Source organism: Odontesthes bonariensis, chromosome 6 (genome assembly GCF_027942865.1).
Source record: "Odontesthes bonariensis isolate fOdoBon6 chromosome 6, fOdoBon6.hap1, whole genome shotgun sequence".
In the NCBI taxonomy this organism is placed as follows: domain Eukaryota; kingdom Metazoa; phylum Chordata; class Actinopteri; order Atheriniformes; family Atherinopsidae; genus Odontesthes; species Odontesthes bonariensis.
The window spans coordinates 35,766,487-35,837,220 of NC_134511.1; the positions used below are offsets into that span (position 1 = coordinate 35,766,487).

General features: G+C 40.1%; 5 protein-coding genes across 11 annotated transcripts; 4 read left to right on the forward strand and 1 right to left on the reverse strand.

Annotated features, from left to right (window-relative positions):
- Window positions 1-303: 303 nt before the first annotated feature.
- LOC142382993 (serpin A3-5-like) lies at window positions 304-2,699 on the forward strand. Its single transcript, XM_075469114.1, has 5 exons — window positions 304-1,680; window positions 1,798-1,868; window positions 1,974-2,167; window positions 2,266-2,413; window positions 2,505-2,699. The coding sequence occupies exons 1-5, from the start codon at window positions 1,056-1,058 to the stop codon at window positions 2,697-2,699; spliced, it is 1,233 nt and encodes a 410-aa protein (XP_075325229.1). The 5' UTR covers window positions 304-1,055.
- Window positions 2,700-3,668: 969 nt separating this feature from the next.
- carnmt1 (carnosine N-methyltransferase 1) lies at window positions 3,669-7,948 on the forward strand. Its single transcript, XM_075468577.1, has 8 exons — window positions 3,669-3,816; window positions 4,211-4,406; window positions 4,541-4,710; window positions 4,890-5,030; window positions 5,154-5,332; window positions 5,540-5,653; window positions 6,951-7,054; window positions 7,140-7,948. The coding sequence occupies exons 1-8, from the start codon at window positions 3,680-3,682 to the stop codon at window positions 7,332-7,334; spliced, it is 1,236 nt and encodes a 411-aa protein (XP_075324692.1). The 5' UTR covers window positions 3,669-3,679; the 3' UTR covers window positions 7,335-7,948.
- Window positions 7,949-8,153: 205 nt separating this feature from the next.
- LOC142382560 (uncharacterized) lies at window positions 8,154-10,662 on the forward strand. The gene is made up of 2 exons (XM_075468578.1): window positions 8,154-8,664; window positions 8,992-10,662. Exons 1-2 carry the CDS (start codon window positions 8,284-8,286, stop codon window positions 9,142-9,144), a joined length of 534 nt encoding a protein of 177 aa, XP_075324693.1. The 5' UTR covers window positions 8,154-8,283; the 3' UTR covers window positions 9,145-10,662.
- A 583-nt stretch (window positions 10,663-11,245) lies between these two features.
- trpm6 (transient receptor potential cation channel, subfamily M, member 6) lies at window positions 11,246-35,657 on the forward strand. 7 transcript variants are annotated; one of them, XM_075468579.1, is made up of 40 exons: window positions 11,259-11,735; window positions 11,860-11,939; window positions 12,153-12,191; window positions 13,875-14,064; window positions 14,353-14,566; window positions 15,379-15,503; window positions 15,657-15,828; window positions 15,919-16,093; window positions 16,590-16,713; window positions 16,794-16,866; window positions 17,129-17,229; window positions 17,322-17,456; window positions 18,064-18,117; window positions 18,319-18,453; window positions 18,579-18,704; window positions 20,392-20,666; window positions 22,806-23,034; window positions 23,329-23,481; window positions 23,599-23,754; window positions 23,857-23,985; window positions 24,214-24,465; window positions 24,553-24,727; window positions 27,358-27,469; window positions 27,552-27,748; window positions 27,859-27,991; window positions 28,458-28,896; window positions 29,076-29,637; window positions 29,792-29,889; window positions 30,074-30,176; window positions 30,464-30,510; window positions 30,629-30,693; window positions 30,786-30,811; window positions 30,938-30,988; window positions 31,102-31,167; window positions 31,301-31,599; window positions 31,766-31,848; window positions 31,927-32,132; window positions 32,275-32,326; window positions 32,738-32,850; window positions 33,617-35,657. In XM_075468579.1, the coding sequence occupies exons 1-40, from the start codon at window positions 11,718-11,720 to the stop codon at window positions 33,697-33,699; spliced, it is 5,865 nt and encodes a 1,954-aa protein (XP_075324694.1). In that variant the 5' UTR covers window positions 11,259-11,717; the 3' UTR covers window positions 33,700-35,657. The 7 variants fall into 7 exon arrangements, with proteins under 7 accessions (XP_075324701.1, XP_075324700.1, XP_075324694.1 ...); XM_075468583.1 differs by lacking the exon at window positions 24,214-24,465; XM_075468580.1 differs by lacking the exons at window positions 11,259-11,735; window positions 11,860-11,939; window positions 12,153-12,191 and adding an exon at window positions 12,220-12,942.
- Window positions 34,185-57,138, reverse strand: rorb (RAR-related orphan receptor B). The gene is made up of 10 exons (XM_075468587.1): window positions 56,806-57,138; window positions 42,120-42,205; window positions 41,873-42,014; window positions 41,233-41,664; window positions 40,687-40,808; window positions 40,174-40,306; window positions 39,951-40,058; window positions 39,656-39,766; window positions 39,152-39,264; window positions 34,185-38,937 (listed from the first exon to the last, which is right to left on the reverse strand). Exons 1-10 carry the CDS (start codon window positions 56,810-56,812, stop codon window positions 38,773-38,775), a joined length of 1,419 nt encoding a protein of 472 aa, XP_075324702.1. The 5' UTR covers window positions 56,813-57,138; the 3' UTR covers window positions 34,185-38,772.
- Between the last annotated feature and the right edge of the window lie 13,596 nt (window positions 57,139-70,734).

Genomic DNA, 70,734 nt, shown 5'->3' on the forward strand with positions numbered 1-70,734 from the left:
TAATAAATGGATATGATGATAACAAATGAAAATAAATAACTTCAGACCTTTTACAGAGTGGTTTTACTTATTTTTTTGACTTTATAACAAAAAAATTACCAAAGAATTAAAAGGGTTTCAACTTTTCGTTATAGCAAGATACAAAGTGCTGACCGGAGACAGAAGTCATCACTAGCTAAAGCAAACAATGGCTGCTTGGCTTTTCCTGTATCAAATCCTCAGTTTGACGCCATGATTAGTCAGCTATTGATTATTACACGCAGCAAATGTAAAGGCTGAACAAATAAGAGGTTTGAACAGAGAATAAACAGAGTCAAGGTTCAACTGATCACTCTTACAAATAGCAGATCTTTCTCCATCCAGTCTGTGGTGGAGAAGACAAACTTTAAGCTGCAGGCACAAGAAGGTAAGTGGTTAAAAGCATTTACGAAAAACTACTAACTTTGTGTACAACATGATGTGGAAGTGTTCTGCCTGCACAAAGTTATAATTAACATGTAACATCTGTAAATGCAAATGCTGTCTTTTCTAATTTGATCCTCTTAGAAGTACGACTCTGTTGTTGTGATGTCAGGAATTAAGAATCAAAGCTCCCGAAACTTTTCCTTTAGTATTCAAATTTTCTCCTGGACATAAAATATTTCTGTGTTTATTCAACAATTAAAATCATTATTAGTAAAAAATGAAAAAGCTTTACTTTCAATTGTAAAGTCTAAAATTTACGTTCACCTGCTTCATGTGCAAAACTCAAACAGATGATTGAAAGCAAACAAAACTGCAAACCCTGGTTTGTGTGTGGAAGTACCTGACATCACTCCGTCTAAAGAAGAGACATACATGTATACTGAAAATTTGATGGAGAATAATTGAAACTGTTTCAACTTTGACAGATACGTTCATTAAGAAATAGCACTTATAAAGCTAAGCGAGTACGTTTCAGGGCCTTTAGAGCAGCACATGCAGTTTAACTATCTTTGCATGAGTATCTGCAATTGCAAACATTGTGTAACCCAAATAAACAATGTTGCACTTTTGAACCCTTGTCTCAGTTCACCATGATGCGTGCAGCTGTGGTTTTCTGGATTGTATCGGTGGTGGTCTACGTCTTGACAGGCTATCCCCATGAAGGACATGCCGTGGAAGCCCAAAACACTGCTGTGGACAGCGACAACGTCGTCTCATTGGTGACCTCAGGAAACAAAGAGTTTGCCTACAGTCTGTACAGGAGGCTAGCAGCTCATGCTGACTCCCAAGGCAAAAACATTTTCTACTCTCCAGTGAGTTTGTCTGTTGCCTTGGCTGCCTTGTCTGTAGGGGCAAGGGGGGAGACCCACCAACAGCTTTTCAGTGGTCTGGGTTTCAACAACTCCCAACTTACTCAAACAGATGTAAACCAGGCCTTCCGTACACTTCTGGCCAATACAATGTCTCATGAAGACATCAGTGAAGGCACCGCTGTGTTCGTGGACAACTGCTTTAAGCCACAGCCCGAGTTCCTGGACGTCTTGAAGCAGTCCTATTTTGCCGAAGGCTTCAGTGTTAACTTCACTGAAACAACAGACAGCGCCGATACCATCAATAAGTATGTGGCAGATAAGACCAATGGAAAGATAAACAAGCTGGTCTCCAGCCTAGATCCCAGTACAGTCATGTATCTTCTCAGTTACATCTACTACAAAGGTAAAAAGGTCACATAGGATAAGAAGTGGTTGCTTTAAATTTCAATCTGAGTTTGCATATTTAAGTTTATTGTATCAGCTGTAAGATATCTTATTTATACTCATCGCCATCAAACAGGAAAGTGGGCAAGTCCATTTGATTCTGACATGACTAAGGAGGACATGTTCACTGTGGAGGGAAACAACAAGGTTAAATGCCTTTTTTTAAACAATTGTTACAATAATATTTCATTATATGAATTCTCCTGCTGTGTTTATTTTCCAATTAAGGTCATTTAATTTGACATTTTCCAGGTTCCAGTCCAGATGATGAATAAGGAAGACATTTTTGATACTTACTATGACCAAGCAATTAACACAACAGTCCTCCACCTCCCGTTCAACAACTCCTATTCCATGCTTCTGATGTTGCCTGGTGACATGGCAACACTGGAGAATGTTATCAGCCCATTTTATGTCACCAAATGGTTGAAGTGGATGAAGTTGAGGTTAGGAGAATTCAAAGTAAAGTTATCCTTAAAGTCTTTACTTTGTCTTGTTAGATCCATGCTACGAAAATAAATATTTTGTGTTCCTCGATTTGTAGGAATTATGACATATACGTTCCAAAGTTCTCCATCAAGACTTCCTACAAACTGAATGATGTGCTGACTGAAATGGGAATGACAGACATGTTTGGTGATCGTGCAGATCTGAGTGGCATTTCAGAGTTGGGAAAACTGGTAGTCTCAGATGTAAGTGCAGAGAATACATGGAGCTCAACAGACATTTCTTTCCCTAAATTCTGTCTACATTCTGCTCACTCTGTCTCCACTGTGCTGTAAGGTTGTTCAGCAAGCTACCCTGGATGTTGATGAGGCTGGAGCCACGGCTGCAGCTGCTACAGGCATTGGAATCACATTGATGTCCTTGCGCCTAGTCCCAGTCTTGAAGTTCAACCGTCCTTTCATGGTGATCATCACTGAACGCAACACAGAAAACCTGCTTTTCATGGGCAAGATTGTCAACCCAAACATCTGAAGGAGGAGGCACTTTGTGTGCAAGCAAGGCTGCTATACTCATTAAATACAAAGAAACGTCTTTCTTGTGTGGTGTTTTGCGTTGTTGTGACTACATGCACATAAGCACAAAGGCGAAAGAATTCCCATTAATAATAACCAAGGTAATCTGTTTTAACAAATACTATAATGTTGGGGACTGTAGAGTTCAGCCTTTGACTGAAACACTATGTGTATAACAGTGTGCGAGTGATTTTCTTGGAGATAAACATATCCTAGCAGGAGAAGAAAAAAAACCTATATGATATTGCTTTCAATAGATATGACACAAACTCTTTTATTTCTTAAATTATTATTTTACTGATTATCTGACTACAAACTAAATGCCAAAGTAGGTAATTAACTTAAACATAAAAGCTTTGCCCAGCAGAGGTTATGAGCTGCACAATCCGTTAGTGAGGTCATATGTTGCTATTTTTTTTTTTACCTCATAGGTAAAAATAGATAAAAAGGTGGTTGAACCTAATTTCAGTCAACTCTGGCCACAAATAGTTTGTTTTTTGCTCTTTTAAGAGTAGTGGTAGTTCTAATTAGTTATACATTGAGGCTTCTGCAGTTAAAATCAAACCGCATTTGCTGTATGTGTACTGTCTGTGGTTGGATGAGAAACTGACTAACTGAGAATGCTGTTAGTCAATCTGAGCTACAACTTCAAAATAATTTCAAATTATTTTATGCCTGAGAGCTAGTAGACAACAGGTGGTTATTTAAAATAGACAAATGTCCACATAATTTGTGTAAACAATTGTGTCCATGATCGACTGTATATTTACTTTTCCACTGATAACATTCGGTTGATATCACATAAACTAACCGCAGTATCACCATTTAACTATAGGGGGCGGTGAATACCTTCCGGAGTCTAAACTGCTCAATGCGGCACATCTCAAGAAGAAGAAATATGTCGCGTTTTGATTGGATGGCTGTAAGTTTCTTTCAGACATGGCCGAAACAGCAAGAGATGATACGCAGGGTGGATCTTGTTTTAAAAGAGAAAGAATAAAATGCAGCCCGGAGGAGGAGGCCAAACTGGAAAGGCAGCACTTTTGGAGAATAATTGATGCTTTTAGGTTTTACAGGTAGACGTAAAATTGTAACGTACGTGAAATACAACAACAGTTTGTGTGAATAAACGATGCTGTTAGCACCGTAACACCTCAGAGAACAGAGGTTTGAAAGAAAAAAAAAACTGGGGTTCTTATTTTGGCAATGGCTTTTGGTTCACGCATGAAATTAAACTTGTACTAAACAGCATACTGCGGGAGGTATCTGCCAGTTTTCTGAGTCTTTAAAATATCTTACCTCATATGGTTCACACATTCTCGCGCTCGTCCTGTTACAATGATTCATCTACACGATAGAACAGAGATCGTAAATAATGTAGAAATTAAAAGAACCAGTGGGCAAGATGTAACATTATTAGGCAGCAGCTCCGTTTGCCAACGCTTGGTCTCGTGTTTTTCCTCCCATCAGGGTCCATGTCCAGGAACAGGTCAAGCGTGCTGAGCGTCAGTTCCGGAGCCTTTCGCAACACCACCAGAATTTGGTGCCAGGTGTTTTGTACAACCTGGCCCGGATTAGTCATTGTGCTGACCACAACCAGGAGGTTCTGCAGGCCATTGTTGACAACAGCCTCCACATGTTTGAGAACGTAGAGTACGGTGAATGGGTAAGAGTTGATTTAAACGAGGTGCAGACGCACAGATCCAGCCCTGCCAATTGACACCTTTTGTAATGATGTTATTTATTCACCATACTTTTCCTGAAGATTTTGTGCAGATATGTCCATCTTGGTTATTTTAGGAGAAGGATCCGAGGAAGGCACATCCGTCTACTACATTTGACATGGACAAACTTAAGTCCACCATTAAGCAGTTTGTCAGAGACTGGAGTGAGACGGGCCAAGCTGAGAGGGACTCCTGCTACAAGCCCATCATCCAAGAGATCGAAAGACTCTTCCCCTGTGACCAATAGTAGGAATTGCACATGGCACACTTACAAAACATGCAAAATGTAACAACTTACATTGTAATACACACCAACACGTCTATGTTGTACTATGGCTTCAGACCATCAGTTATTAGAAATGTTTGTATAACTTACTCAGTGTTTTCTATGTGATATGTGCATTTTGTGCATTTTATTATATCAGTGATGTGTCTAAGGTGAGCGTATTGGTTCCGGGTGCGGGACTTGGTCGTCTCGCCTGGGAGATTGCTCAGCTGGGTTACACGTGTCAGGGCAACGAATGGAGTTTCTTCATGCTCTTCTCCTCAAACTTTGTTCTCAATAGGTAACACATACACAAGCATTAACACTCCTGGGGCTTTTATTTAGCGGTATAACTCTGACTTCATGCTTTGAAAAGTACCACTTCCTTAAACCTTTGTTCATGATTTTGGACTTCTCTGTTCAGGTGTGAAAAGGTGAACGCTCTGACCCTGTACCCCTGGATCCACCAGTTCAGCAACAACAAGAGATCCTGCGACCAAACACGACCAATCAGATTTCCCGACGTCAATCCTCAAAGCCTTCCATTCGATTCAGACTTCTCCATGGTCGCAGGGGACTTTGTGGAGGTTTACACAGACTCGGGTATGTTATAGCCAAAGTGATGCAGTCAAATTTTGTAAACAACTGGAGGAAGATGTTAAATAATTAAATTAAGAGTATATACCATTGTAATTTCTCTAAAAAGTACATATTTAATGATTCAAATAAAATTGACATTTTTGGGTATTGTGTTTTGGTAAATTGTGAATTATTGATCACCAAGCATTTTATTTTGTGTGCTCATACCAGAGTCCTGGGACTGTGTGGCAACCTGCTTCTTTATCGACACAGCTCATAATGTCTTAGAGTACGTGGACACTATCTGGAAGATTCTCAAGCCTGGAGGAGTGTGGATCAATCTGGGTGAGTCAGCTTCAGTTGGGAAAATAAATTAGATGTTTTTAAACTCTATTAACAATCAAAATGCTGTCTATGACTATCAAACACGAATTAAATTGACTTAAAGGCGGGGTAGGGGTTCTTTTTCTGGAGCATTTTTTTTTATATATTGCTTGAAATACTCTTCACACCCCCATTGCAACCAATTAATTAAACGTTTTGACACAAAAATGAAAAGTTTTAGTGGCCTCTAGAACGTACAATCTAGGAAAAACACTATCCAATCATACTGAACGATGATTGGATTCTGATGCCGTCTATCAAACTGCAATCTGTTCCTCCCTCCCCCTCCTTCCCCCTGTGCGCGTACCCTTCTTCGTGAACGAATTACACGCGTCCAGAAGCTTGGCAGGAAGCTAAACTAGAGCCAGCTTGGCTAGCACCTAGCATTATTAAACGTATAGTTAGCATATACTATATACTAAATACTAAATACGGCAACGATCGATGCTTGCTGTCAGAACAGCGCTCGTGCATCTTCGTGCTCGTGCACGTTCATGTACTCTAGAGGCGTGGCTTCGGGGGGAAAGTGAAGAAAAGGGTTGGGACTTTTTACCTGTGTATTTTCAAAATGCAGCTTCGCTGGACTCAAAATCCAGGATCTCCTACCCTACCTTTTAAGTGAAGTTTTCACACTAGACCCATAGTAGCTGGGGTTAAAGAAACTGAAACTCCTTGCGGCTTTTTGAGTTTTACATAAATTGTGTAAAATTTGTTGCTGATGTAGAGCCTTAATGTAGATTTCAAAATGATTGGTTTCATGGCTGATTTCAGTTTTTATTTTTAGTCGTAATAGAGATGAATCATTTGAAAAAACTTACTGTTGGTAAATTTCAATCTCCTCAGTGGAGTGAGAGCAAAAAATGATCATGAACACTTGGAGGTCACAACATGATTAGATCATCTGATAGCTACATTAATGGAAAATGAGTCCGGTTGAAATAATAACTATGTTTAACCTGTTATCACCAAAATGTCCCACGGGCAGGGAGTAAATTGATTGCAATTTCCTTTTCATTCAGTAGAATCTAAGCTTGAAACAGTCTTTTAAACATAAAGATGTTACATCCTCCCTTTTTTTACATTACTTATATATTTTTATATTTTATATTTTTTATATTTGCACTCTTTGCACTGTTTTTGGTGGCTTTGAATTTCGTTATACCACGTATGATGACAATAAAGGCATTCTGATTCTGATTCTGATGTTTGAAAGTAATACTTTTTTGTCAAACTCATCTTAATCTTTGATATTTTTAAGGCCCACTGCTGTATCACTTTGAGAACATGGCCAATGAGCTCTCAATTGAACTGAGCTACGAAGACATTAGGACAGCGATGGTAAAGTTGGGCTTCATCATTGAGGTAAACAAGAGCTTAATTTCATCTTCATGACATCATGTTTGTCCTCCCTTCCGGTAGCACAGCAGTGTTTATATTTCCCCTGCAGGTGGAGAAAGAGTCCATGCAGAGCACCTACACAGAGAATGACCGCTCTATGCTGAGATACGTTTACGACTGCGTCTTCTTTGTCGCACGAAAACCTGCAGAGCTGCACTTTAATGGTCAAGACGAGAGCCAGCATCCAAACTCTCCTCCAGCTGCTAAGTCACCACGGCGAGAGGGCACTGACCGACTGACGTGACATGAAATCATTTCAATTTAAATTAGTGAACCTAGAACAGCACAACCACTAAATGGAATTGGAGATTAAGTTGACAAAATGAAAGATATGGACACAAAATTATGGAAAATTGTAAATGGACATATTTTTCTTTCTTTTTTTTGTGAAAATATTTTTTAGGCTGTCTCTGATGAATAATTTGCTCAACTCCACAGGACTCATGTGGGACAGGCCGGTCTCATGAAAATGGTTAAAAAATGTAGAATGTAGTATGAAGCATTGCAGAACTGTTCAGTCACTTCTGAAACAAGTGTACTGACTTACCATCTCTTGGTCTTTTGTTTGGAGAAGAATCAGTTTACGTTTACGTGTTTTAATAGTATGTATGTTATCTCCAAAACCACAAAGGTTTCAACTCTTTTATCTGTTATGCCCGCCGGTCTCATTCATTTTCATCTTTATTAACTTCCCCTCCCAGAAAGTTTGTGTGTGTGTGTGACAGAACAGTTTGAAATCTATTTATTTTTTCTTGGTGCCAATAATCCCATCTGCTTGTTTTCACCTGTCACTCAGACCTTTCAGGAGCAAGTTGTTGTAAAGCTGGTCATAATTTTGGAATAAAGCCAGACATTTTGAATATATGGGTCTCTTTTGGTTTGCCGTATTATATCAACAACTTGTTATAAAGTTACAGTTTGACGCAGGAAACAAATGTAATCATTTAAAACGCAGAGGGAAAGCATGGGGCAGTGTGAATGTGCCGGCCACAGGAAGAGTAGAGGCTGTGGGCGGGTCCAAGACATCTGTTCTCTACTCTGATTGGTTCTTCGTGCAAACTCGCAATGATTTCATTTCCGGTGCAAATATTTTTGCGACTGAGGCTAAACGTATCAGTGTTCAACATCTAGGTGGGAAAAGCCCGTAAGTGATACATGTTTTTGTTGTTGCTGCTCTGATAGATCTAAAATTTATGGCCAAGAGACGCGCCGAGGACACTCTGCTTCACGACTCTCCCCCTAAAAGATACTGCCGTTCACTTTGCAGTGGTAACATGCAGCCGAGGAGCATGGCCCCGACCGGGGGTGTGAGTCCGCCGTCCCTGCTGGCGTTGTTGGGAAGTCGCTGCAGGAAGAGGCCCTACTATTTCGAAGACCAAGAGAAACCAGAGCACACAGATCCTTGTCTTAGGAGAGCTCTCTGTGACTCCATGGAGCATACAGCAAATGTTTTGACGGTGCCGATTTCTGGAAGTTTCCATGACCGTCGCATCTCCGTTACCGTCACAAGCAAGAAACGACCTCGGGAGGGCAGCCTTGGTTCAGCGACGGTTATCCCTACAGTGAATGATAAAGTAAGTTGTTGACAACATGGTATGATTGAGAGGTTTTCAGAACCTAAAGATGTGGGGGCTGTTCCGTTTACTGCCCATGGAAATTAATTTCTGATGTAATGAGAGTAAATGCCCACTAGATGTCATGATTTCCTATTTATTCATCTAATAAACCAGCAATATGTGTCGGTGCTTGTGGGAAAATAGTATCTTATCTTTTTTCATTTTTTATTATTGTTATTCATATATATATATTTATCCAGTTTTGATTTTAGTGTAGCTGTTGCAACATATTAGGATTTGGGTTGTTTTGCATACTCACTTTTCTGTATTGCTCCTCCCTTTCAGACACAGGAAGACTGCACTTATAATTCCTTTCAGTATTGGAGGGTCCCCCTACCTGAACTTGACCTTTCCCTGCTAGGGGATGACCGTGACTGTTCCAAAACAAAAGAGAGGTCAAAAGCTAGTGGCTCGTCTTCAGATGCCATGGAGACCTGAAGATAACAGGTCCAAGTCCTCTTGTTGTCTTCAAGTAAACCTAAGGACGGTGTGATGCTCCTAAGCAGATAGACGCATTAGAAGCACATTAAGGTTCCTTTAAATGCACCCATTTGCGGTGGAACAACTGGATGTCCCAAAGCGGGTTATGAGGGTGCCTTGGGAAAGTGTATGATGATAGTTAAATAAATCAGCAGTATTCTGGTGACATTTTATAGTCGTAAACATAAAACATATGAAGCCATTCCTATCCATAGTCATTCAACAGCTTGTATGTACAGTATGTCAGGCAGACAGCTACCTTCTCTTTTATGCTAAATCCTTGTCCTGCAACCTTTTAGCTGAATGGTGGCTTTCAAACATAAATGCCTCTATGCGATTCATCATCACATAGCTGTCACTACTTTCTCATGACCAATTTGATGCAACTTGTCCCAGAGTTAGTGACTCTAAGGGTGACTAACTCTTAATGCTTTAAGGGTACTTTCCATGCAATTGACTTATTTTTTGGTAGTTTTTAGTGGCAATAAAACCATTTTCAATACTTGTTACCACCCCTTAATCTTGAAGTGTGTTCTCTCAAAGTGTCTCATAAAGACGTGATAAAGCACTGGTGCACTTCCAGAGGTAAAGTAAATCTTGTCTAAATCTAGTGAAGAATGATCTCACCAGGACCTCCGCACCTTGTTTGCTTCAGAGCTGAAAGAGTCCTGATTGCATTTGAAGGAGGAGGTCATGAGCTCCTCCGGGCTTCTTGGAAAGGCTCTGTGCCCTTTGGACCCACGGCTGATAAAAGGCCAGTGAGTCCTTGACAGAGTAATGAAGTGGTGGGACTGCAATGAAGGTCTCTGTCAGACTTAAACATTTTACACGTTTTAACTGAAGGACACCGCCATGGTAAGTTATGCAGATGAAAGTAATACTGCGAGTGAGCTGGAAGATTTTTTCCAACACCTGTTTACCTATAGCTGTTTAAGATCATTTGAAAACTTGATGCTGCTTATTTACTAATTAGTTGTTGTTAGCAAATAGCTAAAGTTAATGCTAGCTATCCTCAGCTCAAACAGGTAACCCAGCTTAGCCAGGTGCCATTTAACTTGTTCTCTAACAAACCAGTTTACTAAAATCTGTTGACTTTAAGTTTAACTTTAAAATAGTGTAATATCTGCTACCACAACAAATTTTGGAGCCACATGGAGAAGCCGAAAGGTAAGAAAGTTTTGAGACGAGTACAATTTTAATGTCACAATGAAATCTCCTCAAAATAAGTCAAAACTGCCAAAAGTTTTATTACAAGTTTTTCTGAATTGTGTGTAATTGTGCAGGCAGGTTATCAGATTGATTTTTCCTTATTAACTTGCATTTCCTGAAGAGAAATCTGCTCAAACAATGAACTTGTTGTCAATTTTGTTGTTTTGTTGACACACTAATGGCAAAGGTGTCTAACCGTAGACTGTTTGAAATTGTTTTAACAGAATGTAGATGTGAATAAAGTTGGAAAGGATGGTGTTTGTCTTACCTCTGAAATGGAGATTTCTGTCTGTCCAAAACCCCCACCCCCAAAAACACGTATTTCAAAAATATGAACTGTAAATCTTTGTGCCGTTTTACTCTTCACACCACTCACTGGAAGCCATTTCTAAGTGGGAAAAAAAATCTGATATAACAGACATTTCCTTGATACTCCCCAATTTATTACATTAATTCAGACAACAAAATTTATGGTATTTTGGAAACACACATGTATATATGTCTGTTTTTTTTAGTTTGTTTTCTTTCCACTAGTTTGAAATAAATCATGTTTTGAAGGAATTGAAGTCCCATCTCTAAATTGCTATCCTATTTTTGGCCTTGTAAAGAATATGTAAAAATACACATATGATTGGCTGTAAGCTAACAGCAATGGTATTGCTGCAGACTTAGTTTGGAAAGTTAACAGAAACTTATACATGATGTCAGAGAAATGTAGTATTTTGTCTAGATATTCTAGGATGCCGCCTTTTGCAAAGTTTGAATTATGAATTGACATAAACATCCACTTTTTCATAGTCAGCCAACTCAGAACTCATCTTAAATGTTCAGCTTAAAGAACTACTTTAGTTGATTTGCGTATTTTATTTTTAATCGCTGTCGTGTAAATCGTAATGTTGCAACTGCAGCACTTGATTAACAGCTGAAGCTTATTGTGTATTAGGACATCTGCTCATATTCAAAACACTGCGAACAACATCAGCTACAGTTCAGGACCCTGTTTAGTGTTTACTCAGTCTGAGACTGGGTGGGAGTGCACCAGCTCTTCAACCATGTTGACAAATCTCAGGAAAGGGATGTTTGTATGTTTCCGACAGTGCTTTCCTTAGTGACGCTATTGTTAAATCTGCCTGAGAAACTATGCAATGACCTTAAAAAAATAGGGAGGTATGAGGAAAGGATTGCTCAGAGGTTGAAGGAGGGGTTGAGTGTTGTAGCTCACATCCCGTCAGTGTTTCAGTTTGTAAGAGAGGAGCTGGGTTTCTGTGATGGAGAGGGACCAACAGCGAGCTATCAGCATGTAAACCTCTGTTGGCACTACAATGAGCTTCACTGAGAAGGTTACTAAATCCTTTTTCTCCAAATAACGTGTTTGTTTAGCTTGAGGATGAATTTGACAGTAAAGATGAGAATATAGTGCTTGATCTGCTTATTTCAAGTAAATATTAGCTCTTCTTATTCCAGCTACGAAAGTCTTGGATTGAGGAAACCTTCCTCAAGAGAGAGTGTGTGAAGTTTATCCCTTCTTCTTGGGACCTGCACAGGTAAACTGGAATCTGATCACATTGATGTCGAAAGTACAAGTTTTTATGATTCTTGGGAGGCTGGTTTGTTTTATTGGTATCTAGTATAAGCTTACCAGCAGTGGCTGAAAGTAACGTGTTCTGAGAACAGAGTTATTTGGCAGTCATCCCTTTTTTCCAGGAACAGGAACCATGTGGATTCTTTGGTAATTTGTTATTTCCTGTCTCTTACAGATGCAATCCAGTATGTCAAGTATGCCAAAACTTGATCAGGTATGATGAACGAAGTGTGTTTTTCTGTGTGTATTTATAGCATTATCAGAACCGTTAAATGCTAACCTACGACCCACAATCCAGTAAAGTTCTCTTTGTTATTATTGTCGGAATATTTTTGGTATGTATCCCACCCACTTCTTTGTCGCTTAAAACGTCCGTGGTTTGCTTTCTTTCCACTTCTCTGATGTCTCAGTTTTGCCGTCCGTGCATATGTATAAAAAATATATACATTTGCAAATAATGAGCAGTTTAGGGGAAACAAATGGAGAGGAAATAAGGAGAATGAATGTGAATTGTTTCAGCTGTAACATGATAAAGACAATGAAACCCTTAAGCTGGGCATACACTGTGCGATTTTTGGCCCGATGTCGACAAGATTTTCACTCGTGCGACTATTTTGGAGATCGGGCCGAGTTTTGGCTCAATCGTGCGTCTCGCATCGTGTAGTATACATGGGGTAACGACAAACGATTAAGCCCTCCCGACCACCTCTCGATCGATCGGATGAAAATCAAACTTGTTTGAAATCCTGGTCGCCCCTCGTGAGGCTCTCGCACAGTTGAAGCAGCTGGACGACCCGATTGACCTCATCCTGTCACACTACGCATGCGCGCACATGGGTACGGAAGAGAAAAATGTCAACAGAAGAAGAAAAAGACAACAGAACAGCATGGCAGCGACCGGCGACCGAGTCCGACGTGTCGTGTAGTGTGATGAGCCAGATCGCATCAGACCATCGGGTCGTACAGTGTGAGAACAAGAATCGTGAGCTGTGACGTTTTATCCCTTGCGATTCACTCGTACAGTATGAGCAACAGCTGAATACCGCGATTGAAAAAATCGCACAGTGTATAAACTCAAGGACAAAGGGAGGTGAGGAGGAAGGGTGGGAGACAGGAAAAGAGGAGGACTGTAGCAACCTAGCTTAATTAGTTCAATTGAGTGCCTCTATTGTCTGGGTGCCTGTCATGCCCCTGTAAATAAACAATCCTTCCTTAATCTTTGTTCTATTTTGTTAATCTTGTTCTTCATCTAAACCTGCTACATTTTTGTGCTATACTCTATAGTCACACTCATTGTTGAATTAGTAAAGTTTGTGAATCCTTTCGATTTACCAAGATTTCTGCATTGATTACCTTGAAAACACAATCATAACACACAAAATGTTACACTTATATATCTTTATTAAATACAGTGAGTGACATGAAAAAATTCTTCGTCTGAATTAAATTTTACTGGGTCTCAATCCTGACTTAAATGAAGACCAGACCATGTTTTAAAAAAACGTCCTTTGTTCTGAGGTTTGTTTAGAATGAACAAATAGTCACAATAATATCTGTATTGATAAGACGGCAATCTTTCTGACAGCAGAGTAAAAAAAAATAAAAATCTTTAGTATGAGATTACTATGAATTAAATTATTAAAACAAAACATTTGGAGGTTTTTGTTTGGGACTTTCCCGGGTGACAATGAAAAAACCTTCACCAACACTAAAAATGTCTCACCAAGTCTTTTGGGTTTTTTTTTCCCTTATTTTTAGTATTTTTCTGCACATCCTTGATGCTTGTTGAATAAAAAACTCAGAATGTGAAATATAAGTGAGTGATGTATCTCACACAAGACCTCCGTCACGCCTTCCACTTGATTTTCTGATCAATTAAATTCTTTGTGTTGGTTAGATGTTGCTGTGGCCACCTGATGGGGGAACACTCTTGGCGAGAGTTTGTTCCCCCTCTATCCCTCTATCCTGGTCCTGGTCAGGATGTGGAAGAGAGCTGGTCCATGGAGGTTTATACCAGGGCCAGTCCCACCAACGCTTTTGGGATAGTAGATTTTCAAGATACTGCCACACGTGTCTGTCGGGCCAAGGTCTGTAAATCTAACTGTAAGAGTGTTAAAAGACCTGCTTGCTCAGTTTACATAACAAAATTGTATACCTATAACTCCATTTTCCTCTACAAATGATTTCCCTAGATTGAGTGAGATGGTTGTGTTGATTTTGGTGGTTGTTTGAACTTTGGTTTGCTATGGTATAAGCAGACTTTATCAAGTTTTATGAAAGCAAAGATGCTATCTCCAATGGTGACAAAACAATCTCATGAGCAGCATCTGAGAAAAGCACAAAGAGCAGTCCCAAAAAGTGCCATGATTTTCCAGTACGTTCGTGTGGCTGTGGACTCCAAGTCAGAAGCACTACTCCAGCTGATGCTGAGGGAATGGCAGATGGAGAGACCGAAGCTTCTGTTGACCGTCCAGGGAGGCTCAGAGAACTTTATCCTGCCGCCAAAAGTTAAGCAGGCCTTCAGCAAGGGGCTGATCACTGCTGCCCTCAGCACAGGAGCATGGATACTTACTGATGGGATTGATACAGGTAAAGGAAAGGGTTTTAGGCTATTTTGTGTAAACCACACTCAATTTTATAGTATTGCTTGACATGCAATAACATTACACAATGGGGAAATGCCCAAAAAATGCCATGATTTGGTGTGCCTATATACTTTTAATTTTAGTTGCTTTTGTAAAGGTACCTCCTGTTAGTTCTTTTTGGGCTGTGCAAACACAAGAGTAGCATGTTACTTATTGTCCTAATGTCTTGTCTTAAAAGGATAGTTCGCCTCTTTTGACATGAAGCTGTATGACATCCAATATTAGTAATATCGTTTATGAACATTTTGTTACCCCCCACTGCGTGCTGTGAGCTGAGTTCCAGCCTCGTTTTGGTGTTGACGAAGGTAGTCCGGCTAGTTGGCTAGGGTCCCGAAAATAAAGCGTTTTGCTTCTCAAAACAATATGCGTTCAAAAGAGTAATACATTTGCATTTGTAGACCATGCAGACCGAAGTGCAGACCAAGCAGTCCCCTGCTTCCGAGCAGTAAACACCGTAACAACATTCTGTTGAACAATTTTGTGATGCAAATGTATTACTCTTTTGAACGATTGTTTTGAGAAGCAAAACGCTTTATTTTTGTGGCCCCAGCCAACTAGCCGGACTACCTTCATCAACGCCAAAACGAGGCTGGAACTCGGCTCACAGCACGCAGTGGGGGGTAAGAAAATGTTCATAAACGATATTGCTAATATTGGATGTCATACAGCCTCATGTCAAAAGAGGCAAACTATCCCTTCAAAGGCATGTCTTTATGTATTTGCTGTGCACTCATCTACTCTTTACATACTTTCTAGGTGTGTCTAAGTATGTTGGGGAGGCCGTGAAAATATTTGGAGATCACGACCTGAGGAAGAGAAACACCGTTGGCATCACACCGTGGGGAGTGATTGACAACAACACGGACCTCATTGGCCGAGATGTCAGTACTAAAATTGAATTTCTTACTGAATGAAACTGCACTGTTTCTAATCAGTGTAACACCATAAACATGTCTCTAACATACTTTATCCTGGTGCTTTATTTCACTGTGATGGTTGGTTTTTTGTGTGATGTTGCCTCAACAATGGTTCAGGTGTTCAGACCCTACCAGCCGCTTGGGAACCCCTTGAGCAAGAGAGCTCGTCTTAACGGTTTCCACTCCCACTTTCTGTTGGTGGATGATGGAACGCTGGGAAAACATGGCTGTCAGCAAGGCCTCAGGAGGAAACTGGAGAAACACATCCAACTACAGAAGATTCATCCTCGTGAGTTAGTGTGTGTGCATTTTGGCAAGACACACAGAGAGCACACAGGTTTGGTGGATTTTTTGTCACTTTCTCCGTCCTTAATTGCAGGACTGAACCAAGGAGTACCGGTGGTGTGTGTGGTGGTGGAGGGAGGTCCAGCCATTGTGTCTACTGTGTTGGACTATGTTAGCAATGTGCCCCCTGTGCCGGTGTTTGTGTTTGAGGGTTCGGGCAGAGCTGCGGACCTGCTTGCCTTCTTACACAAGCAGACTGCTAACGATAGGTATGTTGGTAGGTAATCTTAAATAGACGCTCTTAAAGATTGGACATTTGGAATCACACCAACAACAATTAATTTTTTAGCTTTGTAGTTTTTTTGTAACTAGGAAAAGCAGAGATTTCACAAATATAACTTAAAGGAAAATAGAAGTTTTGTTTCCTCATCCACAGAAATGTGATACATTTTTGGGTGAAATATAGAATGTGGACAGGAAATGTCGATCTGTGCTAGACCAGGAGGAGTTAAGTTAACCACATTGTGTTTGTTTTTAACATTTTCCACTTCTTTGGTTGCAGTTTGTTTGTTCGGAGGTGCCTACTAATCATTTATTAAGATTTGATAGATTTATAAAACCACTTCTACAAATGGGATTCCTTTACAAAAAGAGGATGTGCAGGCCCTTGAACTTAAAAATGTTGACACACAAATAGAGACAGAGAAACAATCAACTGCAGATTTAGAAGTTGTAAATTGAATTCAATTCACACTCCTTCTTTAGACAGTTGGACCCTGACATCATAGAGGACTTCCTTGTCAGGATAGCGAATGTGTTTGAAGTTGAGAGGGCCGAAGCTACTTGCCTTTACACTCTCCTGCAGCAGTGTATGGATCACAGAGATTCTGTGAGTAACTTTGCACCTGTGATTGTGTGTGTTGTGATGGAAGACGCAGACTACTTAATCAACATGTCTTTGAACAACAGATAACCATCTTTGACTCAGAGTCAGAAGACCAGATGGCCACAGATGCAGCTATTTTGACTACTACTCTCAAGGGTACCTGCTTTCTGCTCTTGGTTTTGATTGCAGGCGTTCCTCTCTACAGACAGTTTGACACACTTAACAATGACAAATCTTTAACACTTGCCGCTGCTCTACTAGACTGACTAACTCAAGGCTTGGTATAAATCTTCATTCATGTTATAATGAGGCTTTCCCTACTAAAATAAGTCAAAATGTCAGCCAGACATAAGGCAGATCCATCTTTCAATGCAGAAATATAAGTTGTGTTGTATGTTTTTGTGATGAATGAAAACAGGCACTAAGGCCAGTCCAGCAGAGCAGTTAAGTATGGCTCTGGGTTGGGATCGGGCTGACATTGCACAGAAAGACATCCTGGTTTATGGACAGCACTGGCAGGTGAGACTAGCAAAGGGAATTGCAGCTTCAAGCTGTACTCTGATTACATACTATCGTTGATACATTTGATTGTAATAATGTGCTTTGTGTAGGTGGGTGCCTTGGAGCAAGCCATGTTGGATGCTCTGGTTATGGATCGTGTCAGTTTTGTCAAACTGCTGATTGACAACGGCATGACAATGAGCCGCTTCCTCACCATGGATCGCCTGGAGGAGCTCTACAATACAGTGAATATGAAATATTTATCTATATACTTATCCAAATACTCTATAATGTTTATGGCATGTCTGCTTTCATAGTCTTACAGATTACAGATTACTTACCCACCTTTAAAAGCGTTATTAAAAGATTACATGTGTATATACTTTCATATATACATACATGTAAACAGCAGTACTATTATTTGTCTTGCTACGCTGCTTTCTTGTTCCGTCTTTTGTTCTTCCTTCGCTCGCTCTTTCTTATCCAAACAGAGGGAATCCCAGTGATGTCCACCGAAATAACAGTGACGCGCTGTAAAGATTTGCATCAAGATTCAGTGTGTTTCATGGTCAATTGCATCCAGAGTATTTTCCCAGCTGCTGTTTTTGGATGTTGCACTGAAATCACAGAGCTCTTTGTCAAAAACACACACTTGGTATTCTCTTCACTTCATCTTTATCTTTAGTGTATTATAGCCTGTAAATTATTGATATCTTTTGAATAATAAGTCCCTTTAAGAGACATGTTGCCATCTGTGTACATCCGTTTTTTTCTTTCTCGCTCTGATTCCGTAGTTTGTTATATTTGTTTACTTTTCTGTTCTTTCTGAATAATATAAATATCTTTCCCCAGCCACAGGGGCAGACTCAGCGCTTCTTGCACCACCTTGTTGAAGATGCTAAACAGGTGAGTAATGAGGGTATGGATACTATATATGGACAGTTTTAAGTTTACATTTTGTCATATTTCTACATGATTGTATTTCTCACAGTACTGTATATTGAGTTATATCAATTTATAGAATATTTTTTGTTTACTAGAGCCGCCATATCTACTTTTGTGTTGTAATGAATGTGCTTTTGCTTTTGTGTGTGTGTGTGTGGGTAGACTTCTCTTCCCATAGGTCACCGTCTTTCGCTTATTGACATGGGCCTGGTGATAGAATACCTCTATGGCGGAGCGTACCGCAGCACCTACACTCGGAAAAACTTTCGAGCTGCATACAACCGCATGCAGGGCAAAGTGAGCATTGAGAGTTAGAACTCTGTTTTTGTCAATGTTTTTTTTGATAAGTTGTGTAAAAATGGTTTGAATTGAGTTATTCTTGAACTTTCTCACAAATCATGCAATCTCCTTGTTGCTTGTAGGAGGGTAGACGGGACAGGTCTGGCTCCTTGTCGAAACAAAAGCGAGGAATGAAACCAAACTCGAATAGGAACAGTAGTCCCCAGGACCTGCATTTCTTTAGAACCGCTCAGCCCTACAGACACAAGGTAGATGAAAGGATATTTATTCAGTACGAGTCATATACTTTTAAAAGTAAAATTCTCTTACCCCTTTATAGCTCATCTATTTGGATCTGAAAAGCGTCTTTAAAACAGCTCTGTGCAAACATTTTATTTTTACTGTATAAACTGTGGAAGAATACATTTTTATTTCATCTCTCTTCAGATTCCATTGCTATGCTGATGATACTCAGCTGTACTTATCTATGAAACCAGATGAAACCAATAGGTTGGTCAGACTATAAGAATGTCTTAAAGACATAAAGACCTGGATGACTCAGAAATGCCTACTTCTAAATTCAGACAAAACTGAAGTTGTTATCTTTGGACATGAGTGCTCTAGGGAAAAATTGTCTAGCTATATAGTTACTCTAGATGGTATTTTCTTGGCTTCTAGTACTTCAGTGAGGAACCTTGGAGTTAATTTTGACCAGAATTTATCATTTGACTCGCATATAAAACAGATTTCTAGGACTGCCTTCTTTTACCTTCGTAATATTGTTAAAATCAGGAACATCTTGTCTCAGAGTGATGCAGAAAAACTAGTCCATGCATTTGTTACTTCAAGATTGGACTACTGTAATTCTTTATTATTGGGCTGTCCCACATATTCTCTGAAAAGCCTTCAGTTGATCCAAAATGCTGCAGCCAGAGTTCTGATGAGAACTAACAGGAGAGATCATATTTCTCCAGTTTTATCTTCTCTTCATTGGCTCCCTGTTAAATTCAGAATAGAATTTAAGATTCTTCTCCTCACATATAAAGCTCTTAATGACCGAGCTCCATCATATCTTAAAGATCTCATTATAAGATATTTTCCTAACAGAGCACTTCGCTCCCAAACTGCAGGTTTACTTGAGGTTCCCAGAGTTTCTAAAAGTAGAATGGGAGGCAGAGCCTTCAGTTATCAGGCCCCTCTCTGTGGAACCAGCTGCCAGTAAATGTCCGGGAAGCAGACATCCTTTCCACTTTTAAGACCAGGCTTAAAACTTTCCTTTTTGATAAAGCTTATAGTTAGGGATGGCTCAGGTGATCCTGAAACATCCCATAGTTAAGCTGCTATAGGCCTAGACTGCTGGGGGGCCTCATCTGTCACACCTTTCCTCACTCTCTTTTTCCCCCGTTTAATTTCTCAAATGATATTATGTACATGTGACATTATTGTGGTCATTAACTTGTATCCTTTGAATGGTGTTACAGTGGGTTTTTTTCCCCCTCTTTTCTGTCCTCTCAAACCCCAGCTGGTCGTGGTGGACGGCCACCCTTCCTGAGTCTGGTTCTGCCAGAGGTTTTTTCCTGTTAAAAGGGAGTCGTTCCTTTCCACAGTCGCCTCAGGCATGCTCAGGACGGGAGATTGGACCGAAGAGACGTTTCGGTGCAATCTGTTGGTTTCCTTAGCTAGAAAATTGTTTTTGAATTGGCTCTACATTAGATTGAATTGAATTGGATTATTTTGAAAATAATTACGATTACAATGAATTGAATTCCAATTGGCTTGAATTGGACTATACTATTTAAGTGCCTTGAGATGACATTTGTTCTAATTTGGCACTGTATAAATAAAACTGAATTGAATTGAAAAATTGAATTCAGAATGATGACCTAATGGGTGGAGTCTCTCTCAATGATTTCTTTTCCTTTTTCCTTTGTTCATACATCTAACCTGCCCATTTAGGAGCAAGATGTGTCACCTGGAAACAGTCAGGGGAAGGTGGTCATGAGTCCAGACATTGGTGGTGCTTCAATTCTGGTTTCTTTCAACTTCAACGACCTGTTTGTATGGGCCGTCCTTCAACAGCGGCAGCAGATGGCACTGTTCCTGTGGCAACATGGAGAAGAAGCATTGGCACGGGCTATTGTGGCCTGTAAGCTTTACCGCTCCATGGCCTTTGAGGCACGGGAGAGCAGCATGTACGACAACATTGCAGAGCGATTCAAAGCATATTCACTGTGAGTAAATACGGTCAGGTGAAACAAATGAGTAAATCCCATAGAAATGATTCACATTTTGAACTTATTAACACCAGATCTTCTTTGAGATGGAGCCTATTGATAAAGTTGATCCACTCAAACAAATGAGTGGAACGAAATTGAAATGTAATTATTTTCATACTTTAGTTAGATTAGAAAAATCAGATGGAAAATCTATGCACTCCACTGCATTTATCACATCTTTAAATTCATGGAATCGAAAATGTCTTTTCCAAGTTAGCTCCCAATGATTTGAGGATCCCAGTGAAGTGACATGTGGAACCTGTCTTCTTTAAACCTCTTGTCTTGATGAGTCTTTTTTTTTTTTCTACTACCACAGTGGTGGTTATGCTTTTATTTGAAATAAGTAATTTCATTTGCAGACAAAGCTTCCTCAAATAGTTTTCAACTTTGGCAGCTCTAGCTGATTGTTTGATGAAAAAAAGATCTCTGTAAAATTCTACAGGTAACTGCTGTAGCTATCGGTGTCAAAGTGAACAAGTCGACACTAAGACATCGGACAAATTTGACCTGATTGCAAGGAATGCCATGAAAAAGCCTTTACTGTCAAAAGGGAAAGAGAACAACTGCAATTTGATTGACAACCTGTAGGTGGAGACCAGGGCTTTTAAAAAAAAAAAATTAATTAAAACTGCGAGCAGTGATATCGGCCTTCGCAGCCAAGCGCCGCCTGAGTGCCGGCACCGCCGCCCTGACGTGGTCATCAACGCTGTCACGCGTCTCCTGCACCCGTCCACCAGGCAGTGTGGAGGCATTAGGCCACGCCCATCAAATATTGGACTGCACACCTGTTGGGGGATGGATTAGGATCGATCCCAGTGAGTTTGGTGCATCTCGGCTGAAAACTGTAGAATTTAGAGCCAAACGTATGGTAACGGCGCGATGTCTGACTTGTTATCTGTATTCTGACACAAGATCACGTTGATTAGGTGAAGGGGGCCAGAGATGGAGCTTTCCAAGTAAAAAAAGTGACTTCCTGTTCTGAGGGGGTGTGGCTTAGATGACGTCAGCATATGACCACGTAGGATCGTCGAGCATCCAACATGGATGACTCATACCAAGTTTGGTGCAGATTGAACTTTTTACGTGAAAGTTATAGCGTTTCGTTTACACTGGCGAGTACGCCAAGTTCGCCGCTTGGCCAAGCCCCCTAAACATGCTCAAAAACTCAAGTTTTTTGATAACTTTTGCTCCCCCATCCCTTAACTGCATACCGACCAAAGATCAAGTCCGTAGCTCAAAATCCCTAGGACGAGAAAGTTTTTATACGAGGTGTGTAAATCTGAAAAATGGCCAAAATTTGCCCTTTGACCCAAAATGGCCACCTCCTTATACGTTTTAGAGCATACCTCCAAGAGACTTTTGTTCTTGATTTGAGGCGATCTACATGCATACCGAGTTTTCAGATCTCTATGATGTGCGGTTCGGGATATCTCACGTTAGGTGGCGCTGTAAAGCAGTTTGGCGACACCCACTTTCGACTCCATTAAAATCATGTGATTTTACGTGGGGGACAATTTTGGGTAAAGTTTGGTGAGTTTTCGAATACGTTTAGGCCATTCGCATTTCTGCGTGGAGAAGAAAATCCTTCAGAAACAATAGGCCTTTGCAGCGCTTAGCTGCTCGGGCCTAAATAGCTGTGAACAGATGAAAGAAAAATAGCTGTTTTTGCTCTTGTAACAGTTGATATGTGAAGAACATATTTTCTGCAAAAAAATCTTGTCCCATCTGTGAAGCGCAGTGGTGAATGTTTTGGGTGTCCTCTGCGTCCCATGGATGGATCAGTCTTGTGGGGTTTTTCAAAGTATACCACCTTTCTATGAAGACACTGTATCATATAAGATAAAATGTTTCCTTGTCCAGATGTAAAAAAAACCAACAGTTTCACAGGACTTTATGTTACTATGTGTCAGTAAAGGGAAACAAACCAGCAAACTGATTAATGTTTAAATTCCAGGCTGGGTTTAGTCCTGAATTGAGATTTTTTTTAACTTTTACTGGTAAGTTTGTGGATAGTATTTTTTCTTAAATGTTCTGAACTATGTGTCATTGTTTCTATGAATGTAAGAGCATTTCTGTTATTTCTCTGTGTGTCAGGGAGTTTGGTCAGCTGGCAGTGGATGTGTTGGATTGTGCATTTCGGCAGAGTGAGCAAATGGCCATGAAACTGTTAACCTCTGAGATGGATGCATGGAGCCACTTCACCTGTCTGCAGATGGCTGTCTCCTCATGCCATAGACCATTTGTCTCGCACTCCTGCACACAGACCCTCCTCACAGATCTCTGGACTGGTCCTCTCAACATGAGAAAAAGCTCCTCTTTGAAGGTAAAAATTGCCAAAGATGTGAAATATACAAGACAACAAATAAGGTTAAATAATAATAATAAGATTTTTACCTGTAATGTTGCCTCTGAGTACAGTTGTTGTTTTATATTTGTTTTTTTTTTTTTGTTTGTTTTTTTACTATAAAGCTAATGTGTGTAATTTGTTCGTTATAATTTATTAAGATAAAAACTTTGCTTAATAAAGCTTATGTTTAGTATAATAGAGTATAGTTTCCTGATGTTTGTTAATAGTTCTGGAAACTTACACGACACACTCGCTATTTCGGTGCCAAAGATCATTTTAAGCCTTCTCCTACCCCCTGCCATCTTGCTGCTGGAGTTTAAAAGCAAAGCTGAAATGTGCCACGTACCTCAGACCCATGAACCAATGCTGTTTGGTCTTGACTCTGCCAAGTCACCACCAACCACAGAGGGATCTGATCACATGGTAAAGTACCAGTGGTGCGCTTATCCAGCACTATTTTCAAAGCTGAATAAAACACTCTCCAACCTTAGTATCACACCTTTCATGCCTCGGCTTACGTTCTCTTCTCTTGTCTTATAGGATAATCAGGATGCTGAGCGAGGCCTCTCCTTCCATCACAAATATCTTGGTCCTGTGTCAGAAACTGTGTCCAGTGTAACTGTGCAGTGTCTGTCCTGGGTCACAAGACTCTATGATTTCTACACAGCTCCTGTTGTCAAGTTCTGGTTTCACACAGTACGTGGCATGTTTCCTGTTAAGTTAGTGAAAAATATCTTTAAACTTATTAACGAGATAGTGCTTGTTTTGTCACAGCATCTTTGTCTGTCTCGATTTTAGATGTCCTACTTGGCTTTTCTGATGTTGTTCTCCTATGTGGTCCTGGTCAAAATGGAGAATCAACCCAGTGTTCAGGAGTGGGTGGTCATTACCTACATTGTGTCCACTGCAGTGGAGAAAACCAGAGAGGTGACATGTTCATTTATTTTATTTTCTCATCCTTTGTGTAATGTTTTACTATTTTTGTGAAGTTGTGTAAATGTTGGAGTCACATTTTCTAGAGATGATTATATGATGATCTTGAAGATGATAAAAGTCTGCACTCCAGATAACAAGCGAAGATATAATATTGTGTTTGATGGTGCAGTAAATTTTAATACCACAGTACAAAAGTATCAAAATCCACCTCTTCATCAGGTCCTAATGTCTGAGCCGAGGAGCCTGAACCAGAAGCTGAAGATTTGGTTCTCAGAGTATTGGAACATTTCAGATTTTGTTGCTATACTCCTTTTTCTGGTTGGACTTGCAATGCGTTGGCAAGCTAATCCCTACCAGACAGCGGGACGCATTACATACTGTCTGGACATCATTTTCTGGTTTGTCAGGGTGATGGATCTGTTGGCTGTCAATCAGCATGCAGGCCCTTACCTCACCATGATCACTAAGATGGTAGGTAGAGACTGTGCTCACTTACACGTTGATAGTTGAGAAGAGTGTTTTTAGTGACTTCCCTCTCCTCTTTTTGTGTGTTCCCAGACCAGAAATATGTTCTTTATTGTGGTGATGATGGCAATAGTGCTGTTGAGCTATGGGGTGTCCAGGAAGGCCATTCTGTCTCCAGATGAGGAGCCATCATGGAGCCTAGCCCGTGACATAGTCTTCAAGCCCTACTGGATGATCTTTGGAGAAGTCTATGCAGATCAGATAGATTGTAAGTGCCTTAGAAGAAAATTCTGGATACTTATTAACTAGTGTTCCGTTGAAGAAATATAATTTCACAACAAAGTTTAGTAATAGAATTTTATGATGTGTTTTGATGTTGCTTCAAGTTTTTATGTGGCAGATCTTAATGACAAATTGCCCATAACCATGTGAGATAAGGGGGTGCAGTCTCTTTCTGCATGTATTGTTTCTGATGTATTGTCGTTTCAACTCACCTTTTTTACTGTGTGTGTTACTTACTGCAGGATAGATATGGATGGGATGGTATTGTTTTCATTTTGAGGCTCTGATCACTTAAATTAATGCAACCGTTGAGGCTGCATGCATGCAAAGTACAATGAGAAAAAAAAGAGATTTTCAAGCAGAAGTTTTGGTGCAAATGGAGCAAACATTATCCTGCTCTGACTGTTTTTGTGCCAGATCATAGTCTTTGTCAAAATCTAGAAGGATTGACAGTTCTGTGCATGAGTAGGCACAAAAAACAAGGCGAGAATGCTCTCAAAACTGTCATGCCTCACTTTTATCAACTCCACACGAATGCAATAAACAACATGTTTGCTGCTGTCACTCTTTGCCTTTAAAATAGCAATTCACCTGGGTGAAGCTTTTCAAAGTATTTAGCCTGAAGGGTTTTTCCACAGTTCTTTCACAGAGGCTGCTATTTGCTGCTATCCATGACCAGATCAGTGATGTTGAGATCAGAGCTAGAGCACATGCTGGAGCTATCCGTGTTCTCCTTGTCGCTGTTGAGACAATTTTTGTGGTCATTGTCATGTTACTGAATGAACACACATCTCTCCGATGGTCTTGTGTGAGGAACGAGAGTCTAAACACACATGTAATGCTTAAATCATTTGCACGATGCTGCTACAAACCCCAATTCCATTGAAGTTGGGACGGTGTATAAAATGAAAATAAAAACAGCAGACAACGATTTGCAAATCTTTTTTGACCTATATTCAATTGAATACATTAAAAGACAAGATATTTAATGTTCAAACTGATAAACTTAGTTGTTTCCTTGCAAATATTCACTCACATTGGATTTTGATGGCTGCAACACGTTCCAAAAGAGTTGGGACAGGGGCAGCAAAAGACTTGGAAAGTTGAGAAATGCTCCAAAAACACCTATTTGGAGCATTCCATTGATGAACAGGTTAATTGGAAACAGGTTTGTGTTATGATTGGGTATAAAAAGGACATCCCAAAAGGCTCAGTCTTTCACAAGCAAGGATGGGGCGAGGTTCACCACTTTGTGAGCAACTGCGTGAGCAAATAGTCCATCAGTTCCAGAACAACGTGCCTCAACGTAAAATTGCAAAGAATTTGGGGATATCATCATCTACAGTCCATAACATCATCAACAGATTCAGAGAATCTGGGGACATCTCTGTACGTAAGCAGCAAGGCCGAAAACCCACATTGAATGCCCGTGACCTTCGATCCCTCAGGCGGCACTGCATCAAAAACAGACATCATTCTCTGAAGGATATTACAGCATGGGCTCAGGAACACTTCGGAAAACCATTGTCAGTTAACACAATTCGGCGTTACATTCACAAGTGCAAGTTAAAACTGTACTATGCAAAGCGAAAGCCATATATCAACAACACCCAGAAACGCCGCCGGCTTCTCTGGGCCCGAGCTCATCTCAGTTGGACTGAAACGAAGTGGAAAAGGGTTCTGTGGTCTGATGAGTCCACATTCCAAATTGTTTTTGGGAATAATAGACGTCGTGTCCTCCGGACCAAAGAGGAAAAAGACCATCCAGACTGTTATCAGCGCAAAGTCCAAAAACCTGTATCTGTGATGGTATGGGGGTGTGTTAGTGCCAATGGTATGGGTAACCTGCACATTTGTGAAGGCACCATTAATGCTGAAAGGTACATTCAGGTTTTGGAGCAGCATATGCTGCCATCCAAGCGACGTCTTTTTCAGAGTCGTCCCTGCTTATTTCAGCAAGACAATGCCAAGCCACATTCTGCACGTGTTACAACAGCCTGGCTTCGTAGTAAAAGAGTGCGGGTACTAGACTGGCCTGCCTGCAGTCCAGACCTGTCTCCCATTGAGAATGTGTGGCGCATTATGAAGCGCAATATACGAGCACGGAGACCCCGGACTGTGGAGCAATTGAAGTTGTTCATCGGGCAAGAATGGGAAAGAATTCCACCTACAAAGCTTCAGCAATTAGTGTCCTCAGTTCCCAAACGCCTATTGAGTGTTGTGAAAAGGAAAGGTGATGTTACACAGTGGTAAAAATGCCCCTGTCCCAACTCTTTTGGAACGTGTTGCAGCCATCAAAATCAAAATGTGTGAATATGTCTAAAGAAATAAGAAAGTTTATCAGTTTCAACATTAAATATCTTGTCTTTTATTGTATTCATTTGAATTTTGTCAAAAAGGATTTGCAAATCAATGTATGCTGTTTTTATGTACATTTTACACACTGTCCCAACTTCAATGGAATTGGGGTTTGTATAATGAAAATATTCTACATTCAGACATGACTGTATTTGTGACGTGTGGATAATAAGCATAACTGAGCCATTAACTCACAAGTGATCCAGTGTTTTTTATAGTTCATGAAGATTTAACATCTGTGTGTTTGTGTACCAACAGCATGTGACAAAGATCAATGTCCGCCTGCATTCTTCCTTACACCATTCCTCCAGGCCGTCTATATGTTCTTCCAGTATATCATCATGGTCAACATTCTCATTGCATTTTTTAAGTAAGCATGTATGTTTTGACAAATCTCAATTATCTGGTGCAGCAAAACAATACTAAGTGAATAAATATTGTCTTCATAACAGCAACATCTACTTTGACATGGCATCATCATCCAACAAGTTGTGGAAGTACAACCGTTACCGCTACATAATGACCTATCAGGAGAGGCCATGGCTCCCCCCACCACTCATCCTCCTCAGTCACATAGGTCTTGTTTTGAGAGGCATCTACGGGAACTTTAGAGGATATGCTGAGCGGGAAGAGAGAGGCTCTGGGCTAAGTGAGCACTGCAGGATAGATATTGTGGGGGAAAAAAAAACAAATTTTGCTTTTATTATTATTTACAGTCGCCTTCAAAGAAAGTAAAGACACTTCTTCTGTCTTTATCAGAGCTCTATCTGGGCCATGAGGATCGAAAAAAGCTCCACGAGTTTGAGGAGAAATGTGTCGAGGCCTATTTTCATGAGAAGAGTGAAGGTCCCAACAGCAGTCAAATGAAAAGGATCAGAGCCACGGCTGAGAGGTTTGACTGATATTCTCAGATACATTTTTAATACCATAGACAGTCAAGACTGTAGAATGTGCTATAAAAATGACCGTGTCTTATTTTGCACTATCGGCAAAGATGACCCTAAAGATAAATCGCAGATAGTCAAGGGAATGTGAAAATGACTTAAGATGATCTGGAGGTTTTAAAAAAAACTGATTTCAAATTACTTAGATATTCAGGATAAGGAGATGCAATACATTTATATTCTAGTCCCATATCGCCTCTTTTTGTTCAAAGGATGGGTTTCTATTTTAAATGTGACAGTATTTTTCTCAATGTCAGAAAGTCTGCTGTGAATCACTTAAAAAAAATCACAGTGGGACACATGCATTAGTTAACAGGCTATTGTTCTAGCAATTTTTGTAAGTAACATTATTGAAATGAGGAAAAAAATTATTCAGTCTGATAAAGATTTTTATCTTTTTTGTTGTTCCACTAGAGCGGAAGAGATGGTTGGGATGGTGAACGAAGTCTCAGAGAAGGTCAACTTCATTCAAGACAGCCTGTCAGAGTTAGACTGTCAGCTGGGTCAGCTCCAGGACCTCTCGGCGCAGGCTGTGGACACCCTCACTCTGCTCTCTGCTTCTGACAGCCTACATCAGGAAGAGGTACGCCTGGCTCAGTGTCGGCTTATCACAGCATCCCGGCATGTCCACCCTCACAGCTGGACCCTCCCACACAGGATGGGAGCAGACTGTGATGTTTCTAATATGCGGCGACTGATGGTCAAATCATGTAAAAGTACCCCGCCTTCCTTGCTAAAGGGCTCTGCTCTAGCAGCAAGCAGGCTAACAAATCAGGAATGCCATGTAGGAACCAGGGGAAATAAGAAAGGAAGACATGAACATGGTGAAGGGGGAGAGGAAACTGCAAAGGAGGTAGCTATGGTCTCTTTGAAATTTGCTGTCATTTCATAATATTGGCTCTGATGATGCCAAATTGATTTGTGTGTTTGTGATTTGGGGAAGGGGAATGAAATTATTACATCATAGTTGATTACTTCAGCAATTTAAAATGTTTGGTTTAAAAAGATATTTGTTTTCTATCGGACTCACAGTGTGCTCCTGTTGACCATCCTGGTGAGAAGTGGTTGGGAGTCTCAAAATCTGTGTCACATACTTCCCTGTCTCACTTTGTGAGGGATCAGACACCATCCGAGTCATGTGAATCATCCCGCTGTGGGTCTCCCCTCTCCCCCAGAGGCTTGGGATCCCCACATCACAGACCCTGGACATGTGACCCCTATCTGTATCCGAGTCAGGAGGCGACATCCATGGAGGAGGGAGAAGAAGAGGAGGAGGAGGAGCAAGGCGACAAAGAGGACGTGCAAGAACGGGAAAGAACTCAGGAAGAGCTGTCCAACATGGACAACAGTCAACCAGGTTTTCGGTCCAAACATTCCAGCCAGTGGGAAAGACCCACAATATCACCCAGGTGGGCATACATGCCCAGAGACCATCCCTATGGAAACTGCAGGTCTCTTTCTTCCAGCATGGAGAATATGACTTTCTCTGTGGCGCCCGTGTCTTCGTCTCTTAATCAGCCAATGAACAATGGAGGAATGTCTGGTAGGAGGGGCTTTAGCGATGATGCATCTCTACAGTGCAGCAGGAAACAAGGTATTTTTGTCTTGTGCTTGATGAAAACAGGAGAAAGGCTCTCTACCAATTGTTGTGTACATTATGTCCACTTTTGTATACTGGGATTTTGTGTTATCATGCAACCAAATGCTCAGTTTCTGATAACAGATAATGTGTTTCTCTGTTTATGCAGAGTGGTCCAAGTCCTCTGATTTTTCTCAGGTCCTGGACAGCAGAGGCAAAGGCCACAACAGGAAGACAGTGAAGATAAAAGAGAGCATTCCAGCTACAGTAATGTGAAACAAGATATCTTTTTATGAGCATACTGTTGACATTTACAGCATTTATAACCCCAGAAATTACTCAGGCAAGGTTCAGTAAGATGCTAAACATTGCATGGATCATAAAACCAAGTCTTTGCTAACTTTTTATATTTGGGACCTGTTTCCATGTTCTTACTTTTGTTGGAAAATAGGTAGCCATGAAGTCTCCCTTGTCTGATGCTTCAGGGAGAAGGCGTCGGAGATTTATAGGAGAACCCACATGTTGGTCAGCTTCAACCAGCCTCAATCAGCTCAGTAAGGACCCAGCATGCTGTTTATTTTAAGTACTAACATATTAGTAAAAACGTCCAACCCGGAAGTGTAAAGTTTGGTGATCCCTTTGTGTTCAGTGGCACAAGAAGAATAAGGTGAAGAAGTAGAGTGTTTTATAAAAAAGACTGTTGCTTTGTCATACGAGACTTTCAGAATTTTTTATCAAGCATCAGCATAAATATATACTATTCATAGATTACCAACAGTATCTAGATTTGTTTTAAAGCTTGAATAATTACTAATAATCAATAATGTCAATATTGTTTCAGATTTTGATCCCACAGATTTGTTGCAGAAGCAGGTGTATTCCCATCAGGTAAATTCTTGCTAAATTGGAGGGATATGTTGTTGTGACATAAGAAAAATATTGAGATAATACAAGATACAACATGTTTTGGGGATATTCCCCTGATTATTGTTGAATTGACCTATAGGATATGTGGAGCTCCACTCATTCAGCAATGAGCAGCTGGGCCAAATCCATGAGCCGAAGGTCTTCGTAAGTCTTCCTTTGTTCTGGGCTTCTATAATTACCACGAATTTAAAAATATTTTGATCCAAATAAATTTTTTCTTTATGTCTGTGATGCAGTTTACAGAGGGGTGTTTCACCTGAAGGTATTTCCAAACATACAACTTTAATACATTTCCTATACAATATATGTTCATACAAATAATTTGTTTAGTATTGTGAGATGTGTGGTAAAGTTTTTTAATTGCATCCCTTTACCTTGTTTGCCAAAGCCAAGAGCTCCACATTCCAGTCCAGTGACAATTTGTACCCACATTATTCAGGTATTTAATATATGCAGAAGATAAAGGTTTTTCTGAGACTTCCCTCATTCTGTACGCAGTTTTGATAGTGTTGTATCTGTATCTGTATCTGTTGTATCTTAATGTGTTATCAGCCATGGAAAGAAACAATCTGATGAGACTGGCTCACACCATCCCTTTCACTCCTGTTTCCATTTTTGGTAACTTTCTTGCTTGTTCTTTATAGCCACATTATGTCTTGTTCATCCATGTTCTTTGATTTACAAAAAATCTCTAGAATTTCGTAACATCTCTGTCCATGCACTCCATTGGGTTTTTCCTTATGATCTGCAGGAGGTGAAGAGGTGAGCATCTATTCTCTGGAGGACGTACCCTCTGACACTGACCCCGAATCCACTTCAGTCTCTTCCTGGTCCTCCAGAGGCCAGTCTGCCATACTGCAGCCACTCTTCAGTGAAGAGGGTTCTCTGGATGGGGGTCTCCGAAAGGGATACAGAATGCTTTGTACCTGGTCAGAACAGGATGAGTTCAAGCCCGGTCTTGTATATGTGGTCAAAGCCTTTAAGCCTGAGGTAGTTTGTGCCTGGCAAAGGTACTTCCATGGTAGCACTGCACTGCAGCTTTGTTTAAGGGTAAGTGTTCAAAAACACTATAAACAGCATTTTAGCAAGGAAATACTGAACTAGATATACATTTCATGGATGCAGCAGCACTGCTATTTAGCAAAATTTCACCTCAAATTTCCTCAAACTTCATAAAAATTTAACAGTGTGACAAACTTTTTTGACATTTTTGAAGGAGATCCAGCAGCAGCGAGCAGCCCAGAAGATGATGGAAGTGTTTAACCACATCAAACCTGATGATTTGCACCACTCGCCAAGGTGTGCAAGGCTTTTTCTTCCATGTTTATCTGCATGTACTTGCCTTTGCATGTTGTGACTTCCTTTTCTCTCCACCAGCTTTCTAGATGTATCACTGGTCCTCTTGCATTCTAATGGCCAGTGGCTAACTATTGAAAAAAACATGACCGGTGACTTCAGGAAATACAATAACAACACAGGAGAGGAGATCACCCCCTGCTGTTCATTGGAGGACCTGCTGCTAGCATTCTCCCACTGGACATATGAGTACTCACGCAGAGAGCTGCTGGTGCTTGATATACAAGGCAGATACTTTTACTTTTACTGTGTTTGTGGCATGCCTGCATACACTTGCTTATGTGAGCTGTTGAGTGTGTATCTGAAGTATTTTCTTCCTCTCTGTCTTTATTCTATCTGTTTTTCATACCTTTTTACTGTTGTTGTCAGGAGTGGGAGAGGAGCTAACTGATCCAACTGTCATCATGGCAGATGACCAAAGGTATGATAAGAGTTTCTGCCAAGGCAAGGCAAGGCATCTTTATTTATATAGCGCATTTCATACCACAGGCAACTCAATGTGCTTTACATAAAGACAAGGCATTTAAAACAACAGCATAAAGCAGCAATTTAAAGAGAAAAAAAAATAGAATAAAAATTAAAAACACAGTTAAAAGCAATCAAAGAAGAGGGGAAAAAGAAAGATATAAACTCAACCATAAGCACACCGAAAGAGAAATATTTTTAACCTGGATTTAAAAGTGCTTACAGTTGTGGTTGTAAGCACTTTTAAATCAAATCAACAACATCTAGTTTCAGATTTGGTTCATCTCTGATTGTAGAGTTTGACATTATGTGTGATATGTGCTGACGATGGACATCGCTGCTCTCATGTTGTCTGTCATTATTGCAGTGGTAGCAGGGGTGACATGCTTTTTGGTCCCGATAACCTTGGTGATGCCGCCATCAACGGTTTCCTGCAGAAACACTTTTGCAATTTCTCCTGCCGCAGGCTGGGCCTAAAAGGTATGAGACTCTTTTTTTGATAGAAACAAACAAACAAACAGAAAATGTGTGTTTATTAGGGATCTTTAAATACATGAGAAGTACATTTGCTCTCTTATTGACTGTGTAATATGTGGACTAGCATTTACAAAGGATTTTTTCTCTGTATGTACTTATTTCTCCTGTGTTCATGTGCGTATGCAAGTATTTGTATGTCACCTCTGTGTCGTCACTCAGGAGGCCTACTTGGCTCTGAGAGAATTCCCCAACAACTTCAAATGAAGACAGCACACACCAACAGCCAGCTAATTAAGCTGCGAGTCTTCGTTTATTTCTATAACAGCAGTAGTGTTGGAGACATAGGGGTGGGCCCGGCTTTGTGCGTTGAGCTGTGCGGCCTTTGATTACATATTAATCATTTCTTTGTGCTGGCAATGTGCTACTGAGACATAGCTTTGATTAGCTATTAATTAATGTCTCTTGGTAGACGCGATACCGGCATCTAGAGGATAACTGCGCGGAAAGAAACTGAGCTCAATAACAAACAAGCCCAGCAAACAAATACACGAAGGCAAACATTCAGACACAGTTGTTTTGATATTTCAAAGGTGCGTTGTGTTTCCTCTTCCTTGTCTTGTGTCCTCTCCAAGATTTCTCCAACAAATGAAACCAAATTATTCATGCTGGATGCATGGACTTCCTCCCGGTCCTGTCAGTATTCTCTTTCTTGTGGTAATGACTGTGTTATTGGAGTGACACGTCGCTAACTGATGTTTCTGTTGTTCAGATTTAAGGAGCAGTTCGGGCAGCTGCGAGAACAGCAGTGAGGGAGAGTCGATATCGGGGAATGAAGATGAAGCCAGCGTTTAACCTTTGATCCAGGAAATAGGGGAAAAAAGGCACTGTTTTTTATAAAGGTGTTTCTTCTAAAATATTCTCATGGTGTTCACTGTCAGGCCTTATTTGTTTACAGTGAAAACAGAAAGATAATCGAGTAACATCACCTCATCAGAGGTCTGTTAACAGACACCAGATTTGAAGGATTATTGTAATTTGTATGAAGGTCTGTAATAGACAACTTTAAGGATAATGGAAGTCCTGTGGGGTAATGTTGCTACTTTTTTTTTGTCATTGCACTGTATACCGTGAATCATAATGTAAAATACAAAGAAAATATGACTGCTTTTTCGAAATAACTATTTTGTATTTGTTCAGAAGGAATTAATTGTACAATGTTGATACATGTTCTCATTTTATGTATCAATTTACAGGGATGAAATTACTCTGTTCACTTGAAGGAAAAATACATAAAGAGATGATATGCATGAGTCAGAAAAGCGAGGCAAAAATGCACCCATAAAATTTATTTAATTTTTTTTCTTCCCACAACAAAATGTCTACAAAAGCGATAAAATATAGAATTTAACAAAAATCACTTCAGACCTTCACATTGTATGTACAACCCAAAGGAGGACTCGCTAAGGCCCCTGCATAGCTCTGAACATCAACCCAGTCTGATCCAACAGTTTTGGGCGTTTTTGACTCTCTTCAATGCAAATGCGTGCACGCGCACACTCTTTTGTTTTATTGTTAAGATGAAAACTCTACAGCATTTGTCTTGAATTTTTAGTAGAGTTAGTTCAGAGTCCTGCAGAGTCCCACAAAAATGGGGAAAAAAACAAAGCATCAAATGTAAAAATGTTTTGACAGTGTAAGCAAATACACATTTTCCTTGGAGTTCCCATTTTTTGATTGGTTTCTCATGTAAACTCACACAGTAAAGCATCTACGCCCCACTCTGCCAATCCTTTCTCTCCTCACTAGCTATGGCACTTTGAAAACAAACAAAATGTCTTCTTTTTTTTTTAAATGTTTTTTTTTTTGTTGTTGTTTTTTTTTTTTTATTGTCTTGTTTTGTTAGTCCTGTGTAAAAGAGGTTCTGTAACCCAAGCACCTTTCAGGTTTCAGTTACAGATTGCTACATTTTGTTTTATTTGCTCTTGCTGGGACGCAAAGACATTCTAAACAATAAATTAACAAATTTAAATGCTGCTCCAATTGCACACGTGTATAATGCATCAAGAAAATTTACAAAGCACTGGTAGAGCAAACATGATCTCATCTCACTCTCTTTTCGGTCCCACGCACACTCACACCCACACAAGTTTTCATAGGGAAGGGAGAAGGAGGTTTGGAGTGTATTCGACAAAGCGTATGAAATATGTTTCAAACCAAGTGTAATAAAAACGTCTGCACAATATATTTGAGTTGTCACATTGAATGACAATTACTCATGTGCGCTCCACAATGTCATTCTGTGTTGATGGAGTAGTAAAGGCGCATGATGCGTTCAGCCCCTCACACTGAACAGGCTACTCCATAACATTCAGAATAGATACCCCTTCCCACATTGTTCCCTCCCACATCAGGTAGAGGATTTCAAATCCGGTCGACTAAGGCCAATTCAGAAAGGGCCATTCACTGACTGATAATATAAATTCACACATTCAGAGGGTTGGGAAAAAAAACAGCTTTCAAATCCAACAACAAATTTTAAATTGTTTGTGTATAAATTAGAGCATTTTATTTAAAAAAAAAAAAAAAAATCTTTCAGCTTGTGAGAAAAAAGCTTTGTAAAGGTGTGGAATTTGCCCTAAACTGATTGCCCACCCTGCCAAAAAAAAATTCTCCCCAGAAAACCCACATTATCATAAGAGGAGAAAACACAAATAAGCCCCAAATGTTTCATTGCAATGAAACGCCATGCAAATAGAACAGAACAACAATAGGCTAATAGTAATAGAAGAATAGTAGTCATAATAAGAACAATAATAATAGTAAATAGTAATAAAATAAAAAATAATCTTACAATGCAAACATGACAGTAGTAAATGTCTCCAGTTCTTATTGCTACATTATCTTACTTACAGTGTTGGTTACCACTTGTTCTTGCCAGCACATCCCCCTCACAACCCCACTCCACCCCTTTGATTCACAGTCTAACAGGGAAAACAAAAATATCACACACAAAAACTTCATATTCAGAGTTGGAATTCACTGTCCCACGGGGTGTTGTGATGGCGTTTAAATCACAGCTTACTAATGGACTTCCCTCACTGTCCTCAAAGCAGCAAAAGAAGCCGTAAACATGAGCATACAGTGGTGACGAGCACAATGATGTATTTTTGTTTTGTGGTGTAAAGATGATTGTCCTACAGTCTGGGTTTCTTCAGAGATATGGACAGTGAATTCATGCTCTATACACACACATGCTCACGCGCAAACACACACACACACACACACACACATAAATATATGCCTATAAAGCCTTGTCTGGGCAGATTACATTGCTGGCAAACATTGGCGGTGTATGCCATTGTTATCCTAAAAAGTTCTTCTTTTACAATTAATTTTTTTGTAAAGTTTTTAAAATATTATTCCCTCTTTTAATGCAAAGTCAGAATAAGAACTGCTCCCTGAGAGATGCTATGTAGTGCACAGAGTCTTAATGAGCAAGTGATTGTCTGTAAGGTCAATGGCCTCTGATTTGTGTTCGGCTCAGGAGTCGAAGGAAAGTTGCTGCACGTTGGAGGAACTAATAAATGGATCGCTGACACAGCGTGGAGCACTTAGATGTGGATCGCTAACAGTTAACATTGCGAGTTCCTCCACAGTGTCAACATTTTTTTTGCCGACATGGAAAAAAAACATTTACACGTGGATAATCATTTTCAGGGTCCCAGTGTTTTTAATGTTAATGGATAGATTACTTGTTTGACTGTCTGTGCCTGTAGCAAGTGGAAGATCTGGCCACTGTACAAAAATAATTTTCAAATATGAGAGACTCTTAGTGAGGTCTCCATTTTTAGTACTTAAGGTCAGTTTCCACTATTTATGGCATTTAGCAATGAAGCAAAAAATAACTCCCCAAAAAACCTGTCTTTGATTGAAAAAAATAAAAAAGCAAAATTGTCATTTTTATTATGTATTTATGTAATAAGCTGAAGAGTTCCGGCAGCTGATTAATTTAGCTGTGTAGAGTCCCTTATTTTGGTTAATGGCTCATTTTGATTGTGCTGAGATTTCCTGTTGCTCATCAGTGATCTCTTTGCAAAGGTATTGCATACAGAGCATCTAATGGATGTTTGCAGAGACCCTAATACATGTATCCACAGTGATTTTCAGATTATTCCTTCATAAGAAAAGACAGTGACAACCCTATGCCCAGATGAGATAAATGCCCAGTAAAGCAAGTGTGATTTTACAGTGTCCAAATACTAGCAAACAATTACAGTCTGTAACTGCTTGCAGTTATGGAATGAATAAGTGGAAAAAAAGTGATTGTCAATTACGACTTTCTGTATAAATGGCTAATGTTTTACTTCAGCTGCTAGTGATGCTACGCTTTCTTCACATTTTTCAGTCAGTGCTCTGTCCCCAGATTGCATTGTGCCACGCTGAAAATGCCGCAGAGTCTGAGGTTGAATGAATTCCATCCATAGAGATGATTGGTAGACATTATCATTGATCAAGAGTGAAATATAGTGCATCTTAGTTACAACTGCTATTCTGTTTTGAACAGCTTCAAACAAACAAAAAAGAGAGGGTAAAGGAGGAAAGATGAGGAATAAGATCAGGAATGCAGTACGAAAGTTATTGCTCTTTACAGAAAGGGTCCAACATATTCACAGCCCGGAGTGACATCCATGGACTGGATTGTGCAAAAAGGAGGATGAGGGCATACAGCACTCATGCAGATGTTAAAAATTTGAAAGTTTATTTCTAATTCAAGTCTGCCTTCATTTGGTCACTTTTTTTTTCAGATTAAAAATAAATGTTGGCGAAGCATAATGCCAAGGTCCTGATTCATTAAAAGCAGGGTAAGGGGAATCTGGGGAGAGGTGTGGGGTTCGTTGTGAGGTCCTGGATTCTGATTAAATGTTTCTGATTGATTGTTCGAAAGCAGTCCAGCTTTTATTGGACATAATTATTGCAGCGAGAAATAAATTATTGATAGGTTGGCAAATCTGCCTGATTTTCTTTTTGTCTTGCAAAATAGAATATTTATGTATACATCTTCACCTTGAAAAGTAGTAGCAGGTATTTTCTTTTTAAATCCTTCATACGCTCTCTTTACATCTCTATAAGTTCTGATCAGAAGGATGTTACACCTTCTATACATATGAACAAAATCCAGACAAGGCTTCTGTATATCAACAAACCCAAATCAAATCCTGGTTTGTGCCCAGTATTCTTTCACAAGTCTCAACTTTACAAATTCTGTACACAGGAAACTATCAAATAAAATAAGAACACATAGACAAGGTATAGTCAGCCACAGTGGGCTGCTGTATATTTAAATTAGGACTAACTTATTTCAACAGAGCAAGAAGTAATACTGGAATCCGTTCTCCACTAGAAGAATATCTACAATAGCTTCTCTAAATCCACAGTTCCCTCCCCCATCCAGCTTCTTCATCTTCACAATGTCTTAAATTGAAAAAAAAAAAACAAAAAAAAATGTTTTCAATTGAAATCAAATTAACTTACCCACTTTTTCTTAAAAAGATCGACAGCTTAAAATTGTTTCTAGATGTTTTAAAGTCTGTACATTTCTGGTCAGTCAGTCAGTTCAGTTCAGGAGACAGGTGAAAGCCCCCTCAGGTTGTGGCGTGGGGCATGTTTCATTTATATATACATTCTTCAGACTGTATCGGTGAACAAGATAGGATAAGTGCTGGACATTCCTAGTATTGTTGGCGGTAACTCTATGTTTCTAGCAGATGAATCCTCACCCCTGAAAAGAGCCTGGGGGAGCTCGGAAAAATGTGGTTGCCACAACGATGACACAGTCGACACGGCCGCTGTCGTCTCGTCAGATGAAGCAAACTTAGTTTCTTGGTCCTCTGCTTCGGCTGTGTGTTGTGTTTGGACCACAGACAGTCACTTGGGCATCGCCATGGCAGAGTTTGGGTCGGGATTAAACAGTTCTTTGTAGAGCGGAGGGAAGAGGATGTTGACTGTTTCTGGATGGAGTTGCTGGAAGGCCTGGAGCTCCTCAGTATGGAGCGTGCACAGGGCTGACAATGTTGGGATTCGGCTGATTAGCTGCCAGACAGGAGGAAAAAAATGGTTATAGTTAAGGAATTTAGACCGAGAAACTAGGCATAGGATTAGTAGTAACTTTTTTCTACAGTTGTGCTTAGTTTGTTTTAATTTTTGTGCACCAGTGGTTGAGGCCAGAGAAGTTGCTGTGTGTGTTCAATCTGCATTTTTCATCTATGGCAGCATAAATGTAAATTCCTACAAATGGTCAGCCTACCTTTGCTAGTGCATCTTCATCCATGTGGTTCTTCTGCATAATGTGCTGCAGGGCAAAGTAGATCTTCTCCTGGAGCTTTTGGACTTTTCTCGGTTCCATCAGCCAGGGCCGATCTGAGTAGAGACAAGAAACTGATTCGCTTACTGCCAATATTTTAGAGTTGCTGCATTCTGGTTCAGAGCTGGACATACAGTTGTTTGTTCTTGAGATTGGCTCTACCAAAGAGGTAGGACTAAATGGATATAATTTCTTCAGCTGTGATTATGCCCATCATTACAAACGTCAACAGACTTTAACAATTCTAAAGCGTGTTCAATCCCACACAACCCCACTCCACCCCTTTGATTCACAGTCTAATGAGGGAAAACAAAAACATCACACACATTAACTTTATATTCAGAGTTCACTGCCCCACGGGGTGTTGTGATGGCGTTTAAATCACAGCTCAATCAATGCACCACATTTATTCTTGTGTTGTAATGATATTGGCGGATGCACACTGACCTGTGGAAATGAGTACAGCTGCTGAGAAGAGAGCAATTTCCTCCTCTGTTAGTTGCAGTGAACACAAACTCTTGGCAAAGTCAAAAACTGCACTCACTAGGTCATCACAACCTTGAAGAAAAGCAAGGAAAAAGGGATTTTATTACACTCATTCTGGTCATGTGTGGTAATAAGCAAATGTACCTCATGTGGAAGTGTTGTAGAAGATTTGCATTTTTTCTCTTACTTTCTGCCTTTATTGGTCCTTTTTCTCACTTATACCAAGAAAAAAAGGGCATTAATATGAATGTCTTACCCAGAGCTTTGAACATCTGCATGCCTCCGTACTTCCCCTCAAAGAGCACAGTGTTATTGAGAGGGTTGAACGCCCTACACATCCGCACCAAGACTACCTCCAAACAGCCTGGAAGACCCATGCAGACAGGCAAAAAAAGTGTAAGACACCACAGGACTTTCTCTTTTGTACTAAGTAGAAAGCCTATGTGCTAAGCCAGACAATGACAGTCCATACATCTCACCTGACTTGAGAAGGAGTATCTGGTCATTCTGACACAGCTCCATGAACCCTGAGATGCGCTTGGCAAACTCCACCACATACTGGATTGCATGGGTGATCTGGATGGCACACTGTTGCCAGAGCACGTCCCGGGGCTGGAATCAAAAAGACGTACTTTAGATATATATGCTCTGTACTTATTATGCTCTATTATGTCAGTTAATCATATTAACTAAATCTTAATGTTGATCTGACTGACAATGCTGCGAAACAGCTCTCAAGTATGGGCAAATTTGGCAATGTTCTTATTTGTTCCATTGTTTTTTTCAGAAATCTAACCCTCATTTTAATGAAAAACTCTAAAGAAAATAGTATCATTGAAGTAAATTGTATCTGTAGAATGACAATACATATATGTAAAAAAAACTATACAAGTAAAAAGATAAAATCACAAACTTTGAAAAAGATTTTGCCACATTGCAAATGTAATGTCACAGTCTGTACTAGAAGATGATGATGTAACATAAAACCTCACCTTGCTCTGGTACATCTTGACCTCTTCATAGGAATGAGTCTGCCAGGCTAGCTGCTGTAGCTCCTCTGTCGTGTACTGACATGTCTCCAGGTGTGACTTGATGATATTCTGAGCAATACGGTCTGGAAGAGAGAATTATTAATCAATTATTCTATGTACCCTACGTTCATGCATTTAATAATTTATTCACGTGTGATGTTTTGTGAACATACAATGATCTGTGTATGTAGAAAATTCAGATAAAGCATCTTCAAGCACTTTTCCGTGTTATCCTTTTACTACTTAATTCAACATTCCCTTGCTTAACTTAAACTAAATCTGTGATATCCATGTTAGGCATGCATACACTGATATGACACACTGTCAGCTGGCCATGTAAGCCTGTCTGATGTCCTGTTGTGCTTTCAGATTAGGACTCTGACTCAGGCTTCCAAGAGTACTTTGTGGGTAATGATTAATTTTCCATGTGAATAATTCATGTAGATTTTAAATGATTAATTATTTTACTGCAGTGGTTTAATCTATCAAGTAAAATGCATTATTTACCCAGCTCTCCCATGCTGACATTATTGGGCCCAAGCTGACTGTCCTGGTAGCCTCCGTAGCTGAACAGGTTGGGTACTGGCGTCAGGTCATAAACAGGCTCCTGCTTAATGTGCTTCATGCCTGACATGTCCAAACCCGACTGGTCTGGAGACGGCTGGGTGGAATCCATCCCATAGTAGCCCCCCGGGACTCCGCCTCCATTACCATGGCCATTTTTGGGTATATCTATGACATGACCATTGGCATAGGTGCCCCCTATTTCATGGTTTAGGGTGGACAGTCCGTTGGTCAGGCTGGATGAGTAAACACGTGCCAGAGCTTCAGCTTCGCCTGTCTGCTGCTGCCTCTGCTCCTGCAGTCGTGCCTGGTGCTTCTGGACCTCTGCGTACAGGCTGTCACGTTGCTTCTTTGACATGCGGCCAAACTTAACCGCTATATGAGGAGAAATTACAATTTAGGGCGACCAAAAAAAAAAAAAAAAAAAACTTTCCAGCTTCTGTGAAAAATAGGATTACAAGGCTTATCTATTATCCAGTATAGTTTGAGGAGACAAGGGGAAAGCTGAGATACAAGTGAAGGTTCTACATGCACTGTTAACAAACTACACAAAGTGTATAGATCCAGATAAACTGAGCCTCACCATCTCTGGACATTCCTAGGGCAAGACATTTCTGCAGGCGGCAGTGTTGGCAGCGGTTGCGGTTTGTTCTGTCGATGAGACAGTTCCTCTGGCGAGGGCAGGAATAGGAGGCATTGTTTTGCTGACTCCGTCTGAAGAAACCCTGGTTACATGTCAATAAAAAATACAGGCCTCAGGTACAATAGAGCACTTTGCACTCTCAATTAAAACTTGATTAAGACTTGTATGAAACACCATTAAGTCTTACCTTACATCCCTCACACGTGATGACTCCATAGTGGATACCTGATGATTTGTCTCCGCAAATTTTACATGGTATAACTTCGATTTGGGCTGTAAGAAAAGCGAAAATAGATAGGATTTGGGTTACAAATGATGTTTTGGACTTGGTATATTACTACGACACCCAAGCTTCCCTGAACAACATCTTGCTCAGTGAGTGTTGCTCAGCTGGTAATCCTCAGCTGGTGGTCTAATTTGAAGAAAACCCCAGTGGATATCTTGGTTTGCTGTGGCACCTGTGTGCACTTGTGTCCACGCATAGTTCCTGTGTGACTTCAAATTCACAAGGGCACAGTGACATTTGACATTGATTACGTTTTTATAGGAGTTTTTTCTACTAACTGGGACACTTAGAACTGTGTACGTACACACTACACATGCACAACTGTGTGCACAGATTCTTTGTGTAAAGCTTGAAGTAGAGACCCCTGCAGGTTACAAGGGTTGCCCATAATGAGAAAACCGGTTACATCACTAAAGGACCTCTATATTTTCCGTACTCTCACACACTCTTAATGATACACACATTTAGCATTTTCTAATTTAGGTATCTACAGATTTAACCACTTTATCTCGATGTTAGATTTTACTCACTGTGTATTGGCAGCTCCATATACAGTCACAACCAAAGGCACAGAATATGAACAGAAACTATTTCAACACACAGAAGCACCTGCTGTGATTTCCTTTGAACATATAATCCATATTATATGGAAAGAGAAAGCTGCTGTTCCTGTTAAGAGATGGATGTACATGGATGTAGAGGTAGGCAGGTATGCTGCTGAGATGGCACAGTCTCTATAAAGAGATTAGACAGCCTATCTAATCCTAAATTATTTCCCGACGAGCTGGTTCCCTCCTCTGCTGAGCACTTCCTCAGCTGAAACAGCCATTCTCATGTAATCTCCTTGCATAGTCCCACCTGTGGGAAATTCTGCATGACTTTGTACATTTTCTGAGAAGTTCAGAAAACAGGTAAAGTCAACAAGCAGATTCTTATGCTGTGTAATGAATGTTGCCCAACTGAGCACATTACTGCAGTATGTGTGTCCAGATCGTGTGTGGAGGCTGACGTCCAGTTAGAAAGTTAGATTGTTACTTTTTGTTTATGTGTACATACTTTCTTTGACAGGTTTGTTAACATGTTTATAATTTAAGTCTAGGTGTTTGTGTGTATGTATGCTAAATGTCTGTAGTGGAATGAGTGTGCAGTATACATAATAGGATAATCTCTTATTAGGATCAATGGAGGCAGTTCTGTCTGTCTAGCAACTGAGCAGGTACATATGATCACTCCACTTTAGAAATTCCACCTGGACCTTAGGGACATGATCGAAAGTATGATTATCAAACATGCATTTTGTCAGTGTTTCTGGATGTTGATGCTCAGAATCAGCCAACTGACACCCAAATAATGCAATCAAACCAGCTGCATTGTACCTAATGATTTATACTTAGGGTTTCACACCGTACGGCTGTTCTCAAGTTCAAATCTGCTGAAAGTTTCTCTCTATTCAGAGTATGGAGATAGAACTTATAAAAACAAATAACTTAATGACTGCATAAATTATCCTGCTTTAGTGATTTTTTTTCAGTTTCAGTAATTTCTACCTCATTCACCCACTATCGACCTCTGGTGAATATTATGAGGTATGAAAAGCTTACAAGCTAAAAAATGACATCCTGCAAGCCATGACCCTGGACTGTGCACTTTTCTTCAATGAAAATTTTACACTGCCTATAGATATACATAAACACATATATTTACATATATATATATGTATATATATATATATGTCAATATTTCAGATAGAGCATTGTTTTTTGTCACAGTCACTTTTCCAGTAGGAAAAACATGCTTTTGGACTCATCCTCAAACACATACTGTGAGTTTTAGTGGGGCCCACGATGTGGCCCATTTCTACCAGTTCTCAGTCAACAGGCTCCAAACTGGGTCAGAGTGGAGCGCTGGACTTGGACAGAAAGTCACAGACTCCATGCACAGAGCTGTCATCGAACATGGCCTGTAACATGCTATTTATAGTCTGCAAAACAGGTCAGTTAAACCCAGGACATGGCTGTTATCAAAAGACCACATATAAACCATAAGCAGAGGACTGAACAGCATTGGAGCAGCCATACTTTTTGTCATCTACTTTTTAAGTACTCACAATCTTTTTACTCTTTGTGGTTGCCACTGCGAGTCCCATACATTTAGTAAAACTTTTTAATTAAAACGTTAATCTGGAGCTAAACTAATCTCTGTGGGTTTAAAGAAATAAGAATGTGTTCAGCCCACATGTGTTCAGCTGCTGTGTGATGTAGATATACATAGTTTTATGTATAATTCCTGCTGATATTCAGGATAAGCTTTTTATAGTTTTCCATTTAAAAAAAGTTTATCTTTAATGTTTTTCTTCAGCGATTTACATTACATCTACACTGTGCTTCTTGCACCTCATGCCAGATTGTATTCCTCTTTGTATCATATAATTATACCCAAAGAGATTGGGCTTGTGGGCATGTGCTTTGTTCATGGGTGTGTTCATGGGATGTATCATGAGCGTTACACTTTAAGACACAAGGAAAGAGGAATTATGTGTTCATGTGATTTTTACAAAGTGTACGTGAATATTTGTTTTTTATACGTGGGAGTGTGCATTGTTGAGTGTGTGTCGTGCTTATTGCCAGTGGGGACTGTCAGGTAGGATATAGGGAGACGGTCATGACAGCATTGCTGTTGCCAGGGTGACCACCCACTTGCCGCACTCGTCTGGCTGTCACAGCAATGATGTCCTACGCTGTCACACTCTGCAAGGAAGTGATGTCATCAGTGTGTGAAGCCAACTCGGTGTATCATCACTGTTCGTCCTGTCGTTCTCTCTCAGCAACAGAGGCTTTGTGAATTGTTTACCAGAAGACTCCCACTTCCATGTCTTGTCAACACAATACTAGACTTGAGCTGTAGTGGTGTATTGTATGTGTGACAGGACTAAGATCCACTTATTTGTTCACTGTTTCTTTTTGTTGTTTATTGTTTTTAAAGTTAGGGAGTATGATGATGCATTTTTGGTATTTGATTTTATGCTTTGACATTGCAGAGGCAAACTTGCAGCCCCAAGCATTAGTTGAAATGAATTCCTAAAATGGAGCAGAAAGAAGTCTAATGTAGCTATTCCCCGTAACCTTCCTTGACAGACATCCATTTGCAAACAAAACCGAGGTGGAAAAGCTATTCATTTCTGTTTCTGCAGATTGCTTTGGCTGGATGTCTTTCCAGCCTGAGCTGACCCAGTCAGAGCAAAGTGACTGACAGTATTCTCAGCCAACAGGGGTGTGAGTGTTATCCTGAAGTCATTATGTAAGAGCGGGACTGCAACGCTGGCGATTCCTTAGCTAAGAGGAGGATCAGGCATGCACAATCTCTTGAGAGAGAAAAAGGTAGAGCCAACTGGAGACAAATTTCACTAAGAACCAGGCAAAGATAGTTGCTGTCATGTGAGAGTTGCACACATGCGCGTGTGTGTGTGTGTGTGTGTGTGTGGCTGACTGTGGCCACGAGGGCTGTATTCCACTGGCACGTGTGTTGTGATAATTGATTTTTAATGAAGTGAGGATCTCCTGTGTATTTCCTGGGCTGGCCCTTTCTCTAAATAGAGTCCTAATTATCTACATCACGCTGCACAAAAAAAAGAAAAGCCGCAGCCTTGCACTGATATCGTTGCTATATTTGCTATAAAGCATGTGAATACTCAAACTATGCACACATGCATACACGGAATAAACAGGCTGTTTGAAAGGGCAGCTCTCCCCATCTTTACTGACAATGTAGCAGCAAATTAGGGCCACTAGATGTTGCTATACATGTTCAGTTACTCTGTGTGTGTGTGTGTGTGTGTGTGTGTGTGTGTGTGCGTGTGTGCGAGTGTACGCACGTTACCAAAGGGGCAGACTGGATATACATGTTTCATTCAGTTAGCCTTCAGGGTGGATCTAATATAGAAACATACCCTAAGCAACACATAATGTCATGCAGTTACAATAACAGGGATCTCACTAGAGGTTGGTATTTTAGTATCAGTTTAGAAAACAGTTGAAATCACTTTCTGGGATAACTTTTGCCAGTGTAAGCCACTTCAGAAATGCAAACACATCTCCTATCGTAGTCCCAGGGGTTGATTTGTTGGGGAAGAATGTGGGTGGGTTTCTCTACTTCATTAAAAAATATGCATAGCTTCTTCCCAGTTAACTAGATATCTTCTGGGGATATAAAGGAGATCAGCATTTTACCCCCCACCACCCCTTGTTAAATCTGAAAAACTCTGGCGCTGGTCTTAGATGTCTACATACCGTGAATTATGCCATCACTCTTTACCAGTCTGTTTACTTCAGTCTGTTTGACTTTTTCACTTGTCTCTGAGTGTTCCGCCTCGCTGTAAGTGGCTGTGTGACTGGGAAATCATTTAAGTTTCTGTATTTCATGATCTATTTCCATCTCTCAGAGAAACTCTGTTCTAGCCTTCCTTGTCTCATAAGCTCAGAGAGAAAGAAGAGCTTTTCCCTCTCTCTGTCGATGATGAAAAACATTGAGAAAACTTTTGGTGGCGTGATCGTTCAGTGGATTAATGCACACAGCTGGGAATAGCTTATAGCAGTGCTGCTTGGGTTATCTCCCCTGTGTCTCCTGTCATGTTTCCACATCGTACTGTCCCATTAAAATCAATGAAACGCTGCCACTGCATATGGTTTCAAACGGACGTCTACTGTGTGCTGTCATACTTTTCTCTCTCCTGTCTGTCCTTAATGTCTGAAACATCTGAAAAATATTATGAAGTGTGTTGGACTGTCAGCTATCTTTAAAGAAATAATTAAAATGCAATGCTTTTAATTCACTTTCATCTGTCTTCCATTCTTGTTGTCTTCATGTTGTCTTCACCTCTCTTTGCGAATCAGTCCCTGGCGTACAGTATTTACCTTTGATAGCATTGTTTGGGAGCCCTTCGGCCCTTTGGCTTAAGGTGTTGACTATTTAATTGCAAAATGCTTTGCATCTTTGATTGATGCCAATCCTCAGGCATTTCTCTGATTCTTTCTGCTCATTGACAATGGCCACTTTTTTGTATTTTATAGTTTGAGAGAAAAAGGATACATCACAGGCATTGTTGGCGGACGCACATTTAGGATTCAGAATCTAGCCACATGTCCTTCTTTTCTTTTTTTACTATGTTGATTTCTAAACCTGAAACTTTTTATCATTGATGACGTGTGGAAACAAGCAGAAATGCAACAATTAGTGAGTCTGTTAGCTAGTAAAAATGAACTTAAAACCATTTAAGACAAAGTGCAAGACACTTGATGAACTGAGAAAATAATCAGTAGATGAATTAAAAATGAAAAGTTTTATTAGTTTCATCCCTAAAACCAGCAGCTGAGTCCTTTTATCAGTGACCTGAGTTGAGTTCAGACCTTGCCTGAACTGACTGACGGACACAGTGTTGAAACACTTACAGGAAGCATCCTCTTCAATATTCTATAAGGTGATATAGTTCCATGCTGTTAATCTGTAATTGTACAGTCTGTTGCAAAGTGTTATAATAATAATCATAATGCCACACAGCAGGCCCACCTCCCCTCCCCCCTCTACCATCTCTTGCTGCCAAGCATATCTTTGTCCACTCTTTAATATAGACAGTCACACTGTTGCTGCATGAGCATACATACACTACCCCCAACCTCTGCTTTTCCCATCAGTCTATCGTCATCAGCCCCCCCTACCCTCCACCCCCCACACAAACTCTTTGCCAACACACACACGTACAAACAGTCAGAAAAACAGTCGCTCTTGCCCTCCCCCCATGCTGTATGTCAGAGGGCATGAGCTTGTCCAGCTTGCCATGCGGCCCCAAAGCACTCTGGGTAATTGCTCAGATAGCAGGTCTGGGATCAGCTGCAGTTTGTTCATAGAATATTGTGCCACGGTGTGATTGGACGCCATGGAGAGGGAACAGAAGGGGGCCACTGGCTGTTATCCAGAGCATCGATTCACATGCACAGGCATGCGCATGCACCCACGTACACACACATGCTCCCAGAGACACATTTAGACAAACAGAAGCAAACATTCAAACATGCTCGAATGCATTCATTACTACAAACCACTTTAAAAAAAAGCAGACTTTACTGTATGCTTTTCATGCTTGCAGTCCCCCCATCTCACCTACACACACACACACACACACACAGACACACACACACACACACACACACACATATGGTCTCCTAGTCAGTGCAGCATGTGTCCTCCGATAGATAAGAGAGGAAGGAGGCGTGGGAAAAAATCCACAGGGTAAACCCAACCCCTGACTTAACACACACACTCGTGTGCATGTAGACACATCATCTGTCTGTCCATCATCTGCCTCTGATCTGCCTGTCATGATCACTGTACACACAGGCTCACACTGCAACCCCCCAGGTGACCTGAAGAACCCTGATGGCCTTTGACCTTTCCTTAAGGACTGAGGGAGCGCATCGGTGTGGAAGGAACAACTGCAAGCGTGCAAGGCCTGCATAGGGTCATTACCATTCGGAAATCAGCCATGAGAATGCACACAGACACACTCCAAGAATGTCTTAGGCATTTTGTTCCTCTTATATTTCTTTTAATTTCCTTTCTTTACCCTTGCATAAGCAGGCTTGCATGTGAGCACACTGAGCTATTAAAACACTGTGCAGCGTTCATGCATTGTTTGGTTGAATTCAATCAGTGCACAGAAAAATATAATTACTCAAACGCAAATTGACGAAGACACCGTCAAAAACATTTGCCGGCACTGGCCATCCTCCCTTAACCTCAAGCTCCTCCTATTATGTGGTTTCTGTTGAGCCTAATTGCAGATGACAGTGTGAGTGTGTGTGTCTTTTGGGGGGGAAGGGAGTGGGAAGGTGGTTATCCTTGTGCAGAGAGGGAAATAGAAAGAGAGGAATGTCCACAGAGAAAAAGACATATAATTGATTTCATGTTTTACCTAAAGTAGCGAGAAATTTGCTTGCGGTTTTGTTGGAGTCATGTTACAGCGAGAGTCGGTGATCAGTCAGACGAAATCAGGAAAGGGGAACATCAGCATAAATGAGATTGAATGGACGTTAAAGCATTAATGAAGAGAGCAGCACTTAGTGTGAATTGCTAACAGAATTAAATCACACAGACATGGATGGAAACCGCCCCCCCTTTCCCTGCAAATCTGATTGAATATTGCTGAAATTGCTCTTGTACACCCATAAACATGCTCTGGAAAAGGGACATTTTTTTTTGATGGGACACATGCATAATAATTTCATAATTAAATTAAATATTAATACACCTTAAGAAAGGCATTGTTTATCTTTATATTATTTATATTTTTCAAGCAGATTACCTCTTACACCTTATGTTCCTGCTGCCTTTTAGGTTTTACTTGTAGTGCTTTGGTGTGTTTCAACAAATTATTTTATATTTAAAGATTCAAGGATACATCCATATTTTATTTGCTATAGATGACTTCTAGTTGCACACATTTACAATACACCTTTCAGGAACAGAACACCACCATATTACGTATACTTGCGTAACAGCTCTTACCATCTACTTGTGAGTCTACCTCTCGGAGTACAATGGGCTGTCTTCTTGAGAGTGAACATGGGTGTATGAATTAGTTCCCGTTTAATTTGATTTAAATGATCTGTGTGTTTCAGTGTCTGTTAGAGGTAGTGTGTGAGCATGCACATGTGTGATTGCATGTGTGTGTCCTCTCCCAGGGATGGCCACTAATAGCTTGCCTTGGGCAACAATTTAACTCAGCCTAACAAGGTTCTCCCCAAAGTGGCCCCAGGGGCATCTCTCACAGAGGCAAATTGATCACAAAGACTATCACACAGCTTGGCTCGACCCAGCCTGCTCTGCTCTTCACCTGCTCTGTGATACTCTCTGTTTCCAGTGGGATGATTTAACAGAATGCCTTATGAACGTTAAATCAGAGTCGAGAGAGCAAAAGCAGCAGCAGCAGCAGTCTTGGTTTCCTAATTGCATTCTCTTTGTGTGAATGGTAGGAGACCTAATGTCAACAACGTTGTGGATATGAGCACACACACACACACACACACACACACACACACACACACACACACACACACACACACACACACACACACAGATTTAGGAAATGCATCTCAGAAGGGGGTGAGAAAGAAAGGTAGACCAAATAAGAGTCTCTTCAATGAGATTACTTGCACTAAAACAGGCTAATCTTTGTCATTAAGAAAAGATGCCGCAGTAGGCTAAGTCATATTATAGGCTTATTGTAGCCAGTGCTATTCACCTGCTAACACTGAACACCTTCGCAGAGGAGAGGCGTCTACTAAAGCCACAACAGTATACACAGATAGGATCACTTCATCTATCTTACTTCGCCTTCAGTGTCACATTGAGGAGACACATTTGTTTATGCTAAAAATAGATGTTCTAACAATAATACAGTACTTACAAGTGCAATCTTTTGTTCTCTCTCATGTTGATAGATATTTATCTGCAGAGTTTAATGAAATGAATGAACCAGATTTGTTCTGAACAGTTTCAGGCTTTTAGTTATGCTAATACAAAGGTGTTTTAAGCTTATAAAGAAACCTTTATGCATGCACTGCATTGTTACACAGACACACACACTTTCAGTTCATTATATGGACTAATCTGCTTTCAGTCTTAGCTAAAGTCTAATAGTTGGTTTACAAGTGTGGACTTTGGATACTGCTATTACAGGTAGTTGTGTTATTCATTGCTGAGGGAAGCTTCAATGGCAAGTGCAATCTGAAGACTCGATAGTTTGCATCTTTGTGTGTATGTGTATGTGACAGTGTGCAATGCAGGTAAACACAAACTGAGGGGTTTTGGCCTCCTCCTTCACCGCTTTGTGTAGACATACGCTCTTACTCAAGCAAAACAAGCACACAAATCCACAATTGTGCTATTACATAAGTTTTAAGTCCCTTTCCCTCTTTTACTTGCCCTCCACCTTTCTTATCTCACTCATTCACTTACTTACATTCTTCCTTCTCTGGTTTCTGTGTGTCCTCTATGTTAATTCACCACTTATTCAGCTCGGAGATTCTCATTTCAGTTGGTGGGGGATCACATTTCGTCACTTTATAGTCTCTTAAATAAAACATAAAGTGAACACAAAGTATAAATACACTCCAAAATCATGTCCTCTTTTTTTTCTGGACCCTATCAGCTGTGTAAATTTATATTTTCTCTAACAAAATGCAACAAAAATTCAAATCAGTCAAGCACACACACTGTGTCTATGAAGCAACATGGCCAAGTCAGACTGAATGAGGTGTGGCATCGTCCTGCTGAAATAACCATGAACCTCCTGTGAAAAGATGTCACTTTGATGATGAAATACATCTCTTTAGTATATGCCTCTGCAATAGAACCTTCACCGTGGACATAGACGCGCCACCCCCCACCATGACTGACACTGGCTTTTGAATATGTGGGAAGTACTTTTCATTATTATTATCATCTCATTATATGTCATGCAGAACCATATCCTTATTCATTTCTTTATTTTTTACAAAAAATAGCTGAAACAAGGACTCATCTGACCACATAACCTGTGTCTTATGTCTCTCTATTCACCTGAGATGAGCTTGTGGCCAGAGAACTCCACAGTGCTTCCTCATAAAGTTTATGTATAACTTCCTCCTTATGTAATACAGTTCAGGCTACATTTCTGTATGTAGTGTTGGACTGTATTCAGGGAAAATAATTTTCCAACTTACTCCTTACCCCATGTGGCTAGACTGATCAAGGTGGTAATGCAAAGATTACCTGCATCCAAGATAATTATCTTTTTGGCCCAAAATCACTGAAATTTCCCCAGAATCCCTAAATATTTTCATAGTATAATGTACAATTGATGTTGCATTGAGAACTATTTTTTTTACCTAACTGACATCCTTGCTTAGAAAGACTAAGCCTTAGTGAGGGATCCTTCTATACCCAATCCTGACACCCTCACCTATCATCACTTAATCAGTTGACTGTAAAATCTTCCAGAACACTTTTACTTGCGTGTTTTGTGAGCATTTCTGCTTTCCTTTGCTTCTCTCCCAGCTATTTTGAGTGTATTGTTGACAATATATTCTAGATTTTGATAGTTCTAATTACAAGAAAGAGAGTCACATTTTCCTTTGTATTTATTCATTATTGATATTTCTTAAAATTGAGTTGTACATTAATTTATCTTGTCTGCATGGCAATAAATGTTGAAATCAGACTTTATTTTAGAAATGCAAGTGAGCATCTCTGACTAAACCAGTATGGTAATTAATGCTCTCGATATCAGCATATTTTTCTCATAAAAACAATCCTTCCATTGATACCTTGTCTCTGTGCGTCTTTTACTCACTTCCTGTTTTTAATAAGCACAGAAAGCCCTTTTTCAGATTTTTACTTCATTGTAAATCAGAGGAGAATGGGGATATTGGATATCATTGTGAATCCACTGAGACATGCTGTCTTCATAGATGAGTAAAACTGACAAAACAGAAGGAGCTGTCAGAAGACTCTATGATGTCAAGGCAGATTTAGAGTTTATGAGTGGTTTAGGCCGAAATCCCTCTTGGGCGAAAATAAAGAGAAGACACAAACTGAAGCGTGCAGTATAGCCTATGCTTTGTGTGTATTAAGATTTGACAAAGAGGGAGAGTTGACTCAGGCGAAAAACTGTTCCCCTAGACAGTCGTGGAGGGATAAAACCAACATGGGATGGATGCTGAGCTCATGCTGAACAAACACGGCGCTGTGATAGTGACTCAGTGGGACCACAGAGGTGCCATCCAGGCCACACACGTCGTATGTTGGGATGTCTCTCATAGATGCCTTAGAAAAGGTCAGACAGACACAATAGGTGAGGAGTAGACCATGGCTAGCTGAAGACAGTTGTAGGGACAGTGGGAAGTAGGTCCTGAATGTAAGATTGTGTGTTGCAACAGCATTGTGGTGGTACCTCAGTCAGTCAGTAGGGCTGTGTTGAGGGATTAACAGAGTGGCCTGCATGGACTTGGGGTAATCTCTCTTCTCTTCTTACATAACACTGGGCCATTAGTCAGCACAAAAACACAATAAACAACACAAACAACAACGCTGAGCTTGACAACTGGCCAAAAATGCACCAATAACACTGCCAACCACAGTTGCTCAGGCCAGGTGCCCACTATTGTGTGCAACAACTGATTTCATGGCAACAACGGAAAACTCTAAATTGGTTTCATTAACAGCTTGTTAACCTGCTGTTTCTGACTGATGGAGGAACCGGTGTCTACATCGGCGGCCTCATCAATCACTATGAAGTGTGTCAATTCATATTTTGCTGTAGTTGTTAAGCTGTTGCTGTTCGATTATATAAAGATGAATGTGTTTTTCAATGTACACTAAATGTGAACATTTAGAATTCATAACCAGCATCCACTTGTTGGCAACATTATTAACACTTTGCTCACAACTGCTCTTATAACAATAACAGACACAATCAAAACATTCTGAAAATAACTGAATTTATAAGTATTTGTAATTCTCATTTTAGCTTTACTATTATTACTTTTTTTTTTACCATTAAATTTAAGCTAAAGCCATCCAAGTTGTGTGCTATAGATTTATCTGCACAGACTTCCGCTGACTTTGACTAAAAATTGATCCCGGGACGCTTTCAAGCTGGACAAATCAATGCTCGCACAAACCTCCAAACCAAAGCAGGATGGGACTAATTCTATTGGCATGAGGCCGTCATGCGTAGAATTTCAGCTTTTGTGTCTGTGTGTGTTTTCAGCGCTTTCAGCCCTTGCATGTGATCTTCCAAGGTTATTTAAATAATGTTTGAACAGGAATAAACACTAATGAGTTGTTGTACATTCCAGAAATGTATTTTTTAAATCTTGCCTCTCCTCTTCTGTCGACACAACTCATCATCTCTCTAATTTACTATCTTCTCATGCTATTACAGTTCCCATCATCCCACCATTACCAATGATGAATAGGCTTGAGAGGTCTGTATTGCTAACAGGAGATCAAAACGATGAGACCCTCCTTCCATGTTGCTCCCACCGTCCCTGAACTCTTTGACCTGTCTGTTCCAGATATCCAAAAGCTCTTACAGGCTTATACTGGTCATACGAAGCATACACAGACACAGACTAATGTGTAAAAATATGAGTATCACTCTGACATGTTTACAAAGTCGATTTGTGTATGCAAACACTCATCTTCTGTGTGTATATGTATTTAGTCCTTAGCAGAAATTTCTGTTTAGGCATTGAGCTCACATTAGTTACAAGAAAATGAAGCATGTGATTGGAGGATGTTGTTTATTGAGTCTGATGTATATCACAAAAGTATTTTTTTCTTATTAATTTAGAGTTGTTTACAATATAACACTGAAAAATAAAATTCTTCTACTATCAAGATGTTTTACCACTCAAAAACATACATTATCATTGTTAATAATATCTCGTTTTTGTTGCCCACACTGATTTGTTGGGTTTTAGAGGTTAAGAGGGAAGACCATCCACAGCACATCACCATTTTGCACATGAAACTCCAGAAATAATTATCATGTTTCAAACAGCCCTACAAAACTAAGTCTTAATGGGAAAAAAATACAATGCTCCATTTTCTGAAATGCTGAAAAGGCCCTTATAATAATATTGTGTCAGTTATTTCTCTGGGTATTGCCGGGTGATGCAGTGACATCATCTTCGGTCAGGGCTTCAGGAGTTGTGGCTTTTGTTAAGTGATAATTACCACGGCTCATGAGAGGCCTCTATTTTTTTATAACCTTGGTTGTGAGCACATTTCTGTGTAAGGGCAGCCGAGACTCCAAACACATAGACGCACACACACACAGGTTGGGAGTGGGGGCCGCACGGCCCACACTGATTTAATTCTATCTGACAAAACCCTTTGGGGCGTGCAGAGGGAGAGAGGAAGATGGAGAGAGGGAAAAGGGGAGAAAAAGGGAGAGACATGCCGAAAGAGGGGTGAGGGAGACGCTTTGGGGGTCTATTCTGCCAACCACAGCTATAAAGTGAAAGCAGGAGCTCTCGGTATGCCCCCCAAAGCTTTCCGTTCACGAGAGTGGACACAAGGCCTATTAAAACATGGATGAAACACAAGGTGCATGATGGAGGAGTTTGCCATGGAATTACAGAGAAAGAAGAAGAGAGGTGGGGAGATTTGGCCTCATGTTTTTACTTGCCCGGGGATTGATAGCCTGAAGCTGAAGAAGCAGATAGCTTCATGTGACATTAAAACAGAAAAAAAATGATAGATGGATGGATGGATGGATGGAAAGATAGATAGATATATACCCTCTTTGGGGATATATAAACATTTATTGCAAGAAATCGATTAATTCAACTAAATTGCAGGCTTTTCTTTAACCCATTATACACTTTTTCTGATAAAAGTCTTGGTTTATCATTATAAGACTATTCTTTTAAATAATAATACTAGCAAATATTTGGCCAGTACACATACACGATTAATGTGAATCCAGTGTGAAGAAAGTCATGAAAAGTGCGATATTTTCAAGCTTTATTTTAATGACACAAGATAATTTTTGCCTCACTTTGATGTTGAAGTTTGAACTGTCTACAGGTGGATCAAAAATCCTAAAACTAATTGTCCTTTCATTCTTAACTCTGTAACATCCACAATTCCTTAATAAAACATGCTTATAAACTGCTTGTGTCAAATGGCACCATGATAAGTTTCAACCAGTTGAAACAGTCTTGTCTTAAAGGCTGAATTAGGAGACCAAGATCATCCATTACAGCGAATGTTGCAACTCTGCGTCAGAGATAATTGCACAACGTGCAAATAAAACATCCCAAATAAAACACTAAGCTGATAATGAGATGGTTAAATATTAAAACGATCGTGTTGGGGTTAAAACCGCAAATATTAATGCAGGAGGAACGAAAAAAAAAACATTTAGTGAATTAAAGGGAATTTACAAGACCAGGCCCAGACTGTGTTAACCTGTGTGTCAACGTGTATCTGCGTATGAGCTATAGAGCGGGTGTGTTCATGTGTGTGCGCAAAGGTGTGTGCACAGGACGACTTTGACATTGGATTTCAACATCCACGGCGCGGTGCAGAGCGCAACGGAAATGGGTTAGTGGAGCGCTCAAAATATCCGATCCCCACAACATTCAATAAAGTTTACCACCGGAGTAAAACGGAGTAGCACTATTTTCTATATTATCTGCTCCGATCTGATGGCAGAGCTCCATGTATCACTTTAAATTTGCAATAAGCCCCGGTTGCTTGATGCATCGGTTTGCAAAACGGTAAGCCTATCCGCACACACTCAAGAGTCAAGACACACGCGCATGGAATTGGACCCAAGTAAACTTTATAGTAAGGTTGCTGGTGATACTGCAAATATGTCCAGCTGCCCTGTAGCAGGTGTAAAAAAGTGACCAAAAATCTAAACCAAACTTAAGAGACCAAATCTGTGATAAAGCGTGCCGCGCAATGTGTCTGCGCGTCGGTCATTTGGATGATGTTTGGGGAAAGTGTGGCAGTGATGGGAGCATTGGACTGGTCTTACCTCGCATCGTGCTGGTGTTGCTGGAGCTGGTGCTGAGGCTCGCTTCCCAAAGCAGCAGTCATGAAGAAACAAACATAAACACTTAAAGAAGGGGGGCTGCAGTGGGGAAAGATCCTTGGTTAAAAATAACAACAACGAAAAGAGCGTGGATGATCTGCGTCAACGTCCACTGGCTGCCTGAGTGGAAGCGTCTCTGCGCTAAAAGCATCCCAGGGAGGCGAGTTGATGTCAGTCGGTACGTTGGTCGGTGTGCTCTGATCGTGTGGCAGCTTTTCTCGTGACATCTGCGCTCTCACCTCTATGGGAGGGTTTCACTGTTTTCTGCTGGCTGAAGGAGGGAAGATCGTGTAGGAGAGGCTTTACCCGGCGGCCCGGATTGGACTGGAGCACTTTCCGCTCCTCCCACTCTCTCCTGCTCTCTGCCCGCAGCCTGGAGTTTGAACGCACACACACACACACACACACACACACACACACACACACACACACACACACAGAGTCAGACCGTGAAGTTTTTAGTCATCCTTGTGAAATTTAGGCTCCTCTTTTTTCGTTAATGCACCAAAAACAGCAAATATCTAATGTCAGCTCATATAACCCCTGAAATTTAACATGCTGTCTTATCGGAAGACGGAGTATTCTTTCATAAAACGTGTTTATAAAAGTGATTTGTTATGATCGATTTAAAGATGGGATTGATAAGTATATATAGATATATATATCTATATATACCTGGATGAACACAGTGTTCAGCATCTGTCATTAGAGTGGGTCTCTGAGATATATCTATATCTATACATAGATATAGATAATTATATAAATACATATATATATCTATATAAAAAAAAATCACACAGAAAGTCATTCATTAAAATGAATGTTGGGCATCAGATTTTCAGCAAAATAGTGAAATATAACAGCATATTTCCTTACATATCAACCAACATATCACTGAGGAAGTCAGTTTTAAAAAAAGATCTAATATCAATGTAGCTTCAATAATCAACATGATCCATATTTTCAAGTGAATGCATCACAGCATCATCAGGTTTACAAAAATAATTGCAGTTAATATAGTAAATGATATTTTTATGATTATTTGATATTATTTGATAAAATTACAAATGTATCAGAAACTTTCATCCTTAAAACTTTGCCTTTACCCTGTAAAGCTAACGTGCGCAAAGTACAGTATGTGAAGGTTAATAGATCTCATGTCACAAAAAGACGAGCAGCTCATATGACACAAACAGTCTCAGGTGTCCTCAGGTTGGTTTTCAGGGTGGGGTCCTCTCCTTCTTCTGAGAAACACTAAAATACTGACCTGGAACATGAAAGAGGAGGTGTATGTTATAGTGGAGCACCTCTGCACTGTACAATGACTGACTCAGTGTAGCCTACATGGCCTTATAATGCATGTAGAGTAAAATATATGTGATCTAAACTACAAACATATTGTACTCAAATAATGAAGATTACTATCCGTGTTTAAGATGATTTGTACAGGCTTCTTTAGCTTGGGAATGTTCCAAAAGTATATATACAGTAGTTTGATGTTCAGTTCATGAATTGTTTCAGTGTGTTTCACGGCTCATAGAATGCTTTTATTCATCTACACTGCCAGTACATTAAAATCAGCATGAAATCACCTCACAATATAACACATAACTTTGGATCACTAGTAATAACAGTTCTGATTAATTGATTAGGTCATTTAACAGCCATTACAGCCAAATCTGTTAAACACCTGTTTTGCACAAAATTGCTGTAATTTTCTTTACATTTTATCATAAATGTTCAAATTTACACTTTTAAACAATATTAGTGCCATCAAGAGCTTTATCTTCAAATTGAAAACAGGTAATACAGAGGTTTAAGATCATTAAAGGAGCCCCCCCTCACCACCAAACTTTGTGAATTGTAGTGAATCAAAGATGAATCATGTGTGTTTTTTGTCGTAGTCTCTGTTAGCACTGTGTATCAGGAGATTCAAAACTTGACCTGTGACCTCTGGTGCTTTGCTCAATGAAATATTAGCAAAATGTAAAAAGAAAAAGAAAAGCTTTCGCTTTAGTCACAAATGTGCAGGAGGGAGTGTCCATACTTCTTGCGCTGAAAAGTGGCATCCCTGCCACACACTGTTAGCATCACACAGTGTTCAGCATCTGTCATTAGAGTGGGTCTCTGAGAGATAGCACAGTTGGAGCCTCTGCCAGTCTGTGAGAGGTGGACTTGGAGAGAGGCAGGTGTGGGTGAGAGGCACTTTCACCCTTGGTCTGTTTTAGCCTCTTTCGCCGTGGCCCAGGGAGGGAGACTCACAGAGGGAAACAGAGAGAAACTGCCCCAAGCACATCTCCACTGACCTACATTTCATCTGTCGCTTTTTCCCTCTCTTCCTTTTTTTTCAGCTCTTATTTCTCATGTACCAACAGCTCCATAATTGTGATGTAATGACCAAAGCAAGCGTGATCAAATCGCAGACTGGTCAGGGTGAAACACTCTCGAGGACAGGCAGACAGAAGAATGAGGTAAAGAGAAAGTGAAAGATGAATGGTAGAGAAGGGGGGTTGAAATCAAAGAGTGAGGGTAGTCAGTAACTGTTCTACAGAACACAATAATGGTTTCCTCCTATTTTGTCAAAGCAATAAGATGTGTCTTTATGTGATCTGAGCTCTGCGTAGACTTCAATCCATCTGAGGACTGGGGACTCCATTAAGAAGGATTACCCCTCATTGCCGACCATTCACTGTTCCTCCAAAGCCACAGAGATAGCAAAAAAATTACTTTACTTGATTACTTTCACATGAGCAAATATGTTCATTGTCTGTTGAATGAGAAGGAGCACAGAGGCTGTGTTTGATGAGATATACTGGCATGTAGGCTGTTCTGTCCATATGGTGGTAAGAGGGAGGAAGGGAGCAGACTGGGCCATGCCTAAGGGCCGAACTTGGAGAAGGAGAAAGCAGCACTCTGCTCTGAGTTTGGATTTCAGGTCCCTCTGTCTTTATGTCTCCCTATCTGATTCTACCGGCAGCTTCATCTCTCTCTGTCTCCCTGTCTGATTCTACTGGCAGCTTCATCTCTCTCTGTCTCCCTGTCTACCTGTCTGACTGACAGTCGTCCAGCCTTGAGGGTTTTCAGGTCTCTACAAATGGTATGACTGGTTGCTGATAAAGCTATAATTTGATCATCATATCTCTCATAATCTTTTTCATTCTAGCATTTGGATTTTTAGTCATTTAATTGTTATTTTTCTTTCAATTTGTGTCTGCCTTCCACTAGTGGCAACACATGGTTACATTTGGGGTTTTGAGCGATTAATCCCAACAGCTTTTGGACAGATTGCCATTGAATTACTAACAGTCATGCCCCCCTCGTGCTAAAGCTGAAAGTATTTTCTCTCTGACAGATATGCAAAAAATTGAGTGTCGGTTCACCTTAGGTCATAAAGGCTTGTGGAGGAGACAGTGAATGGAGGTCACAAAATTCAACCCCCGCAGTTTAGGCCTGCGCATCAAGCAAGCAGACATTCTGATCCAGCGCCTTTATTTTAATTTAATTTAATTTCTTCTTACTGAATAAGCATTAAATTGTTGCTTAATGGTTATGTATTGCATGCTATCTTCTAAGAGATGCACGTGAACATGAACACCTTCAAAGTTTTGCTCTCGTGCATTCCAGAGAAGCATGATTAATAAACTAAAATCCCACAATGAATAAATAATTACACTCCTTTCAGCCTCAGTCGTGTTAAATGTATTTTAGCTAATGTTAGCATGCAAAAATGCTCAACTGACAGTGCACTTGTACCCATTACCTACTGTTTTAGTGATGTGATGTTTGCTAATGGTTCACTCGCAACAAGCAGGTCCTTTAAATGATCTTTCTGCTACTTCCCTGGACATATTAATTATTTTTTGTTTTTTGCAACAAATTGATTATAAAAGACTGATGAAGCTACTATGACTTCATCGGTTTGTTTAGTGTTTTCAGTCTCAAGTTTGACTTCAAAATCTCAATTTTTATCGCCATAAGTGATACATGACGGCTATAATACGAGGACAGTATGCATATCTACTGGGTAGCAGCTGCATCACGTCTTTCGAAGCATGTGCTGTAGCTCACATAATGATGCTTTGATTTAAGTCTTATTACAATTTAAACAACAAAATTAAGAATTAAGAATTCACCACAGTACAGTAAACAGATGAATTAGCTGTAGAAACCCATTTTCGTCCCTGACTGTAACATGTCAAGTTGGACATTTTTGCATGGGGGTCTGCTGGGCCAGTCTCAAATGGCTTTTTGGAACAATTGCAGTTTTAGGACCTTCTGTACTGGCTTCATTTTTCTCCGCAAGATGTTGTTACTTGATTCTTACATGTCTTGTCAGAAATGTCACTTAAAACTATGACCTGTGAAAGCCACAAGGTCTGTAAGGGTGTGCTGTACGCAAGTAGATGATTTACTGAAACATAGACCCAGGATTGAACGTATATGCTGACAAAGACTGAACAAGTCAGAGTAGGATTGAGAGTTGAGACATGCCAGAGCCAAATTTGTGACCAAGTTAATGAGTAAGTGGATGAACATGACACGCAGATATTTATTGAGTCATGAATCAACTTAAATAAGTCCACAAGAAGATTAATTTGCTCGACATTTATCTCTTAATTTCATGGTAACATGCAAAGCCTTCTTCAGCTATCAATACTTCCTTTGCAGTGAAAGAGAGTGCAATATCATTTGAAGCATTTCAATCAGACCTGCATATCATCAGGTTTTGTTTTGTGAGAGAAGCAGACGGGAAAGGTGTCTAACATACCCCCCCCCCACACAAACACACACACACAGCAGAAAGACTCGGTGTCCAAGCTGCCATTATACATGAACAGGACACCAGTTCAGAGATGTGATTGTTTATTGAAAGACAAGAGAACTCAAAGGAGCAGGTTGTGATAACCTTGTTTCTGTTAAGGCTTTTCTTTCATACCACTGAGCGCTGCCCTTGAATCGACCACTAGGAAGTTAACTTATATATAATTAGATAAGTTTCCTCTTGAAAATAAGAAATTAGGCCACAGGTCTCTGAGGAATCTCCCACTCCAATCTGACGACATGTTCTACGCTGCCTCTTATTTTCCCCTGAAATAAGCAGGTGATTTTTGACTGTAAGATTATATTTATGTGTGTGAACGAGCATGTGTGTGTGCGACTTTGTTAGAATACACACATACACACACATATGTGTATGCATATGTGAGTAGAACTCTATACCTCCAAGATAACCTGTTTTTCTGGTGCGAACCAAAGTAGTTGTTCAGGTTTTTTTTCCCTGTCAGCCTATCCACCAAATTGGTTCACATATATTGTCTCCGTGTAATGTGACATTGACACATTGACACGTCAAGGCTCAGAGCAAGAGAAAGAAAGCCAAAGAGGGAGAGATGAGTGATAATGGAGGAGGACAGAGAGAGATGGAGAGATTGAATATACACTTGAGAAATTTGCAGAGAGATACCACAAGTGACATAGGCAATTTCTGAGGAAAAATTACTTCATCATAATTTCAATCCCAAAAAGAATTGAAAGGAAAGCCCTGAAGGAGGAAGGCCAAGTCACCTTGAGAGGCATTAGGGGAAACACTTAACCACCCCCCCCACACACACACACACACGTGCGCGCGCACACAATGAATGTGGTTCAGTACAATTTCAAGTCTTCATGCAAATCTGAGTGACTTTATTATTTGTATTCAGCCATTTTGCCCGTGTCCCTTTTGTAATGCTAGCATTACACATTTGTGTTAAGTGCTCAGAGCCTGTGGTATATCTGAGTTAAAAATATACAACCTATTACTCTAGCTGCTGCTATTACTAGCAACATCTAATCAAAGCTTTATATAGAGCCAGAGGTTCAGACAAACAGTTCCATGTCTCTACCTCACAGTGCCAATCATCAGATTTTAATTGGATTTCTCTATTATAATTTTTTTTTCACACAAAGCCATTAAGATATTAAATCTAGTTTTACTTTGAGTCATATTTTCCCTTCTCTTCTCTCTCCTTGTTCCTCTTAATATATAAATATATATTTAATTTTTTTTGTACACATATCAAATATGCCTCTGTAGCCTGAGGCTGTCTCTCAAAATAATTTAGTCGTCGTTGATTTCTCTGGGAGGGCTTAATAAACGTTGAAATGAGGAGGAAATTGCTAACTGAGTTCTGCATGAGGCTTTCATATTCAGAGCAACTTGATAGTTATGTTGATTTTCTGAAGTGGTTCGTAATGATTTAAAAGTGGAGAATACAGCAACAGATTTCCAAATCAGCCTCTTCAGTTAATATTCACAGCTGATTTATGAAAGACAGGCAGGCTAGAGAGAAACACTTCCTCACATTAGTTTTTATTGAGGGGACCTCTAAAACTGTTCCATTTTAGTGAAAATGTGCACACTTTCCAGGATATTGATGTCACATCCTAGAGTTTTTTTTTTGTACATGATATTAAATTGTAATCAGATTTCAAACCCTTTCTCCTGGCATTGTGAATTTTCATATTTTTCTTGTGAGGCATCATTGGTTTGATTTACAATAATCCCTTTCATCAAAACAAACAGATGTATCTTTTAGAACCACATCATCTTGTGCCCCCTCCTATCCGTGCCCCTTGACCTCTGACCCCTCTCCTGTCTCTAGGTGTCCAGGGGGATTCCCCAGAAGACCAATAACAGAGCCCTGGGGGACGCCACCCACAGATCCTCTTACTGTCTGTCACACAGGGACAGCGCTAAGCATTATAATCTGAAGGGAGGGGGAGTGATTATGTGTGTGTGTGATGATGTGGTGGGGGTGGGTTTGGGTCTGGCCGGCATGTTTTTTAACCCCTCCCTTGCCCGCATCCCCATCCCCTCTCGTTAATCTGGAGTCTAGCATGTGGATTAGTGGAAACTCTGCAGCACCACTGTTTAACAGAACGCCGCATTTCCTACAGAGTATATAAGATTACGTGTTTAAGTAGTTTACATTCACAGCTCTAAGAGAATATTGGAGTTAGCACAATGCCACATACATCGTATGCAATCAAAGTGCAGCCACCTTCTTATATGCTGTGACCCGTTGCATTTGTATGAATGAGTGAACACTGTTGGTCGTGTTGTGAAATAAAGAGAGCAAGATTCACAACAGGTGTTGTGAAATGAAGACTTTTAATGTTTTTTTTTCTTCATGGTCGCCAGATGACTCCCCACCCCCTACAAACATGCACAAGCACACATCATGTTAAAACAATTGTCACCTTTGGCGCAGGGTGGATGATTTAACATCTCTCTTTGTTTGGGCTGAGGTAAAATGAGTCTGTTAGTCTGTTAATCCACCAGGATTAAGAAACAACAACAATCTCCCATGGAGTGTTCGCTGTGTGAGAGTGAGAGAGTACAGTGCAGCAGGTATGCGATTCCATGTCCAAATCTGCATGTCTGAATTTTGATTTTTGGCTCTTTCTTTATTTAAAATTTCAAAATAGGATTTAGAGCTCTGAGAAATATCCCTCCAAAGGTTTAGTGTCACAGCACAGTAGGATGATGATGATGGTGAAGAGGCTGATGGTGAGTAGGAGGAGGAGAAGAAATGATGTTGAGGGAGGGGTGTAGGCTAGAAGAGTGTAGGGATTAGTTGATATTTCCCTGGCATTACGTACGCTTTGGCGAACATCTACTTAAGTCCTGCCTTATGCGCCGCTGTCTGGAACACACACACAAAAAGCCCTCTGTCCCATTCACACACACAAAGACTATTAGTACAGTCCAGCTCATCCTCTCAATACACAGAAGAAAAGAAAGAAAAACATGTTAAGTCTTTGTCTTCTTCTGTCTGGACCTATTCATTTTCCCATACATTAGAGGAAGAGTAATGGGGAAAAGAGAAGGAAAAAATTGGAAAGACAGATGATGAGCTGTCTATTGAGGTTTATGGTTGAAATGGTAAACACTGAGTTACTACAGAGTGGCTTCACTGTGTCTGAAAGTGTGCTTGTATCGTACTATAGCTGCTGCAGCTAAAATAATAGGACTTTGTTTTGTTGAATCTCCGATGCTACTGGACACAGTGACTATAATACAAGTCTAGATTAAACGTGTAAACAGCTGAGTTTAAAAGTTCGGAAATGGTTAATTGATGACTGCCCTCCTTAATAGTGACTGAAATGAACTGAAAATGTAATCACAAACTCAAGATTGTTGTTGTTTACATAGAAATTTATGTAAATGGTAGAAATATTAAAAAGGATTTGATGTAATATGCTCCTACAAATTTTGATACATCTTCTCTGTATTTTTTTGATACATCTTCTCTGTATTTTTTTTTATCATTTGATGTGGCTGTCATCTATCTCTTTTCTTATGCTCTCTCCTCTGTTTCTTTTGCTTTATTTCCTTTACTTAGCCATCTCTTCTCTCTTTGCTTTAGTGACTGCCACTTCCAATCTCTCCTCTTCTCCCTTCCCTTCCCCCTTTTAACTCATTCTGAATTATCCATAGCTGCATCGCTCCCTCGCTTTTCCTCTTTTCCTCTCTCCATCCCCCTCTTTCCTGTCTGCACGTTCGCTTACTCTCTGTCGCTCGGTCTCGTCTTTTCCCTTGTCTCTCAATTTGCTCTCTTACTTCATTGGAGCCTTTCACTTTCAGCATCCTCTTTTTGTATCACCCCCACCCCACCACCCCTCATCCCTCTGTCTCTTTTTCCTTGCTCTTCACACTCTCCGTTCTCCCACTCTTTCTGTTTCTCTATGTCTCTCACTTAGTGTAACTGTAGGATATAGGTCAGCAGGGCGGCTTGGCTGACTCGTGTCTAGACTCAGCCTCAGTCTTGGGGGCATGCAGGCACACAGCGGAGCACATTGACCAGCACAATCATCGCACCACGCTGGAGCACCATTGACTGCTCGACTGTGGAATGTGTGTGTCCATGTCTGTGTAAAGCAAATGCAAATATGCACATGGGGGGGGGGGCTGAGGGGCAAAGTTCTTATAAGGAGGCTTTGCGGCATGCTGTGCATTACCAAAAACATTAACGCTGTCTGCAAAGAGAGAACAAAGTGGTAGAAATGTCAGTGTAAATGCCATTAGTGAGGAGCTGGTATTTACAACAGGGCAAACCTGACCAGAGGGCGGACTTTTACATTGATCTGAAATGTTTAACTGAGCACACACGCAAAATCAGTGTTGCTGAAAGGAGTGTTAATGTGGTATGGAGTTGTTTTCTTGCTAGAAACTCAAAAATATTACATGAAAATTAAACTTCATACACCATATATGTGGCATCCTGAGTGTGTATGTGAGCTGAATGCACTGTAACTGTGTCTGTTTTGTAAAAGGGTGGTGGGCAGCTGTATGGCGGTGGGTGCTGCAGGGTGAAACACGCTGTGGGGAAGGGTAATTGGGCGACGGTGTGCATGTACTTCTATTACTCGTGTGGTGGGAACATACATAGCCCCAAAGTAGCGATCTGCATCTCTTTTTGGTCACAGAGCAAAAAATCTGACCAAAGGGCGATGATTTAAGGTTAAATTTAGGTTATGGTTAAGGAAGTATTTGTGTCATTTACAATGAAGGGAAGGTTCGAAGGATTGTATATGTAGGAACCTCTTCTGAAATGATGGAAATTTTACTATACATTTGTATGAATGTGTGTTTGTTGGAGCAATGATTCATTCAGATGAGTTTCACCCCTCCTCCTCCTCGCCCTGCTCTTCATCTCACTCAGTCTGTGGTCCAGATGTGATCCCCCCGCTCTCCCTAGATACTGATTTTGTCCCTCCAGTGAGCCAACCATCTATAACTCTAGAAAAAGAAAACTATCTACATGTCTTTTTTTTCCAGTCTGCCTGGTAACAGTTGCTTTCTTACTCTGCCACCCTAAAATATTGATTGTTGAATGGGATCAGAGGTGAATGCGTGTACATTTGCGTTGTCAGCATTTATGAGTCCTTCTTTGTACGCCTGAGACTTGAAGTGGGAGAAAAGTGGATCCTCACATGCCTTTTTAGAAGACCAATCCAGTCTGTGATGTAGCTTCATGTTCACCTTACTCCCAGCCCATAAATAATGTCATGCCTCTTGTCTGCCCTGTCTGCCTTTTTTATCCTTGCTTTCACAAGGGTAGTTTCTTATTTCATACCTCTGCTTTCATGCCAGTTTTCTTTTTTCCTTTTTATTTAAAAACTTATCAAGTCACTCAGAGAGTCAATCATTGGCCCTTTCTCCATAATCCTCCCCTCAGCTCCTGTCTGTCATTTTGTCTTTCTCCCTCTATCTTTAAGTCTTGTGGGTTAAAAGCACGAAGGAGTTCTCTTTTTTCACTAATGAGAAAACCTGCTGGCAACTTCAACTCTCATCTAACATGAGACATGAAGGAAGAAAGAGGTACACAGACACACTGACATGCTAAAAACAGCTCATGAACAATAAAATGACACACAAATTTTTCTTCATGATCCTGATAATAACTCACTGTCTTTAGCTAACATTATCTTTCAAGATCAAGAAATAATTCAGCCACACATTTAGTCACATAACTGCACCTAACCCATGCATAGATGGCTTTGCATTTACCACCACCTATATGTGTATATTACAAATGGGCTTTTGCAAATACAAACACATAAACATTTTCTTTGCACACCTCACAAATGTCTAGTGACAGTATTCTGAAATGATGATATACACCCCCCCCAAAAAAAAACAATAGTCCAGCATCTTTTCTTTTTGGTCCCAAAATAAATTTCAGCCTCTCTCTGTTCGAGGTTTGAGATAGCTTGAAAGGAATGGATGTGTGATGAAGGATCCTATGTTGTTAGGATTACTCTGCAATATTACCTTTACAGGCACATTTAAGAATAATAAGGTTAGATCTTATTCAGTATAACGTAATCAACCATATGGATTCTCTTGATACAAGAAGAAACAACTTGAGTTTCACAGTATAATATTGGATATTCTTTTATTTTTTAAATGTTCTTTTCTATATAATTTTTTTCGCACTTGAGTGTCAATGTGGGCACGATATGAAGGTAGCTGATGAACACTCTCAATGGACGTCTTAAAGGACTATGTTGGAGCTCTTACCTGATTAAGCTTATTCACCACGGACTTTATTTTGCACTTTGAGGATTTTTCTTTTTGTGTCAATCATCTCAATTGGAATATCTTATATAACAAGAAAACTGAAACTTGTGATCTTTCGCAGACATTTTAGTTACTTATTCAAAACTGGAGTTTATGTATGACTTTTTTATCAGTACATCAAATACAAACAATATCAGCTAACTTAACCTGCCTGGAGTTTAAGATATGCTACATTATTGTAACTTTGACAGATATGAATCAAGTTTGGGACACTTTCAGTGAATGATGACCAGGTTTCGTGCAGAACAGAAATGAAATGAAACTGGCTTGTTAATTGTAGAAGTAAATGGACACAAGGGGAAATTAAACTCCCCTTTTTTCTTTTTTTTGGAAGGTTGAATTTGAAGATCAATATAACTTTTATATCTGTAGGTAAATACCAGTGCCAACTGGTGGTTGAAACAATACCATGTCCAGTTCATACTCTCCTTTAGTAATATGCTATAAATTAAGTTCTTTTTTGGAGACCTTTGCTTAATTGTGGGAAAACAAATTCACAATTGTGGTGAAAATGTAACTAATTACTTTGTATTCAATGAAAATACCAAAACTGAGCTACATGCAATTTATTTGGATATTTCCAGATTTTGATTCGTCATACATATAGTACTTGATATCCCAGGAAATGTTGTTACTCATTGTTGTTACCATTTATATAACTAATTTACTAACTAGTTAGTTTTCATGAATGCATGAAATGTATAGATCTTGTGAAATTATGTGCAATGCTTAGTTACATTTTTATGAATGAATTGTAAATTAATTACATTTTATGTACAAACCAAAATTCCCAAAAATGTAACCATTGTGTGAAATGTAAAGAAAAACAGATTGCAATGATTTGCAATTGAGACATGTTTCTATTTCACAAATAATATCAGCTCATAACGAATGTGATGGTATTTTCAAAAAGTTGGAAAAAGGCCATATTTACCAGTGTGAGTGGAATGTGTCCCATTCTTGTCTGACAGAGGCTTCTAGCTGCTCCACAGTCCTGTATCTTCTTCAAAATTAGCATTTTATGATGCCCCAAATGTTTTCAGCTGGTGAGAAGTCTGGACTGCAGGCTGGCCAGTCCAGCACCTGGAGTTCTCTACCATGAAGTCATGCTGTTGTAATAGATGCAGTATGTGTTTTTTTCCCTGAAGGTGACATCTGAATGGGGGCACAAGTTACCCTAAAACCTTTATATGCCATTTATCATTGATGGGGCCTTTCTATATTTGTAAGTTCCCAGTTCCATAGACACTAACACATCCCTGTTAAGAGCAGAGATGTATCCTTTGGCGATAACAGTACTTTAGTCCATGGGCCGCAGCATCTGTGATTATCTAAAAGAATTTCAAATTTTGATTAATCTGATCACAGAACGGTTTTCCACTTTGCCTCAGTCCATTTTAAATGAGCTGCTACCCAGAGAAGATGGTGGTATCATGTTTTCTGGATCATGTTCACATATGGTTTCTTCTTTGCATGACAGAGCTTTAACCTGCATTTGTAGATGGTAAAATTAATTGGGTTCATGAATAATGACTTCTGGAAGTGTTCCTGAGCCCATGCAGTGATTTCCATGACAGAAAAGTACCTGTTTTTTATGCAGTGTCACCTGAAGATTTGAAGATCAGGAGCATCCAATATTGATTTTTGTGCACATAGATTATCTGAATATTTAATTGATATCAAGTGCTGTTGATGTTTTTGGTAAATTGGAGGAGCGTGCCAGAAATTGTGATTGAATATCAGTCCATTAAGATTATGTGTCATCTTACAGCCTCTTAAAGCATAGCCAGGCTGTTACTCTGCTCTTACAAAATCCTGATTTTGTAACCACAGCCTCATCTGACAGAGTCACCATTCAACTCCCTTTTTTTTAACCGTTCAAGTAACTTTGAATTTGGCTATGGCTACATATATGATCATCTCTCACAGAGGACGTTCGAAGCAGCAGAATGTCTTGAATGTAATCTCATCCATTCCACAGTGTCGTGGTGGGCGACATACTTCAGTCAATAGCTTGATTCTGCTCCCATGCATGTATACTGTTACAAGGACGGTGGTCCAGTTAAATGACCAATCGAGTTGTTATCATAGTTTGACTGAATTGTGCATGTAACTGTGCTGACTGACAACATGGGAAAACAGCTAATCTGGGTCTGTGCTGAGGTCACAAGTTCACCTATCAGCGAAACTAAAACTCACTAATTAAAATCAATTACATCTGTTGGACTTGAGCACCTTCAAACCCACTTGTGTGATATTACCAACACTCATCATTTCCACATTTGTTTTGTGATTATCTCAGACCAGGACATGGCCTGTCCCACTGACCTAATGTTGAGCTGTAGTATGATTTCACTGATGTAATAGTATTAGCCACACCATCCCCTGCTTCCCTTCCCCTTTACCATCTCTTTTTACTGTCTTTCTTTCATGTTGCCTCGGGCACCACTGTCAATGCCCATCGAACAGTAAAAGTGAGGCTACATGGCTGTGTGGTCCAATTTAAATATATATTTTTCTACCTGGACAACTCAACAGAATGTCTTTTCATAATAGTCTTGTCTTTTATTATCTTTTTTTGTGGATTGTCTTCACTGTATTTATGTGCTCTGGACTATGGAGCAGCAGCTGTATCATCACACATAAGATGGTTTTACCTTCAACCAGAGCACATTGATCTCTTTATGCTCAGACCTCATGGGAAAAACACAGCTGCAGACAATCAATGATGCTCAATTTACAAA

Bases quoted from the DNA above. Each gene is read 5' to 3' on its own strand.
- LOC142382993 (XM_075469114.1), top strand. From the start codon at position 1,056: ATGATGCGTGCAGCTGTGGTTTTCTGGATTGTATCGGTGGTGGTCTAC. The intron at 1,681-1,797 runs GTAAAAAGGTCA...GCCATCAAACAG, and splicing joins CAGTTACATCTACTACAAAG to GAAAGTGGGCAAGTCCATTT. The intron at 1,869-1,973 runs GTTAAATGCCTT...GACATTTTCCAG, and splicing joins CTGTGGAGGGAAACAACAAG to GTTCCAGTCCAGATGATGAA.
- carnmt1 (XM_075468577.1), top strand. From the start codon at position 3,680: ATGGCCGAAACAGCAAGAGATGATACGCAGGGTGGATCTTGTTTTAAA. The intron at 3,817-4,210 runs GTAGACGTAAAA...TCCTCCCATCAG, and splicing joins GATGCTTTTAGGTTTTACAG to GGTCCATGTCCAGGAACAGG. The intron at 5,333-5,539 runs GTATGTTATAGC...TGCTCATACCAG, and splicing joins GGAGGTTTACACAGACTCGG to AGTCCTGGGACTGTGTGGCA.
- LOC142382560 (XM_075468578.1), top strand. From the start codon at position 8,284: ATGGCCAAGAGACGCGCCGAGGACACTCTGCTTCACGACTCTCCCCCT. The intron at 8,665-8,991 runs GTAAGTTGTTGA...CCTCCCTTTCAG, and splicing joins TCCCTACAGTGAATGATAAA to ACACAGGAAGACTGCACTTA.
- trpm6 (XM_075468579.1), top strand. The intron at 16,867-17,128 runs GTACCTGCTTTC...GAATGAAAACAG, and splicing joins TTTGACTACTACTCTCAAGG to GCACTAAGGCCAGTCCAGCA. The intron at 32,327-32,737 runs GTATGATAAGAG...TCATTATTGCAG, and splicing joins ATCATGGCAGATGACCAAAG to TGGTAGCAGGGGTGACATGC.
- rorb (XM_075468587.1), bottom strand. The intron at 41,665-41,872 runs GTGAGGCTCAGT...CTCCTCATATAG, and splicing joins CCTAGGAATGTCCAGAGATG to CGGTTAAGTTTGGCCGCATG. The intron at 39,265-39,655 runs GTCAGTGTGCAT...GTCTCTACTCAG, and splicing joins AGCTGTACTCATTTCCACAG to ATCGGCCCTGGCTGATGGAA.